Below are 61,905 nucleotides of genomic sequence, written 5' to 3'. Positions count from 1 at the left end.
TTTTTTTTTTTTTTTTTTTTTTTGCCAGTCCTGGGCTTGAGCTCAGGGCTTGAGCACTGTCCTTGGACTTTCTCAAGGCTAGAGCTCTACCACTTGAGCCTCAGCACCACTTCCAGCTTTTTTTTTTTTTCTATGTATGTGGCACCAAGGAATCGAACCCGGGTCTTCATGAATGCTAGGCAAGCACTTTAACCACTAGGCCAAACTCCTGGCCCCTTGCCTTGAGCTTTTCTTTTCAGCTTAGGGACAGGGCCCAGACCCAGAGTCCAAGCCCCACAAGTGACCAAAAAAAAGAAAGAAAATAAGACTAGATATTTCAAACATTAAAAAATATAAATATTGACAAATTGCTAATATAAATCATTGAGCAGTTTTAATGGAACATTTCATATGAAAGATATATCAGATCTCTGCTGGGCACTGGTGGCTCACCCTGTAATTCTAATTACTCAGGAGGCTGAGATCTGAGAATCACAATTCAAAGCTAGCCTGTAGGCAGGAAAGTCCCTGAGACTCTTACCTCTAATTAACCACCTTCAGAAAAGTGGAAGTGGAGCTGTGTCTAAAAGTGGTAGAGTACTAGTCTTGAGCAGAAAAGCTCAGACACATTGCCCAGGTCCTGAATTGGAGCTTATAAACAACCAAACAAGGAAAAAAATACATGTATATGTATATACATTTCAGATCTTGTAGAAATTAGATACAGATTTCATAGTAAACAAATATCCTTTTCCTAAGCTATCATTTATAGGTAAGAGTACATTCCTTAGATAAAACCTCTCCATATTCAGCTTTCTCCATATTTTATAACTGCTATTTATGCATATGTAATGTACAAAATGTTTTAAATAAATATCTTTTTAATGGTAAAAATCAGTTTGGATTTATCATTGTGTTGTTATATAGTATAACTCAAATGACACTTGTGTGTTTTAGTGCCAAAATGTATGAATAAAGGTCAGAGAATTCATATGTAACATAGCTTTTTGTGCTAAATTCATGATTTCTGTAGTCTCTGGATCCCAGTTATTGTGAAAGAAAGATGAATTCAGAGGCCTATTTCAGTCCCATACTGACTTAGCCTTAAGGGGTAGTTATTTTTAAATGTATTGTTTTTTGTCGTTTTGTTTCCTAGTCCTGGCAGGTGAACTCAGGGCCTGATCACTGTCTTTGGGCTTTCCTCAAGGTTAGTATTCTACCTCTTGAGCCACAGCACCACTTTCGGCTTTTCTATGTACACGTGGTACTGAGGAATCGAACCTGAGTCTTTGAGCCTGCTAGACAAGCATTGTACTCCTAGGCCAGACTCCCAGGCCCAAAATGCCTGTTTTTTCTTTGTGCTTGCTTGCGTGCGTGTGTGTGTGTGTGTGTGTGTGTGTGTGTGTGTGTGTGTATGTGCTGGTCCTGGGGCTTGAACAAAGGCCCACTTCTTTTGCTCAAGGCTAGCACCCTACCACTTGACCCACAGCTCTCTACCTCCTACTTTTTTTATGGTAGTTCATTGCCTGCCAGACTGGCTTGGAACCATGATCCTCAGATCTCAGCCTCCTAAATAGTTAAGATTACATGTATGAGTACTGGTGCCTAGCTTAATATGTCAGCCTTCTGAGGCTGATCAAGTAGAATTCATATATCCTAAGCAATGAAAAAGGCCTGTTTAGGTGCAAAGACATTGATAACTCAACCCTTGCTTATTCTCCATCCTGGTGCTATGACAGCAGAATTCATTCATGGTTACACATTCTCCCTCAGGATGAACATAGCATTGGTATCCAGGTGTCATAGATAAGAACTGCATCTGATCTATCTTCTGCCAAATTCCTTTCCTTGGGTGACTCAGGCACCAATATTTTACTAGAAACAGGAAGACGGTTGAAGATCATCAGAAACCTAGAACATCCAGCCCTCATACAATACATTGCCTTTTCTTTTTCTCAGAAATTGGGAATATAACTTACATGCATTTCATTTGCTCCTCAGACTACTTGAAAAAATGAATGGAGCTGCTTTCCCAGCACTGAGAGTCCAGAAACACCAATACCAGCTCTCTCGCCTTGTGTTACAAATTTCTTTTTTCTTTTGTACCAGTCCTGGGGCTTGAATGAAGGGTCTGGCTACTGTCTTTGAACTTTTTTTGTTCAAGGTTAGCACTCATACCACTAGAGCCAGATCTCCACTTTTGATTAATTGGAGATAAGAATCTCACAGACTTTCCCACCTAGGCTGGCTTTGAATCACAGTCTTCAGATCTCAGCCTCCAAAGTAGCTAAGATTAGAGGCATGAACCACCAGTACCTGGCTATCTTTTTTTTCTTGTTCTTTTCTTTTTTAAAAAAAATTTATTCATTTTTCTGTGTGTGCCAGTCCTGGGCCTTGAACTCAGGGCCTGAGTGCTGTCCTTGAGCTTTCTCAAGGTTAGAGCTCTACTACTTAAGCCACAGCACCATTTCCGGCTTTTGTGCCGGGTCTTTGTGCATGCTAAGTAAGCACTCTACCACTAAGCCAAACTCCAGGTCCTATCTTTTTAACAGCCTTACTGATTTAAAATCAGACTCGAGTTGGTACGTAGCTCAGTAATACAGTGCCTACATAGCATGCATAAGGCCTAGGGTTCAGTTCTAGCACATATACACTCCACCTCCCCCCCCCAAAACTATTAAGCTGAGTATAACAGAAGTAGGTTATATCAAGGAAGAAGTTTGACCTATTATGTACCAGTATCTCTGCTGAATATAAGAAAGGAGAAAAGGCATGCATGTAAATGAATAAAGTATGTGGATTGCACCATCAAAAAATGTGCTGTTCCGTGTCATACTAAATGGAGAAAGACTAGAACCATTTACCTTAAAATCTGGAACCAGACAGGGATGTGCACTCTCTGCTTCTCTTCAATATAGTGCTGGAACCCTTAGCCAGAGCAATAAAGAAAGAAAAGGACATCAAAGGGGGCCAGGAGTTTGGCCTAGTGGTTAAAGTGCTTGCCTAGCATGCATGAAAACCCGGGTTCGATTCCTCGGTACCACATACATAGAAAAAAAAAGTCAGAAGTGGTGCTGAGGCTCAAGTGGTAGAGCTCTAACCTTGAGAAAGTCCAAGGACAGTGCTCAGGCCCTGAGCTCAAGCCCAGGACTGGCAAAAAAAAAAAGAAAAGAAAAGGACATCAAAGGCATCCACATAGGGAAAGAAGAAATTAAACTATCCCTATTCGCAGATGATACGATCCTATTCCTGAACGACCCAATAAATTCCACTCCCAAACTCCTAGAACTAATAAACCACTTTAGCAAAGTGGCAGGATACAAAATCAACCTTCAAAAGTCAGTAGCTTTTCTGTACACCAACAATACACAAATGGAAGGAGAAATCAAGAAAGTGATCCCATTTGCAATAGCCCCGAAAAGAATAAAATATTTAGGAATTGACTAAAGATATAAATGAATTATTTAATGAAAACTAAAAGCCTATCAAAAAATGAAAGAGGACACCAGGAAATGGAAAGACATCCCATGCTCATGGATAGGGAGAACCAACCGTGAAAATGGCCATGCTGTCAAAATTGATACACTTTCAATGCAATCCCTATCAAAATCCCAAGGACTTAAATAGAAGGTGTAATCCAAAAGGTTCATATGGAACAACAAAAGACCTAGAATAGCCAAAGCAATTCTAGGCAAAAAGGGCAATGCAGGTTGTATTACAATACAAACTCAACTACAGAGCCATAATGACAAAAACAGCTTGGTATTGGCACAAAAATAGACCAAAAGATCCAGAAATAAAACCACACACCTATAGTCAATTTATATTCAAGAAAGGAGCCAGAGATATACAGTGGAACAAACACAGCCTATTCAATTATTGTTACTGGGAAAACTGGACAGCCACATGCAGAAAACTAAAAATTGATCCCAGCCTGTCGCCATGCACAAGCTTTAACTCAAAGTGGATCAAAAACCTCAATATCAGACCCCAAACCCTGAAACTACTACATGACAGAGTAAGAGAGACACTAACCCATAGGCACAGGCAAGACCTTGAACAGAGTCCCAAGGTCACAACAGATTGGAGAGAGACTCGACAAATGGGACTACCTAAAAATAAAAAGTTTCTACACAGATAAAAGCATAGCTACTAAAGTAGAAAGCCAACCAACTGGGAAAAGATATTTACCAATAATACATCAGACAAAGGCTTAATATCCAGTATCTACAGGGAACTCAAAAAACTAATCCCCTCCCCAATCCCAACAAACCAATCATTAAATGGGCAAGGGAACTAAAGAGAGACTCATCAAAAGAAGAGGTTAAAATGGCAAAAAAAAAAAAAATTGCTCATCATCCATGGTCATAAAGGATATACAAATAAAAACAGCCCTAAGATATCATCTTACCCCAATTAGAATGGCCAAGATTCTGAACTCAGACAATGACAGATGCTGGCTGGGTTGTGGAGAAAAAGGAACCCTATTGCATTGCAGCCACTCCAGTTTGGAGATTTCTTTAAAAACAGAAAATAGACCTTCCCTACAATCCCGCCATACCACTCCTGGGCATCTACCCTGAGCATCATAACCCAGGATATGATAAGGACACCTGCTCACCCATGTTCATCTCTGCACTATTCACAATAGCCAAGTGATGGAAACAACCCAGATGCCCTACTGCAGATGAATGGATACAAAAAAATGTGGTATATGTACACAATGGAATGGTACATAAACAACAGACAAAATAAAATAATGGTATTCGCTGGGAAGTGGATGAACCTAGAGCAATTATGTTGAGAGACAAGTCAAAACCAAAAGAATAAAAGGTGCAGAGTCTCCTTGATAAGTGAATATTAGATCCAAACAATACAAGAGCGATGACTAAATATTTGGGTACCCAAAAGTTAGGGACATGGTCTTGGAGATATAAACATAACTACATAGACATAAAAATCTATGATGGGGGGCCGGGAGTTTGGCCTAGTGATAGAATGTTTGCCTAGCATGCACGAAGACCTGGCTTCAATTCCTTGGTGCCACATACATAGAAAAAACAATCTATGATAGGATATATACTCTACAGACATGAAGTTTTATTATATAGATTGATAGGTAGCTATGACATACAAACCCTCAGCTTAATTTTAATTATGTTCTAAAATCTATGTGCCAGTGATTGTATATAGAGATTGTCTTCTTGAACACTTGTTTATTAAACATGACATTTGAAGTATGATATAAAAATCAGTGTTAATAAAATCTTCAAAAACAAAAACATGTGCTGTTGATCAGGAGTAGTGATACATGCCAATAAACTACTCAGGAGGTAGAAATAGGAGGATCATGGTTTAAGGCCAGATTCAGCAATAAGGTAGAAACTAGTTGGGTGGCAGAAGTAAAAACTTGCAATTTAAGGAGGTCAGTCCTGCTAAGGCAAAGGGAATTGGGGTGAGCCTAAGTGGTGACATCCTTGCCTAGCAATTGCAAAGCTCTAAGTTTAAACCCTAATTCTGAAGAAACAAAACACCTACTTTCATGGGTGTTTCATTAAAATTTTAGTTAACAACAGTGTCCCAAGTGCAAAGGAAGATTTAAGGTAGAGAGGTAGCATGGCTCAACTAGTATTGTGAGGGAAAAACTGGATGTTAAGGCTGTAAGCTGGGTGTTAGTTCTTCACCTATGTAATCCTAACTACTCAGGAGGCTGAGATCTGAGGGTCATGCTTCAAAGCCAGCCTAGTCTGGGCATGACAGACAATGAAACTCTTATCTCCAATTAACCACCAGAAAACCAGAAGTGGTGCTATGGCTCAAAGTGGCAGAACATCAGCTTTGAGCAAGGGAGCTTAGGGACAGCACCCAGGCCTTGAGTTCAAGCCCCATGATTGATTAAAAGAGAGGGGAGCGGGGCGGGAGTTTAGCCTAGTGGTAGAGTGCTTGCCTAGCATGCACAAAAACCCAGATTCGATTCTTTGGTACCACATACATATTTTTTAAAAAAGGCCAAAAATGGTGCAGTGGCTCAAGTGGTAGAGCTCTAGCCTTGAGAAAGCCCAAGGACAGTGCCCAGTCCCTGAGTTCAAGACCTGGCAAAGACAGACAGAGAGAGGGGGGGACGGAGGGAGGAAGGGCGGGAGGGAGAGAGGGAAAGAGAAAAAGAGAGAGAGGGGGGGAGGGGGAGGACAAGAACACTGATATTTGATTAAGATTTGTAAAGATGCAGGCTAGCTGTAACACAGAAATGACAGCGGCATGAATATTGCAAGGAAGGAAGCAGGTATAATGGTCAAACACCAAGAAAATGTGCATTTTTCTAAAAAGCTACTTCAAAGTCTCCATAGGCAGGATGATCCCTTTGATTAGGAAATATGAAAACAAACCCTTGCTGTGATTGCTCAAAGCTTAAGGCAGAAAATTGTATTGCTGAAAAATTTTTATTCAATATAGAATGTGAGAAAACAACTTTTTTGATCAATATTTGTTTTGTATATCTTTGTGCTTAAAATTTAGAATTCTAGCCGGGAGCGGTGGCTTACACCTTTAATCCTAGCTACTCAAATTGAGATCGGAGGATCAAGGTTCAAAGCCAGCCCAGGCTCTAAAGTCAGTGAAACTCTTATCTCCAATAACCAATAGAAAACCAGAAGTGGTGCTGTGGCTCAAGGGGTAGGGGAGTAGTCTTGAGCTGAAGAGCTCAAGGACAATGCTGAGGACCTCAGTTCAAACCCCACAACCGACAAAAAAATTTAGAATTCTATTTTACAACTGCTACCAACAATACATAAGATAGCCAAATGCTCCTAGCATTGCTGGAGGGAGGACAAATGAATGCTTAAATTTATATAAAATATACAAGATTGCATAATTGAACAAACAACCAGTAAAACAAAACAAAGACCATCTGGGAGTTTCTGGCAGTAACATTTCATACTTACTGAAATTATTTTGATGTATTCTAGTTCTGAAAAGTAAGCTGTTTATATAATATGTGTAAGTGTCTGTGTGTATACCAAATACATTAATAGCTACTAGTTAGAATTAGGTTTCACAGGCAAATGAAATGTCAGTTTGGGTAATCAAACTTTCAGGTAACCATGTATCTCTATCTCTATCTATCTACAGATATCTAGATAGGTAGATAGATAGATAGATAGATACACATACGTGTATATATATATAATCAGTTATCAAATTCAATATTGACTCTGTGTGTGTGTGTGTGTGTGTGTGTGTGTGTGGTTGGATTTAGGACTTGTTCACTGTCTGTTAGGTTTTTCTCTCAAGGCTGGCATTTCTATCACTTGAGCCACAGCTCCACATCTGTTTTTTTTGGTTTGTGTTTTTTTTTTTAGTGATTAATTGGAGACTAGGAGTCTCAAACTCCTTACCTGAGCTAACTTCAACTGCTGTCCTCAGATCTGAGCCTGCCGAATAGCTAGGATTACAGGGATGAGCCACCAACATCCAGATAATTTTACTGATATCTTTACTATCATTTATAAAGTGTCAAGCATAACAGTCAATTGATTTTGCAGATTTAGGGATCACAATTATTTATGTCTATAAAATGGCAATAAAAGTATTTTACCAAAGCAATTTGCTGATGTAAACACTGAATTATCTATCTTCTTTTTCTCCTTCAGTTAATTTTACAAGATGCCTTCTTGCCCCATACTAGCTAGACATATCCCGAATGCCTGTTATTTGAAACTACATGGCAGGTTGAGATCAGAAGATTGTGGTTCCAAGTCAGCTGGGTCTGAGAGACTCTTGTCTCCACTAAGGGTAGCTGGATGCTCTGGTGTCTTCTTATAGTCCCAGTGATGACTGGAAGCCTAAAAGTCTGATAGCAGCTAAGGTGTGTACCCAGGAAGGAAGGCAGTAAGTACAACCCAGTGGAGACATAGGCTAGCAATATTCCACTAAGTACAAGACCTGAGTTTCCCTAGTACCACCCCTCCACCCCCCCAAAAGTAGTAAGGATAAGAATTGTTTCTAAACACTTGTACAGAGATCAAGTCTATGTTAAGGAGTCAACTGCAGCCTAGCAAAATAGTTCAAGCCTATAAACCTAGCTACCAGGAAGAAGAGGCAAGTGTTTCACAAATTCCAGGGCAGCCTAGTAAGACCATAGGTTCAGTTCCTAGCACATGCACAAAAAGACAACTGCAATAGAATATTTAATTCAGTGTAAATGATAACTATTGTACTTTACTGTTTAGGGAATGTCAAAATGAAGTCTGTATACATTCAGTACACACACACTTTCCTTTGTTACTAAAACTGAAATAGCAGATTTTCTGTCTAAAATCAGTTGAGTCCACAAATGAACCCAGATATGGGTTGACTAAACATTTTGTTTTTGTGTATGTTACCAGGTATCCAACCCAAGGCCTCAAGTATGCTGGGCAAGCAGTTTACTGCTGAGTCACACACATGCCAAGTTGTACAAATCCTTGCATCATACAGAAGAACACTATTTTTATGAGTGTGGAAATGTCTTCTCTGCCAAGTGCTAGTGGTTCAGTCCTACAATCCTAGCTACTCAGGAGGCTGAAATGTAAGGATTGCAGTTTGTACACAGCCAGGGCAGACAAATCCAAGAGACATATATCTCCAATTAACTAGCTAGAGCTGGCTATGTGATTGCAAGTGATGAAAATGCCAGCTGTGAGTGAAAAAGCCTAAGAGGGGTTTGAACTCAAGCCCCAGAATCAGTACAAAAAAAAGAGGTTTTTCCCTATGTATGAGCATTGTTATATTTAAGTGGTACCTGTTGATACATTCTATGTTCAGTTTTGCATGGTTTTGCTTTTAAAATTAATTTCAATTTAGTATATGTCACTTCATTTAGTATATATCCTTATTACCTTAATATTAAACATACTATAAAGAGACTTTTTTCATAAAGGAATTGTAATGAGCAAAAAAATCAATGTGATTGAATTATGCTACACAATTGAAAGAAACCACAAGCTGCCGGGCAACAGTGGCTCACATCTGTCATCCTAGCTACTCAGGAGGCTCAGATCTGAGGATCCTGGTGCAGAGCCAGCCCAGGCACAAAAGTCTGTGAGACTCTTATCTCCAATTAACCACCAGAAGACCAGAAGTGGCACTGCAGGTCAAGTGGTAAAGTGCTAGCCTTGAGCCAAAGAGCTCAGGGACAGTAACCAGGCCCAGAGTACAATGCTCCATGGCCAAAAAATAAAAAAACAAAACAAACAAAAAGAAACCTCACAATCTAACGAAGTGCTCGTGGTGCACACTTATAACCTAGCAACTTGGAAAGTGAAGATGAAAATCTTGGTTGAAGTCAGAAAAGCAGATGACACCTCTTCTCAACTGAGAGCCTGCCACACTGGTTTATTCCTGTCATCCAAGCTATGACAGGAAGCCTAAAATTGGTAGATTGAGACCTACCAGATCAAAAGAAAAGAAAGAAAAGACCCACCAAATTAGGAGACTGGATTCTATGTCAAAAATATAAGCATGGGAGCCAGAGGGTACGGTGGCTCACGCCTGTAATCCTAGCTACTCAAGAGGCTAAGATCAGAGAATCAAGGTTCAAAGCCAGCCAGAGAACTAAACACCATGAGACTCTTATCTCCAATTATCACTAGAAAACTGTAGTGCTGGGGGGGGGGTGGGAGTGGGGGGATAGCCTCAAGCTGAAAAAAGGGACAATGCCCAGGCCCAGTGGTTGGGCAGTAAGTAGCCTTGGGCTAAAGAGCTCAGGGACCGTGCCCAAGCCCAGCATTCAAGCCCAACAACCAACAATAACCACAAAAAAAGGAAGTTCAAACGTTAGTACTTCCAAAGGAAAGAAAAAGAAACCACAATCCAGACAGTTTAAGTACCTAATGTGAAGATATGCAGTCAGTTAATGATGGGGCTAGGCAATGGGCCTCAGTAATAAAAGACTGCAGAGAGCATGTCAAATGAGTCTGTGGATAAAATATAAACAACGTGCCTGAAAAGGATAAACAATACTTTTAAAATTATGTTCACTATTTTACCTTTTTAAAATGTCATCTTAAAAATAGTCCATAGTGTTTGCTATCCCAAGGTGGACAGATTTTTAAAAAGGAAACTTTGGTAAAATTCTGAAAATAAAATCCATGCAGAAACATGAAGTCATCTTAATATACATCCAATTCTAGCCTTCCTTGAACAAATGAAAGTATAGTAGGACAGAGACAGTCTATATAGCTTGCATTGAAGTAGTGACTAATGCCATTACCCAGGTTAATAGCTCTTAATGTCTTCACTGCGTCCCCACTGACCTGCAATGCTCTGGCTTCCCAGGAAGAACCAACAGGTCAACCAAGGAAGTGGAGCACCTGGAAGAAATGGAGCTATTTCCGTGACATCACATTTAGTAGATCTCTAATCACTGGTCAAATCATACAAATGATTGAATAATTTTAATAGGTTTTATTTGGGAGATTTACTTTTATGTTTGCCTCACAGTGCAAACATAAAAGTAAAGATCATTATTCTTTCAAAGAAACTAACACTCTAGATAAGGATCCTATGGTGAAGTCCTCCACATTTCCAGTCATCTAGTTAGCATGTACAAGTCTATGCTGGGGGAAAAAACCCTGTTGACACAAGTTTAAGTGTGTTAGATACGGAGAGAATGTGAAATGGAAGTTCTATTAATGTTTGTATTTCTAAATGAAAATAAATCCAATTAAAAGTATTTTTGTGGTGTTAAATACTACCTTTTTCTTTAAAAACTGGGTATGAAATACTAAGATGAAACTTGTTTCAAGGTTAAGGGATTAGTAGGAGCCATTTAAACATATGATCACCTACTAGCAAAAGATTACTTAATTGGTTCCACAAATGAGTATATTTTTTTTCTCAGTCCTGAGGCTTGAACCCAGGGCCTAGGCACTGTCCTTGAGGGTAGTGCTCTCTACTATTTGAGCCACAGCCATCACACTCTGCTTTTTCTGTGTATGTGGTACCAAGGAATCAAACCCAGGGTTTCCTGCATGCTCTGCAAGCACTCTGCCACTAGGCCATACTTAGGTCCCAAACATGACTCCCGGCCCAGGAAGAGCATCAGTAGCCCAGCATTCTTTGCCCAAAGCATTCCTATGTCTACTTGGACACTTAGTGATTTGTGAAATGTGATTATGCACAAATACACATTTTAAAGTCACTTGGAAACATTGTGTACCTTTCTGTGATGCCATCCAATTAATAAAACTCTCAGGCCTGGCCCACATCTACAATTTGATTTCCTGGTATGTTCTTTGGAGAACCTTTCTGTTTCAAGCACAGCTAAGGAAGATCCTTTATTATCCCTCTTACACTGAATTGCAACTCTTTGAAATAAGCATTTTCTAAAATATCCCAAGAAATTTACCATGGGACATAGGAATACTTTTAAGTTATCTTGTTTGTACTATTAGAATCACATTTCTTAGGAAGAAAAATGTTCACTTGTTTTAAAATATTTTATATTATATCCTTCACTTGGCAATTACTCATCTTCCTTTTAGTTCATCCACTGGTGAGATAAACATGTATATATGTATATTTATTATAGATATATGAGTAAATATGTATTAGGCACAGTACTGGGAGATAGGCTGCAGAAATGTCTATGTTTGGGGCAGCTCAATATATAAGCCAGACAGGTAGGTAATTACAGTTAAGATATTGAATGAGGGGATATGGCTCCGAAGAGGGTACAGTAATCATATGTCAGATGCTAATTCTAACCTTTTTCAAGCTGAGTCTAAAAAAAAAAAATCATCAAAGTATTTTCAGACTAAATTAGCCCTTGCTGGTATAAGTAATAAGTAGCTAGCCTTTGTGTGTGTGTGTGTGTGGATCATGGGGCTTGAACTTGGCCTGGACATTCGTTGTCCCTGAGCTCTTCAGCTCAAGGCTACCGTCCTACCCTTGAGCCAAGCTCCATTTCTCGTTTTCTAGAGATTAACTGGAGATTAAGAGTCTCAGGTCCTTTTGTGCCCGGGCTGGCTTTGAACCTTGATCCTCAGATCTCAGCCTCCTGAGTAGCTAGGATTACAGGCCTGAGCCACTGCACCCGGCTTCAGTTACCGCAAGAATAACCTTTTTCCTTGCTACGTGTCACAAATGTAATGAAGTCCTATGTTGCAAGGTTTTAGCAAAGTTGTTCTAAAATCTAAGTATCCTTTAACAAGAATGCATTTTGAAGCTTAAAGCATAGTTCTGTCTCATTTCCCCCCTGATAATTTTACACTTACAATTTACACTGATTGACTGATTCACTGGGGCTGGTACTGGGGCTGGTACTCGGCCTCACTAGAGCCACAGCTCCACTTTCACCCTTTTCCTATTTGATTGGCCATTTCCGTTCAGGCTGGCTTCGAACCGAGGGACCCTTAGATCTCAGCCTCCTGATTGGTTATGATTACAGGTGTGAGCCACCTACACCTCGCATCCTTTAAGATTCATTTACTGCAAAAAGGTGACCATTTCTATGCAGCGGTGAGGTCAGTTATTCACAGCTAGGAGCCTAACTCAAATGAGCCAGCGGACAGCGGGCGAATGGGCTCGGCGAGCGGGGGCCAGGCAGCGAGCGCCGGAGGCCCGGGCTCCTCATCGGCCGGCGGCCGCCTTCCACTTACCGGCTCCGCGCAGGTCTCACAGTCCGGGCGGCTCTGCCCCTTTATTAAGTCAGCAGGCCTTCGGGGCCGGGGGCGGGCCGGGAGGGTCCCCGAGTCCACGCCAGGATGGACCCCGGGAGACTCGGGCCCGAGCCCAACCCGTCCGGCCGGAGCGCCCCGCGCGTGGACGCCGCTGCACCGAGGGCGGCGCGGCGGAGGCGCGCGCCGGGCCGCCGGGTTTAAATCTCCCGCCTTCCGCGGCGGAGCCCGACACCTCCACGCTCCGGAGCGGAGGGGCGCGGGCTGAGGGAGCAGCCCGACCAGCGTCGCGGGCTCGCGGGCGGCGGCTGGAGCGGGTGTCGGGGGTCCGGACGCCGCGCGGCCGGGAGCGGCCCGAGCGAGCCAGGCGGCGGAGGACCGGCGCGGCTCCAGCGGGCGCGGTAAGCGACCCGGACCCAGCCGCCCGCTCCCCCGAGGGGCGGCGGTCCGGCCCCGAGGCCAAGCCCTCGGTTCCCATGGCGACCGGGGTGGGGGGCGCGGGGCCGGGCGCGCACGCGGCCTCTCGGGGCCTCTCCGGACCCCGCCGGCCTCCTCACTCCCCGGGGGACCCTGGCCCCGGCCGGCCTTCCCGCTCGGCCAGGCCGCGGTGCCCGGTGTGCCGGCCGTTCCGCCCGCACCGCCCGCCAGGAGAGGCTCCCGGCGGGGCTGCGTCCCCACCCGGACGGGTCGGAGCTGCGGAGGGCGCCCGCCCAGCCCATGGAGGACGAGCGCGGCGGCCTGGGCTGGTGGTTTGGGGGTGCTCTCTCTGGAAGGTGGGGGTCGCGGCTGAGGATGCGCTCAGCCTTCGGGTGCTCCCCGGCTGCCCTCCTTTGTGCGCGCCGCTCGTGTTTACTTGGTTCGTGTTTTACCGCGGGGATGTCTTCCTCAGAAACGAATTGGCCAGCCCTGTTTACAACCGGGAAAGAGAAGCGGCGCTGGCAGATTCGGGGTCCGGCGCGGCGGGGGCGGGGGCGGCGGAGGAGCCCCGGATCCTCGGGCCAGGTAGCCCAGCCCTCACCTGGGCCATGATGTCAGCGGCAGATACCTGATGCTCCCAAGATGGAGAAAGCGGGGAGAGCAACCCAGCCTGGCGACGAACCGGCGACGCGGTGGCTCTGCCAGTAGAGGGGGCGGGATGGTTTTTCATGTCAGATAGGATCGGGAAGACGCGGAGCCTGGAAGCTGTTATAAACTCCGGGTCCCTGACATAGCTCGTTGGGAAGCTGTACTTCTTCGGAGTATTTATATATTGATTCTTATTTGATTCCGACCGGGACAGTGTGCTGTGTAAGGCGATATGACTTGAGTCATCTTCACATCAATATGTATGGAGTAGCCACCGGTGCCTCCTTCTTTAGTAGGAGTTAATTATGCATTCATTGGCCAGATAGCATCTACTCGTGGTAGGTATAGATTTTTGTATGGCTAGCTCTCTCATTCGTTCCGTATTTATCCGTGCCTAACATTCAGTATTCTTTGAATTGTGTGTGTTTCATAGTGCAGAATGGTGCTACCTCAAGGCGGCTGAAGTGCAGCTACTTGTAGGGTATTGTTCGGATTACCTGTAGTTATAATTGCCAGGCAAATCAGTCTAAATTTTAGAATTCCATAGAAGGGTGCTCGGAGATCAACCAATGCAAACGTGAGACTGGTAGAAAAAGTGAGAAGCCATATTTTTTATTGTAAGTGCTCATAGAACATTTATTAAAATAAAACGTATGCCACTAACTGAAGTATATCAAGATAATATCATCTGCACAACATCTAATTTAATGTTTTGTTTTGTGCTCATAGGCTGTGATCTTATTGTGAGTTTTAGCTATAATTACTTTTTTTTAATCTTTGAACTTTACCTTTTCCCCTACTCACTGCTTCTCCTTTAGTTTATTCTTTTTATGTTCTTTAACGACCAAAGTGAAAGACTTGAGTATGTCTGGAACTGGAAAGTTTCCTCCTGTGAACTGGTTTTTGTAGTAAGTTCCTTATTCCCTTTTTATTCTTCATTTTGTCTGCTTTTCTTTCAACACTTAATTTTACTGTTTTTCTGTTGCAAAACTTCCAAGTGTCTGCCAGTATTCACCATTAAAAGTCATGTTCCATGTATCTTAATACTTTATCACTGCTGACCTGTTTTTGCCTATGACAGGAGGGTTTTGTTTGTTTCTCCAGGGGGATCTCAAGGTCTTGCCTTTGCTCAGCTCCTTCGCTCCACTGATACTCTACTACTGCAGTCCTGCTCTTGCTGGTTATTTTGGAGATGGGGTCTTGTGGACTTTTCTTTCCCAGGCCAGCTTAGACTCCTAGACAGCTAGAATTACAGACATGAGCCACCAGTGCCTGGCTATTGTGTTTTCTTTTTGAAACTGAACTCATTGTGCAGCTCAGGACGGCCTGTGAATGCAATCTTCCTGCCTCAACTTCCCAAGACCTAGGATTATTTTTTTTTCCTTTAGTATTGAGAATTGAATTTAATGCCTCACAGTTGCTAGACAATTATAGAACCAATTCAACCATTCCTCAGTCCTTTCTGTGGCTTTTTTTTTTGTCAGTTGTGGGACTTGAACTCTGGGCCTGGGTGCTGTCCCTGAGTTCTTCAGCTCAAGACTACCCCTTGAGCCACAGCGCCACTTCCCGTTTTCTGGTGGTTAATTGAAGAATCTCACAGACTTTAGTGCCCAGGCTGGCTTTGAACCATGATTCTCAGCCTCCTGAGTATCTAGAATTACAGGCTTGAGCCACCGCGCCCAGCTTGTGCTGGCCATTATTATTATTATTTGCCAGTCTTGGGGTTTGAACTCAGAGCCTGGGCACTGCCTTTGGCTTTCTCAAGGCTAGAGCTCTACCACTTGAGCCATAACATCACTTCCAACTTTTCTCTATGTATCAAACCTGGTTCTTTGTGCATGCTAGGCAAGCACTCTACCACTAGCCCAAACTCCCAACCCCATAAGACTCTTATCCCTAATAAGCTACTCAGAAAAAGCCAGAAGAGGCCATGTGGCTCAAGTGGTAGAGAGCTAGCCTTGAGCACAAAGAGACCTAGGGATAGCATCCAGCTTCTCAGTTCAAGCCCCAGGATTGCCTCGCCCCTCCAAAAAAGAAAGATGGAGCCTCCAGCACTTTGTCTACTCAGGCTTCTAACCACCATCCTTTACTCTGTACTTACTTCTCAAGTACCTAGGATTATAACTTGAGCCACCACATTCAATCCAGCTAGTTAAAAAAAAAATTGTTACTTATTTTAGATGTTTTAATGCTAAAGTAACACAATATGTTTACAACACATTTTTAGATTGTTTAATTAATTTTACAGTGCTAAGGAGTGATGACAGTACTTTACCCATGCTAGGAAGGGTAGCTACAGCACTGTCTCCTGTGCCCAAACAATTTTTTAATCTTTTCCAGAATTAGTTTGGTTAAAAAAAAAAAAGAGGGTCTTTCTCTATAGAAAGCCCATGCTAACCTCAAACTTGTGATCCGACTACTCCAGCTTCCTGTTGAAACTACAAGTGTGCATCTACCAAACCAGGTCAAGGCCTGCGCAGGAAACACAGAAATCCAGGCTAACCTGAGTCTCAAAACAAGACAAAACAAAACAAAAAGATGAGAAAGAAAGTGGTTGTGGCAATTTTTGTTGAAATGATGGTCCTCCTGTCTCAGCTTCCTTAGAAATTCACCACATCAAATTGCTAAATTTAATAAATCCTCCTTTCAGGAACGTTGTTTTTTTTTTTTTTTTTTGGTAGCATGGAATACTTCCTGACAGCGTTTCACTCACATAGCTCTTCTCTCCTTGGCCTCCTGAGTAGGGAGACAATAGCAGGCATCACTCTATGCCCAGCTTAGCTAGAATATTCTTAAGGGACCTACGATTGTCAGAATGACTGATGAGCATTGACTTCTACTTAAAGTCACCAGCTAAACTGTATGCTGATGCTTCACGCCTGTAATCCTAGCTATTCAGATCTGAAGATCGAGGTTCAAAGCCAGCCCGGGCATGGAAGTCTGTAAGACTCTTATCTCTAATTAACCACCAGAAAAACCAAAATGGTATTGTGGCTAAAGTTGGTAAGGTACTAGCCTTGAGCTAAAGCGCTCAGGGACAGCTCAGGCTCAGAGTTCAAGTCCCTACCACCAACCCCCCCCCAAAAAAAAAAGTCACTAGCTGCAATAGGTCTAACAAGAGAATTGTGTTGTCCTTTAAAGCTTTGTCTCTGGCTATGAAAAGCCCTAGATGGTATCTTCTTCCAACCGAGGCTGTTTTGTTGTCATTGGAAGGTGTTTAAGTGTAGCACCTCATCAGTTACTTGCACCAGGTCTCCTGCCTAACTCCTGCAGCTTCACCCACAACCCTCGCTGCCTCACCTTGCACCTCTGCTTGCTTCTAATGTTCTTCTGCAGTTTCCTTTCTCCTTCTGACATTATAGAACTGAAGAGTTAGGACCTTGTCTGGATTAAGACTTTGGCAAAGGCAGTGTGTGACTGGTTTGCTCGACCCAGACAAATAAACCCTTCTCCTTGTCAACAGCATGGCTGGCTCTACTTCTCATCTGCATGTTCTTTAGAGCAGCACTTTTACTTGGATAATTTTTCCTTTGCTTTTACAACTAGACAGTTTAGCATAATGTATCTACCTCTGGGACTGTCTTGGCTTTCAACCTGCCTTCTTGACTAAGCTCCTAATATCTGCCACTCTTCCTTTGACTTGAACTCTTAAGCGGCTATCATAGGTGGCTGGTTGTTGTGTCTCAGGGAATAGGGATTTTCATTCCAGCTTCTAGAGGAGCAGACCTGACCACCCTCAAAGGAGCAGTTAAACTAGATTAAAGTCCCCATCAGGAAAGTAATGCTAAAAAATGGTAAGAGCAGCTCTCCAATAGAAGATCAAAATAAAGCCATTTGAAGCATACAAAGACTCATGTTAATTATTCGAACCTCTGTTTTTGCTGCACAAGGGTGAAAAACAATACAGGTACAGTAGAATAAGGACCCTCCAAAGATGTCTTCTATTCTCCAAATTCCTAAAACCTGAGAATATGTTACCTTTTGTGGAAAAGGAAACTTGGCTGTTGTGATTAAGAATCCTGATTCAATGTAATCACAAGGATTCACAGAAGAAAGAAGGGCAGTATGGCATGGTAATAGAAGAATACCATAGATTAAAATATGCTGTGCTCTTTAGCTGTCTTCCTTGCCCAGCTTGTTTCACCTAGCATTATGTCTTCTAGATTCATCCACATCATCACAGATGACCATTCTTTTTTTATGGATGAACAGTATTCCATTAGACCATATCTTCTTGATCTATTTCATGATATACCATTAACATTCTTTTTTTTTTGCCAGTCCTGGCTTGAACCCAGGGCCTGAGCACTGTCCTTAGGCTTTCTCAAGGCTAGAACTCTACTACTTGAGCCACAGCACCATTTCTAGCTCTTTTCTATGTATATGGTACCAAGGAATCGAACCCAGGTCTTCGTGCATGCTAGGCAAGCACTCTACACTAGGCCACACTCCCAGCCCCAGCATTTTTTTTAAGACTGGGAATTGATCCAGGGAACATATGTGTTAGGCAAGAACTTTTCCATGGAACAGCACCCTAGCCCAACTGATAATTCTAGGAGTACCTTGACCATGAATTCTCCAAGGACTTTATCTGAGACTGTCTTCATTTTGCTCTTTAATTTTTATATTTTTTGAGAGAAGGTCTGGCTGTGTAGCCCAGGTTACCTGTGGGTCTCCTTCCTTGCTTCCTGATTAGTGAATAGCACAAGTCTTGAGAAGACTTTGTACATAGATTTGGGGAATCATTTCCTCTTTGGCTCCTTCGCCACTGGGATACTACTCCTGAATTTTTACTGTTTATTCTGCCAACCTGGTATTCTGACATCTGACTTCTCAAGCCTGAAAGACTTTGCTTTCTTCTGTTCTTCCCCAGTAGCACACAGCTAAAATCCACAAATATACAAAGCTCACCTGTGCTAATTCTCTCTTCCAGCCACTGTCTGTACTTGCCAGGGAATGTGGGTTCTCTGCAGGCACTGATTTTCAGAGAGTGAAGGGAGGAGCCAAGTTTCTTTAACTTCTCATACTCATTCGCTGGACTGGATAACTTGCTGGACATAATCTGGAACAGAAAACAGAATTTAATCTTTCATGAATGAGATGAGTGATTAAGAGACCAGGAGTGTTTAGTCTGACCTGTGTCAACACAGAATATGTCTGCTGATAACTCCTACATAATCAGACCTGCAATCAATTTAGTAGATGAGATGGGTAGCTTATCATACAATTAGATTGAGCCTCATAAACGTTACTTAGTCTGGAAGCTTCTGATGAACTGAAGGGAATTGAGAGCACTGAAAATCAGAAACTGGAGGGGAGAGCATAAATGCAGGTTTTCCTCAAGACTGTGTATCAGACAGTTTGATATTTATATGGAATCTAAGATTAAATTCTTTTTGCTTTCTATTCCAGATTATGTCCAACCAAGTTATCCAGGATAGCATATGAGGATCAGCAATTAAATGGCGACTGATCTGGACTGCTTCAGAATCTAGGAGAATATATATCCAAAGGAGAATATTCACAGTGTATGTGGAAGTGTGGCCACCACGTGGACTTTTTAAGTTGACCTCTGTTCCATTTTACGCTTTGTATTTAAGTCTACATTACCTGATACTATTAATGTGGCTATCCTGACTTAACTTTATTTGTATTTCTTTGGTATATTTCAAACCATTCCTTAATTTTTATTCCTTCTGTGTCATCTTATTTTCAGTAGATCTCAGAAAAGCACATAGATGTGTATGTGTGTTTTAGTTTTATATGATCTTTGCTTCTTTGTATTTAAAAAGAAATTTATGTTGATCATTTAAAATAATTGATCTTACTCTGGCATCTTGGCTTACACTGTTTGTTCCACTGCCTAACTCCTCCCATTCTCCACTTAGTCTAGATTTTTGCTAATTTGTCTGTGGACTTGTTTTGCTCCTAGTAATTTAGAAATTAGATATACTATTTTTATTTAATTAGTACATACTTCAAAATAAAAGGACCTCTATTTCTTTACGAGTATGAGGAATATAGTTGTACCCGTTGATGCGCCCAGGAATAACGTATGAGTCACATACTTGCCTTTTGTTCCCAGTCTCAGGTTATTACAATAATGTAAGCTTTGAGCCAACTACTCATATTGTTTATTTATACATCTTAAGAAACACTTTCTACATTTGTATTTTGTATTTCTTTATAACATTCTTGTAGATGTTCATAATTTTAGAACAGTTACTTAGGTATACATTTTTTTGTGTGTGTGGGTCATGTGGCTTGAATTCTGGGCCTGAGCGCTATCCCTGAGCTCTTCATCTCAAGGCTACTCCCTCCCTCCCCCGCCCAGAGCTACAGCCCCACTTCCCCTTTTGTATGATTAATTGGAGATAAAAGTCCCCTGATCTTTAGTGCCTGGGCTGGCTTTGAATTGTGATCCTCAAACCTCAGCCTCCGGAGTAGCTAGGATTATAGGTGTGAGCCACCGTGCCTGGCTAGGTATACAGTTTTTTTTTAGATTTTATTAACATTGATTTTTTTTACATCATATTTCAAATGTCAAGTTTAACGAATATGTATTCAAGAATGGGATCTCCATATGCAATCACTGGCACATAAATTTAAGAACAAAATTAAAATTGAGCTGAGAGTTTGTAGGTCCTAGATACATATCCATCTATATAACATTGTCTATAGAGTATATATCCCATCATAGATTTTTATGTCTTTGTAGTTATATTTTTTTTATTTTTATTCTATTGCCAGTCCTGGCTTGAACTCAGGGACTGAGGACTGTTCTTGGGCTTTCTCAAGGCTAGAGCTCTACCATTTGTGCCACAGCACCACTTCTGGCGCTTTTTTTCTATGCATCTGGTCTTCATGAATGCTAGGCAAGCACTCTATCACTAGGCCAAACTTCTGGCCCTCTATGTAGTTATATTTATATCTCCAAGATCATGTCAATGACCATGAGTACCCAAATATTATACTGTTTGGATCTAATATCCACATATCAAGGAGACCATGAGCCTTTTGTTCCTTTGGTCTTAACTCATCTCACAGGATTTGCTCTGGTTTCATCCACTTCCCAGCAAATGCCATTATTATTTCATCTTGTCTTTTGGCTATGTAGAATTCCATTATATATATATATATTATATATATGTTATATATATATACACATACCACATTTTCTGTATTCATTCATCTGTAGTGGGGCATCTGCATTGTTTCCATCGCTTGGCTATTGTGAATAGTGCAGTGATGAACATGGCTGTGCAGGTGTCCTTATCATATCTTGGGTTATGATGCTTAGGATAGATGCCCAGGAGTGGTATGGCTGGGTCGTAGGGAAGGTCTATGTAGGTATACATTTTTTTTTCCCAGTCCTGGGCTTGAGCTCAGGGCCTGAGCCCTGTCCTTGGACTTTCTCAAGGCTAGAGCTCTACCACTTGAGCCTCAGCACCACTTCCAGCTTTTTTCTATGCATGTGGTACCGAGGAATCAAACCCGGTCTTTGTGCATGTTAGGCAAGCACTCAACCACTAGGCCAAACTCGCAGACCCTAGGTATACATTTTTTACATGAAAGAGCATCTTATTTGAATATCACTAAATTATTGACAGATAAATTTAGCAGACTTACTATATATAATCTAGACTTAGCAAGGGATATTTGCATGTATCTTCTGAAGTGAGAAATTTAACATTTTTACTCTGCAAATTGTTGGAGAAGTAGATGCCACATTTTTAGATTGATGACTATGCCCATATCTATTTCTTTTAATAATCTCAATATAAACAGTTTTAGTTGTTGATTTGTTTGTTTGTTTTTTGTCGGTCATAGGGAGGGCTTGAACTCTGGGCCTGAGTACTGTCCCTGAGCTCTTCAGCTCAAGGCTACCACCCTACCCTTTAAGCCAGTTTTCTAATTGGAGATAAGTATCTCCTGATCTTTAGTGCCTGGGCTGGCTTTGAACTGAGATCCTTATATCTCAGCCTCCTGAGTAGCTAGGATTACAGGCGTGAGCCACCGTACCCAGCTAGAAGGTTGTAGTTTTATTGATGTGTTGGTTATAAAAGTGTTTATTTGATCTTTAATGAAAGGTATGTTGCTGAAGTTTTGCATCTCTGAAAATTTTTATTGAACTGTATTCACCTGACATAACAATTATAACTATGGAAAGCTTTCTTTAGGAATATATAAAAGTATGTGTATGGCTGGGAATGTGGCTTAATGATAGAGTGCTTGCCAAGCATGTATGAAGCCCTGGGTTCAGTTTGCCCATGTAAACAGAAAAAGCCAGAAGTGGTGCTGAGGGTCAAGTGGTAGAGTGCTAGCCTGGAGCAAAAGAAGCTCGGAAACAGTGCCAAGGTCCTTATTTCAACCCTCAGGACTGTTAACAAAAAAAGTGTGTATACAAGTCTCTTCATTTTACAGTATTACTACAAAACAAAAATTAGAAACTAACAAATGTCTTTCAGTAAAGATTGGTCAAATAGAATTATTCCCAGACAGGAGCCAGAAGTTTGATCTAGTGGTAGAATGCTTATCTAGCACACACAAAGATCTGGGTTCAATTCCTCAGTACCACATGCATAGAAAAAGCTGGAAATGGTGCTTTGGCTCAAGTGGTAGAGTTCTAGCCTTGAGAAAGCCCAAGGATAACTCTCAGGCCCTGAGTTCAACTCCAGGACTGGCAAAAAAAAGAATTATTCCCAGACATAATTAAAAATTGTAAATTTTATCACCTTTGTTACCTAACCCAAACTAATAAGCAATATTTGTCTTTTTTTGCCTATTTCTTTTTCAAGTTGCAATTGTAACAAACATTTAGACCATATAAATGCAAACCTGGCATGTCTGTGAACATTAATGTTCCATTTAGTACCTTTTCACTTTGTCACTGATGTTAAATACTGACTAGCTAAATAGACACTAAATAGACACAGATGAAAAGTAATTTTAATCTATTTGTTGTAGTTACTCCATGGATTCCTTTGGGCAACTTAGACCACATGATAACCAGTCAGTAGTCAGCAGAATGCAAAAGAAATACTGGAAAACTAAACAGGTCTTTATCAAAGCAACAGGAAAAAAAGAAGATGAGCATGTGGTTGCATCTGATGCTGAACTGGATGCTAAACTTGAGGTAAGTTTTAAGTTTTGTGTCCTACATATACCTAGCTGTTCATTTGGACTCCAGAGGAGACTACAGTAAGCTTTCACATCAATGATTGCAGATAAAAGGAAAATTTGATAATCCTTATTGTCAGCTCTCAATCAGAGTTTCTAGATAAGAGGTCACAATTCTCACAACCGGAAAAAATGGCAGAACTGGTCATATAATTAGATATCTAATGAAGCAGGTAATTTCTCTGGGACATATAGTTTTGAAGGTAAATATTAGTAAAGTAATTGAAACAATATACTCATTAATATATTGCTTCTGTTAACTCATTCATTCATTCTTGCCATGCTGGGGATCAAACCCAGGGCCATGTGTTTTTAGGCAAATGCTCAACCACTGAGCTACATCCCTAGCCCTTTGGAGTTTTGTTGTTTTTGTTTAGTTTTGCATTGCTTGAGAAAGAGGATCTTCCTATGTATTCCAGACTGGCTTTGAATTCAAGATTCTTCTGCCTCAGTCTCTCCAATTCTGGGATCATAAGTGGCACCACAAAACCCAGCTTGTTTCTGTTATTAGGGGTGATGTTATTGAGGGATTTTTTTTTTTTTTTTGGTTGAGCTTTTTGGTTCAAGGCAACTGTCCTACCCCTGGAGCCATAGCACCACTTCCGGTTTTTGGGTAATTAATTGGAGATAAGAGTCTCATGGACTTTTCAGTTCCTGGGCTGGCTTTGAACAATGGTCCTTAGATTTCAGCCTCCTGAGTAGCTAGCAACATTATTTAATTTTTAAAAATTTTTAAATTATAGTTTAACTGACACATAAAAACATGAAATTTAGTCAGACAAGGGTGGCTTATGCCTACAATCCTAGCAACTCAGGAGGCTGAGATTCAAAGATCAAGGTTCAAAGCCAGCCTGGGCAGAAAAGTCCACCAAAAAAAGTCCTCCATTTACAAAGTACTAGCAAAAAGCTGGGCTGGAGGGCACTGAGGGTGGCATAGTTGTAGAGTGATTGCCTAGCATTCAGGAAGACCTGTGTTCAATTCCTCAGAATCACATACACAAAAGCCAGAACTGGGGGCCAGGAGTTTGTCCTAGTGGTAGAGTTTGCCTAGCATGCATGAAGACCTGATTTGATTCCTTGGTACCACATACATAGAAAAGCTGGAAGTGGTGAGGTGGTTCAAATAGTAGAGCACTAGCTCTGAGGAAGGAAGGCCAGACAGTGCTTAGGCTCTGAGTTCAAGCCCCAAGACTGCCAAAAAAAAAATCCAGACTAGTGATAAGGCTCAATTGGTAGAGTGCTAGCCTTGAGAAAGCTCAAGGACAGCCTGGGCCCTGAATTCAGGCCCCAAGACTGAAAGAAAAAACAAAAACAAAAAACTTAGCTGGACATATAGCTTAAATGATAGAACATCAGCTAAAAGCAATGAATGAACAAGAGGTCCTGACTTCAAACCCTAATACTACTACTACTAATAATAATAATGATAGAATTTATACACATTAGTGTGGCATTATGTAATATTCAACATGTTTAATATAAAATCAGGATAAACATATTTCTTCAGACATTTATCCTTTCTTAAGGAGAAGACTTTCAAAATCTTTTATCTGGCTTTTTGAATTTACATTATAATTATCTATAGTCATACTGTGCAATAGAATACCACATTTTAAGTGTATTTTATAGTAAATCTATTGTGTGTGTGTGTGTGTGTGTGTGTGTGTGTGTGTGTGTGTGTGTGTGTGTGCCAGTCCTGAGCTTGAGCTCAGGGCCTGAGCACTGTCCTTGGTCTTTCTCAAGGCTAGAGCTATACACTTGCCTCAGTACCACTTCTGGCTTTTTTCTATGTATGTGGTAACGAGGAATCAAACCCAGGTTTTTGTGCACACTAGGCAAGCACTCTACCACTATGCCAAACTCCTGGCCCTAAATCTACTGTTTTGCTTAGAAAATGTCAGGAATGCCAGAGTCAGAGTTAACCCTTTATAATACTGTCTATTCTTTTTCAGCTGCAGCTGGCAGTATTTGATGTAGTTTTATTACATACACTTTTTTGTTGTTTAAATAGTTTAATCTTGAGCTGGGAGTTTGGCCTAGTGGTAGAGTGCTTGCCTAGCATACACGAAGACCAGGGTTCCTTGGTACCACATACAGAGAAAAAGCCAAAAGTGGTGCTGTGGCTCAAGTGGTAGAGCTCTAGCTTTGAGGAAAGCCCATGGACAGTGTTTAGGCCTGGAGTTCATGACCCAGGACTGACCAAAAACTAACTAAATAGTTTAATGTTGAGTACAGGGCATATATGCCACAGGATTTTTTTTTTTCCAGTTGTGGAGCTTGAACTTAGGGTCTAGGCTCTGTCCCTGAGTTTGTTCACTCAAGACTAAATGCTATACCATTTTGAGCCACAGCGCTACTTCTGATTTTCTGGTTGTTAATTGGAGATAAGTCTTCTCTACTTTCCTGCCCAGGCTGGTTTTGAACTGTGATCCTCACATCTCAGCCTGTTGAGTAGCTAGGATTTACAGATATGAGCCACCAGTGCCCAGCTTGTTCTATAGATTTATTTCATGCTCTTATTACTGTTTTCTCCAACTCTTATACAGAAAATTTAAATATGCTTTGTACATTAGAAGTAAAACAAACATAATCAAAACAGTCAAGAAGACTAGATACAATGTTTAAAAAGTAGACACAAGGGGCTGGGAGTTTGGCCTAGTGGTAGAGTGCTTGCCTAGCATACACGAAGACCTGAGTTCAATTTCTCAGTACCACATACACAGAAAAGCTGGAAATGGTGCTGTGGCTCAAGTGGTAGAGCACTAGCCTTGAGGAAAGCACAAGGACAGTGCTTAATCCCTGAGTTCTAGCCCAAGGACTGGCAAAAAAACAAACAAACAACAAAACCTCTATCAAATATGGTTTATGTTTAATTGATAAGCACTTTGCTGGGCACCGTGGCTCATACCTGTAATCCTAATTACTCAAGAGGCTGAGATCTGAGGGTTGCAGTTCAAAGCCAGCCTGGGCATTAAAAAGTTCCTGAGATGCATCTCTAATTAATCACCAGAAAACTGGTAGTGGCACTGTGGCTCAAGGGGTAGGGCGGTAGCTTTGAGCTGAAGAGCTCAGGGACAGCACTCAGGCTACATATATATATATATATATACTAATATATATATACATAATATATACTAATATATATATACTAATATATATAAATAATATATACTAATAAGAAACATTTTACAATGCAGGGAAATATATAATATTTAGAAATAGACATATACTTATAAGAAAATGTTCTAGTTTATATTTCTTGTTTATATTTATCATTCTTTAAATTGTTTTGATAAAATTTATTTTTCAAGGTTTTTCACGCCATTCAAGAAACATGCACTGAACTTCTGAAGATAGTGGAGAAATATCAGCTGAGACTCAATGGTATGACATTTAGTACCTGATGACTCTAATATAATGGAGAAATAGTTGTTTATTGAGCTATGTTATATGCTGTTTTATGGCAAAATAATGAGTATGTTTATTTCCTTTTTCAGTTCATTCAATCCTTGGACACTCATTATGCTGATATCCAGTTTTCTTTCTTTTTTTTTTTTTTTTTTTTTTGCGGTCATAAGGCTTGAACTCTGGGCCTGGGTACTGTCCTTGAGCTCTTAGCTCAAGGCTACCACCCTACCCCTTGAGCCACAATACCACTTCCAGTTTTCTGGTGGTTAATTAGAGATTAGAGTCTCAGGGACTGTTGTGCCCGGGGCTGGCTTTGAACAGCAATCCTCAGATTTCAGCCTTCTGAGTAGCTAGAATTACCAGTGTGAGCCACTGCACCCAGCTTGATATCCAATTTTCTTGCTTAGAGTAGTAAATACATTTGCCTGTGTCACTTAAAAACTTTTTCTTAAAAAACAAAACAAAACCCCTCTTTCTTGACCCATATAGCCAACCTCCTTCCTCTGCTCCTCTTAAAGAAAAATTTGACACAACAGACTTCGAAATCTCTAGTCCTCCCTCCTGCTTTGTATTGTATTCACTGGAGTCTGATTTTCATCTTTACTACTTCACCACATCGTGTGTGTGTGTGTGTGTGTGTGTGTGCACAAGTGTGCACACGTGTTCATGACTAGCACTATACCACTTGAACCACACTTCCACTTTTACCTTTTGGTTGGTAAACTGGTAATAAGAGTCTCATGGACTCTGGCCCAGGCTGGCCTCCTCAGTAGCTGGGATTACAGATGTGAGCCACTGGCACCAGACAACCAAATTTCTTCACTTTTTTTCCCCATCCAGTTTCTTCCCTTTGCTATCACACTATATACTTCCCTGGCTTTCCACTTAAACTTAATTCTTTCCTGCCTCTGCCTGTCTGGATTCTTCTTTCTTCATGACCTCAACCTTTGGATCTCATCTCTTGCTTTAAATAAAGTGACCTACTAGATGTGGCTACCCCTGAAATCCTTACTGAACTATGTTGATTTCTTTCTCAGTAAGCATGTTGTCATAGTAAACTGTCTAAATTCCCTTAATATCTTGTCAAAGGAAATCATGCCAGTCCTGGGGCTTGAACTCAGGGCCTCGGCACTGCTCTTGAGCTTTCTCAAGGCTCATACTCTACCACTTGAGCCACAGCACCACTTCTAGCATTTTTCTGGATATGTGGTACTGAGGAATGGCACCGTCATGCATGCTAGGTAAGCACTCTACCACTCAGCCACACTCCCAGCCCCCAAAACCAATTTTTTTTAAATGAGTTCTTCCTTGAACCCCATATCTAAAATATAACAGCCACCCCCTTCATAACTCCCCTATCCACTTAACAATATTCAACATTTTATTTATTGGTTCTTATCATAATATACTTCCTTTCTTTCTTTTTTATTTTTTTTTCCAGTTCAATCCACTTCTGGCTTTTTCTGTGTATGTGGTATTGAGGAATCAAATCTAGGGCTTTGTGCATGCTAGGCAAGCACTCCACTACTAGGTCACACTCTGGGTTCCAGTATATACTTTCCTTTATTTTCTTTTTTCTCTTTTCTTTTCTTTCCTTTTTTATTTTTCATTTTTTTGCCAGTCCTGATGCTTGAATTCAAGGCCTGAACACTGTCCTTTTCTTAAGGCTAGTGCTCTATCACTTGAGCTCCTAGCACTCCAGCACTCCTAGCATACATACTATCTTTAAAGACAAAAATTTGTCTCTTTTGTTTACGTCTATATCTTCAAAGCTCTAAAATGTCTAATATGTAGTCAATACTCAGTAAAGATTTACTCAATAAATGGTTTCTTTGAAAGGTGTGTAAATTACCACTTTACAGTTAGAGTCCATATACTGTCCCATTAATGAAAAAAGTCCAGGGCCGGGAGTTTGGCCTAGTGGTAGAGTACTTGCCTAGTATGCATGAAGACCCGGGTTCAATTCCTTGGTACCACATACATAGAAAAAGCCAGAAGTGGTGCTGTGGCTCAAGTGGTAGAGCTCTAGCCTTGAGGAAAGCCCAAGACCAGTGCTCTGACCCTGAGTTCAAGCCTCTGGCCTAGCAAAAAAGAAAAAAGAAGTCCAATATGACATGATTGCTCAAAATATTTGGGGGGGGAGTATTGTGGGGCTTGAACTCGGCCTTGGCACTATCCCTAAGTTCTTCAGCTCAAGGCTACCATCCTACTCTTGAGCCAAGCCCCACTTCCTATTTTCTAGAGGTTAATTGGAGATAAGAGTCTCAGATCCATGGGCTGGGAGTTTGGCCTAGTGGTAGAGTGCTTGCCTAGCATGCACAAGGACCCGGGTTTGATTCCTCGGTACCACATACATTTAGCTGGAGTGGTGCTGAGGCTCAAGTGGTAGAGCTCTAGCCTTGAGAAAGTCCAAGGACGGGACTGGCCAAAAAAAAAAAAAAAGTCTCAGGTCCTTTTGTTCCAGGGCTGGCTTTGCACCTTGATCCTCGGATCTCAGCCTCCTGAGTAGCTAGGATTACAGATATGAGCCTCCTCCCCCAGCCCAGGCCTGTATTTTTTTCTGAAGAATAATAGAGAAATGAGTTTTTGTAACAAAATAAGAGATGCTATACACAGTATTGAGTTTAGTATAATAATATAACTCTGAATTCCTACAAGTAAAAACCACCTAAAACAGATTAAACAAATAAGGTAAAACTTGAAGGGTTTGTAGAAATTGAATACTTAGGGGATTTTTGAGTCCAAGGAATGTCCTTTAAGGAATGAGAATAGCATCTGCAGAAAGACGGGTTGGTAACTGAGACTAATAGGAGATAAAGGAATAAAGAAAACTTGGAGTAAAATTGTGAAGCGTCAAAATATTTTACCTGGCAGTAAAAGGCCTTCACAAACATTGAACCAAGAGAATTCTATGATAGGAACAAAAATGCTAAGTGGCTTGCATTTATAATCCTAGCAACTCAGGAAACTGAGATCTGACAATCATGGCTCAAACCTATACTGAACAGACACATCTAAAATACTTTTATTTTCAATTAACCACAAAAACCCAGAAGTAGAAGTGATATGGCTCATGTGGTAGAGCACCATCCTTGAGAAAAAAAAAAAAACACAAAAGGAGGGCATGAGGCCCTGAATTCAAGTACTCCGTACCAGCACACACACACAAAAGAAAATGATAGTTTTTCCCTGATAGTTCCATTAAGGCATATTTTATGAACTTCTGATTCAACAGTAATATTCATCTTTCCAGTAATCATCATATTAAACTAACTCTGGTTAGTTTAATAGTTTAACCTGAACCTGGTTCAGATTAGTTGCTATTGGTATAGGTACCTCTATTACACATCATGGAGTCACTTTGTGGACACTCAGAAGCAGCCCAAAAGCAAATGAGGAGGGCTGAGTTCTGTTGCTACCTCAGAGTGACCCAGGGATTCTCTTTCAGTTTTTTTTCTTTTGTCGGTTGTGGGTCTTGAACTCTGGGCCTGGGAGCTGTCCCTGAGCTCTCTCAGCTCAGGGCTACCACCCTACCCCTTGAGCCACAACTACACTTCCAGTTTTCTAGTGGTTAATTGGAAATAAGAGTCTCAAGGTCTTTAATCCCGGGCTGACTTTGAAGCGCAATCCTCAGATCTCAGCCTCCTGGGTAGCTAGGATTACAGGTGCGAGCCACCGAGCCTGGCTCTCTTTCAGTTTTTTTTTTTTTTTTTTGCCAGTCCTGGGCTTGGGCTCAGAGCCTGAGGACTGTCCTTGGACTTTCTCAAGGCTAGAGCTCTACCACTTGAGCCTCAGCACCACTTCCAGCTTTTTTTTCTATGTATGTGGTACAGAGGAATCGAACCTGGGTCTTCCTGCATGCTAGGCAAGCACTCTACCACTAGGCCAAACTCCCGGCCTCTCTTTCAGTTCTTACCTTCAATTTTCTGTCGATGATGAAAGTACAATGAGGCTTGGCATTTTCATTCACTGTAGCTCAATTGAAACATTTCATAAAAGCTTTCTTCACCTTATTCATCTCAAGGAGGTTAGAAGTTTATATTAGATCAGTGTTTCTAAAACTCTCTGTGCTAAAAGACCAATGTTTTGTTTTGTTAAATTTATTTCTGACAGTTTGCAATAAAAATGAAATTTATAAAACATAAATAACCCCCTAGTCATTTGTGTGTGTGTGTGTGTGTGTGTGTGTGTGTGTGTGTGTGTGTGTGTGTGTCTCAAGACCTGGTACACGCTAAGCTGAGCTGCACCTCTAGCCCCTAATTTTCTTCTTATTAGATTTAACAGCTATGACAGACTCAAGCAGAATAGTTAAGTCTCTACCCCACTTTTCTTTACTTCTCACAGTCTGGTAACACACATTTTAGATTGACTTTAGTCCATGGACCACACTAATTAGAAGTGAACTAGAAGACGCCTTTAGAATTTCTGTAGCAGAATGTGGATACCTGGTGGATGAGGAATATATAGGAATGAAAATTTAGAAGAAATAAGCAGGTATAAATACAAAACAAATGCTTTGTAAAAAGCAATGATCCTAAAGTAGATTTGTACATTTGAAATTATACCATTTGTGTCTTTGGTTTATTATTTATTTGCTATTAATAATCAGTTTTCCTAAAGCAAGTTCATTGATTCACTGCATCAAAACCATCTGTAATGCTTGCACAAAAAGCACATTGCCAGATCTATGCAATAAGAACCTTTAGAAATAAAGTCAAGAAATTTACATTTAAAAATAAGTCTCTTGCCAGTGGCTTACACATGTAATTTTAGATACTTAGGAAGCTGAGATCTAAAGATTACAGTTCAAAGCCAGCACAAATAGGAAAATCCATGAGACTCTCATCTCCAAGTAGCCACCAAAAAAATTGGCAAGTAGAGTTGTGGCTCAAGTGGTAGAGTGCTAGTCTTGAGCATAAAGTGTCCAGGCCTTGAGTTCAAATCCAGGCCCATCATTTTAAAAAAAAGTCCCTCTTCTTTCCTCAAATAATTCTTAGCATAGATTGCTAGTGCTGTGAGAATTATTTCAATTGCATGTGTATATTTTAAATAAATGATTAAATGAAACAATTGTGTTTTCCTCCCTAGCTATGTCAGAGGAAGAAAATGAACTAGGGCTCTTTTTGAAGTTTCAAGCAGAACGGGATACAACCCAAGCTGGCAAAACGATGGATGCCACTGGCAAGGCACTCTGCTCTTCAGCCAAGCAAAGGTCCTCCACAGATCTTCATAATCTTTCAATCTGTAGCCAATATGACATTTGTGACATATGCATTTATTTAAAGGAGCATATTCAGAAAGGAAACGTTACTGATCAGTCTGATAAAGGGTTAAAAAGAAATATATTGCAGTATATGATCATTTTGATGCCTAGCTCTCAGTTCACTCTTAATATTTTGGTTGCTTAATTTCTACAGCCTTTAGGTCTGTACTTATATTTGTTGTCATTTGTTTTGTGATACTGGAGTTTGAACTCCTGGCCTTGCTTGTTCTTTGCTTACTTGCTTCAGCAGGCACTGTCACATGAGACCTACCTCTTACCCAGCTTTTTATAGGTTGTTTTGGAGATAAAAGACTCTCTTGGATTTTTCTGCCCCAAGCTGGACTTGAACCATGATCCTCCATATATCAGCCTCTGTGTAGCTAGCACTATAGATGTGAACCACCAGTGACTGGCTATATTTCTATTTTCTAAGTGTTTTAATAATATAATAGAATCACAAAGTCATTATTTTAAATATATATATATTCTACTTTTCTCTCTCTTTTTTTAAAACCACCCTCTTTATTAAAAGGGCTTCCTGCCTGCCAGGAAAATGGCTGTGTCATGTCAGCCCTTCACTTGTTTATAGTATACAATTTTGGGGTATGTTTGGACTTCTTTTAAATGTAAGTGTCTTTTCCTTCTTAGTTACATATTAACATTATTTCACCATTTTTTCACATTAAAATACCTGTTATGAAGAATATCCTGTAATTTAGTAATTACTAAAAATAGGTCAAGTATTGTTGGATGCTGCTGGCTCATGTCTGTAATCCTAGCTACTCAGGAGGCTGAGATTTATAGGTCTCAGTTCAAAACCAGCCCAGGCAGAAAAGTCCATGAGAATCTTTTCTCCATGAAACACCAAAAGAGGTGGAAGTAGAGCTATGGCTCAAATGACAGAGTCTAACCTTGAGCCCAAATCTCAGGGATAGCAACCCAGGCCCTGAGTTAGTGCCCCAGAACTAGCTCCCCCCCAAAAAAAAATTCTCATTTTTTTCTCTAAACTTACAAGTTTATAAGTGCAGGTCCTTTGTTACCCCAAGAACTATTTTTCTAGCTAGGTGCTGGTAGCTCAGGCCTGTAAACCTAGCTATTTAGGATACTTTGAACTGATATCTGAGGATCTGAGGATCTCAGTTCAAAACCAGCCCAGTTACAAAAGTCTTTGTGGTTCTTATTTCCCATTAATCATCAGAAAACCAGAAGTGGCACTGAGGCTCAAGTGGTAGAGCACTAACCTTGAGCTGAAGAGCTAAGGGACAACAACACTCAAGCTCAGTGTTCAAGCCCCATGACTGACAAATAATGAAAAGAACTATTTTTCTTAATGGAAAATTTACCTGTCTGTCAGGTTATTGATACATGGATTAACATCCAAAGTGCTACAAAAATTATAAATTGTATATTTCTTAAAGTAAAAAAAAAGGTATAAAAGAGAAGGCATAATAATTCAAAGCTGACAATATGAACCTTATTTACTTTCTAAATCTCCTTAGGTATGTCAGTAATTTCATATTTGTAGGCTCATTTTTATAGCAAATATTTTTTATAATTAGTTTGAACTTTTATTTTTGTCTATGGGACATAGAACCCTTTGACTTTTACCTTTCTGCCATTAGATTGGCCTTGTGTACTCCTCTCTCTCGGCTGAAGCAAGAAGTAGCAACGTTTAGTCAAAGGGCCGTATCTGACACATTGATGACAATAAATCGGATGGAACAGGCACGAACAGAATACAGAGGAGCTCTGCTGTGGATGAAAGATGTATCCCAGGAACTGGATCCAGACACCTTAAAACAAATGGAGAAGTTCAGAAAAGTAGGAAAACATATCCTCCTTTCCTTTCCTTGACATATAGAATATGGAACTGGTACATAATAGTTTTGTGAAGATCACAAAATAATATCCCTCTTTTTTTTTTTTAAGAGACATTGCTCTGCTTGGTAGCCCACCTGGACTAGAATTCTGTTTTTTAATTTTTGTTTTTTGGGGGTTTTGGGTTTTTTTTTTTTGCCAGTCCTGGGGCTTGAATGCAGGGCCTGGACACTGTCCTTGGGCTTTTCCCTCAAGGCTAGTGCTTTACCACTTGAGCACAGCATCACTTCCAGCTTTTCTATATAAGTGGAATCAAACTCAGGTCTTAGTGCATGCTAGACAAACACTCTACAACTAGGCCAAACTCCCAGCCCCATAAGAATTCGGTTCTTTAACCTTTGCCTTCCAAGTACTGAGATTATAGACATCCACAAATGCCTCTACTTTTTTTTTTTTTTTTTGTCGTGAGGCCTGAACTCTGGGCCTGGGTGCTGTCCTTGAGCTCTTCAGCTCATAACTCCCACCCTACCCCTTGAGCCACAGTGACACTTTCAGTTTTCTGGTGATTAATTGGAGATAAGAGTCTTACGAACTTTAATACTGGGCTGGCTTAAACTGCAATCCTCAGATCTCAGCCTCCTGAGTAGCTAGGATTACAGGCATGAGCCCCTGTACCCAGCTGCCTCTGCCTTTAAAAGAATGCATTAAAATTTAATGCTTACTTTGGTAGCACATATATTAAAAATACATATTTTATTATAAATACTGGTTGCTTGGAGATTCCTTCCTTCCTTCCTTCCTTCCTTCCTTTCCTTTCCTTTCCTTTCCTTTCCTTTCCTTTCCTTTCCTTTCCTTTTTCTTTCCTTCTTTTTCTTTCTTTTGCTGGTCCTGGGGCTTGAACTCAGGACCTAGGTGCTGTCACTGAGTTCCTTTTGCTTAAGGCTAATGTTCTACCACTTTAGACACAGCACTACTTGTGGATTTTTCTGAGTGGTTTATTAGAGATGAGATTCTCACAGACTTTCCTGCCTGGGCTGGCTTCAAACCACAATCCTCAGACCTCAGACTGAGTAGCTAGGATTACAGGTGTGAGACACAGTGCCTGGCCATGCTTTTTGAAAGGTTCTCACATCATCAACTTTTTCCTTTTTTTATTTTATCCCACTTGTATTATATTTAATCACATTTTTAGTATTGTCGACCTCAACTTTTAGAAATTGTTTATAGAATGAAAATAGCTTATTACCAAAGACAAACTATTTCACCTCTAATCTACTAAGCAAATATGTATAGGCATTTGTTTTGCTAAATGAACTACTCATTATAAATAAATGGGCTGGGGAATAACTCATAGTGAGCTTGTATGAGACCCTGCACTTGAACCCAAGCCTGAAAAAAGTAACGCTCTAAGTTTGGCATAAATGAATATTAAAATTCATTCATTTCATAAACTGAGACCCTATAACAAAAATGACATTGATGGAGAACCTGTACCTTATATGCCAGCTGATCTGTTTTGTGACACTGATTCTCTCAGCAGTGTTGAAAAGTAGGAAAATGCTTTTTGGTTTTGGTTGTTTTGGTTGGGATGGCTAGCCTAGACTTCCAGCCTTCTTCCTGTGGCCTCCCTCTTAGCTTGGATGACAAACATGAGCCACTCAGCTCATTTCATTGAAATAGTCTAACTAACTTTTTGTCCCAGCAAGCCTCAAAACACATTCCAATCTATGTACCCCAAGTAACTGGGAGTCTAGATTTGAGTCCATCTCTCATTTCATACTTTCTCAACCTAAAGACAGCCTGGCTCTCCTACAATTACCAAGCACAGACAAAGTCTTCTCATTATTTATAAATGTTAATGAGACAAAGAAAGGATATTGTTATTTACTATAATTTTTTGTGTTTAAATCTGTATGTTTATATGCCTATATTACTAACATAATATTTTTATGATTGCAGGTCCAGATCCAAGTGAGAAATAGTAAAGGTTCTTTTGACAAGTTAAAAATGGATGTTTGTCAGAAAGTGGATTTGCTTGGAGCTAGTCGCTGCAATATGTTATCTCATTCCCTCACTACCTACCAGGTACCGACCTCCATGTTCAGCATGCCCTTGCAGTAAAGATGAGTGGTGAGATTCCTTTTTGAAAGTTGTCTAATGGGTGAAAAAACTCACATAATTATTAAATTCCTTTCATGCTGCTACTATTATCATTGCTATATCAAGGTTGTAACAGATAGACAGTTGTAAAATTTACAACTGAAAAGGACCTTAGAGATTATCCACTCCTGTAGCGTCAGGTTAGGCGTCTTAGTGTCCTAGTGGAGAGAGGAGAGAGAGAGAAGAGAGAGGGCATAGAAAGAAAAGAGAGAGGACAGAGAGAGAGAGAGAGAGAAAGGGAGGGAGGGAGAGACAGAGAGAGAGAGAGAGAGAGAGAGAGAGAGAGAGAGAGAGAGAGAGAGAGAGAGAGAGAGAGAGAGAGAGGGGAGAGAAAGAGAGAGAGAGAGGAGAGAGAAAAAGAATGGAAAAAAGAGGAAAGAGACTGACACCTAGGGGTCTTCTGGGTTGAAGATGTCGAGGAAGCCACATTCAAGTTCCATCAGCCTGGGTTTTGACTGGAAAGCCGAGTTTCTGGTTTGAACTTCTATGTAGTTTCCTCTGAAGCAACGAACACAGTAGTTTGGAAAGGTTGATTTTATAGATGACAATTCAAGTAGATGGCTCTGTGGGGATTCAAAGCCTGTTTTCTAATTCTAGGTCATGTGTTCTTTTCATTCTGCTCAGTCACCATCCTACACTACTTAAGCTCCAGCAGTTCTCCCTGTACTTACTTTACCTCAAACCACACAGAAATAATTATAATGAGTAAGTTAGCTGTTAGCAAATGGCAGGTACCTATTTCAGCATATATTTACAGATAGCAAAATAATACAACTGTATTGGTTTAAGAAAATAATAAAAACAAAATGGCTATTTGTTCCCATTTATAAGGAATTCACCAAATACTGTGGATTCAGGAGTCAAGAAGAGATGTACATGAAAATAAAGCATCTGACCATCCATGTGCAATAACTCTCTAAGCAAATGGCTGTAATTTCTATCCTCCTCTGTTCTGTCCACACATCCCCTTCTCTTTGAGTAGGAACCCTGGAACAACAAGGAAAATGGCCAATTATTTGAATTATCTCAAGAGCACATTTTTGGGGCAAGTCTTTCTTGAACCCTTGATGAAAGGCCAAAGTTAGTGGAGAAGAAGCATATATAAACATCTTACTCTTTTTTTTTTCTTTTGCCAGTTCTGTGGCTTGAACTCAGGAGCTGAGCACTGTCCTTGGGCTTTCTCAAGGCTAGAGCTCTACCACTTGAGTCACAGCACCATTTCCAGCTTTTTCTATGTATATGGTACCGAGGAATTGAACCTGGGTCTTTGTGCATGCTAGGCAAGCACTCTACCATGAGGCCAAACTCCCAGCCCACATCTTACTCTTCTCCAATAACAAGATGTTTACATATGCTTACCAACATAAAGATTACACATTTATACACTCATTTCTCCTTCTATACAAATTAGTATTCTCATATTTTAACTTTTTTTCTTTTAGACTGCTCAAGTGTTCCAATCTACAGGTTTGCTTTCTTTTTTCTTTTCTATCTCTCTCTTTTTTGTGTACTGGTCCTGGGGCTTGAACTCAGGGCTTGTGTGCTATTTCTGAGCTTATTTTACTCAAGGTTAGTGCTCTACCATTTGAATCACAGCCCCATTTCACATTTTTTAGAAGTTTAGTGGAGATAAGAGTCTCACAGGGACTGGGAGTTTGGCCTAGTGGTAGAATGCTTGCCTAGCATGCACGAAGACCTCGGTTTGATTCCTGAGTACCACATATCCAGAAAAAAGCCAGAAGTGGTGCTGTGGCTCAAGTGGTAGAACTCTATTCTTGAGAAAGCCCAAGGATAGTGGTCAGGCCCTGAGTTCAGTTCTCAGGATTGGGTTAAAAAAAAAAAAAGAATCTCACAAATTTTCCTGCCTGGGCTGGGTTCAAACCATGGTCCTCAGGTCTCAACCTCCTGAGTACCTAGGATTACAGGCATGAGCCACTAGCACCTGTCTGGGTTTGCTTTCTTTTAGCTGCATTTTCCATAGGTATTATATAAACATGGGCACACATACATGCAGACACAGATGTTAGAGTTCGAACTCAGGGCTTCAATGTGCTAGCCATATTACCACTGAGCCAGGTCTATAGCTCATGTTTTGCGCTGGCTAAATAAGTTTTGCTGTTTTGTGTGAGCCTATTGTTGGGCCATGATCCTCCTATTTGATTCTTTCCATAGTAGTTCCACCCTGACTGCCCCCAGCAGTTGACTGAGAAGGTTGGCCTGAACCAAAATCCTTGCCATCTCCGCCTCCCAGGCAGCTAGGGTGACAGGCAGGACTTCCTCACCTGACCACGGGTGCTGATTTTTATTTAGAATTATAATTTACAGCTCTTTCTGGTTCTCCAAATTTGGACAACTAAATTTAGTTCTTGCTGCTTCTACTGCATCAATGAGGAAATGCAGCACTGAACAAACCATGGAGGAAAGAAGAACTGAAGTGTCACCTTTTTTGTCTGCAGAGAACACTACTAGCATTCTGGGAGAAAACAGCCCAAATGATGTCCCAAATCTATGAGGCCTGTACTGGCTTTCATCCATATGATTTCGTAGCTCTAAAGGTATTTTTCTTACATTTCTTGTTTACACTTCATTTGGATAATAACGTTGAAATGATTTTTGCTAACCTTAATTTGATATTTATTTCTTTAAAAATTAGCTGGGCAAGGTGGCTCACGCCTGTAATCCTAGCTACTCAGGAGGCTGAGATCTGAGGATTGCAGTTCAAAGCCAGCCTGGGCACTAACGTCTATGAAACTTTTATCTCCACTAGAAAACTGGAAGTGGCTCTGTGGCTCTAGGAGTAGTGTGGGCCTTGAGCTGAAGAGCTCAGGAACAGTGCCCAGGCCTAGGGTTCAAGCCCCACAACCAACAAAAAAAAAAAAAAGAAAAAGAAAAGAAAACAAAGGGGGAATGATTTTCTGCACTCTTTCTGATAAGGATTAGCACTTCCGTGATTCCAAACGATGGCTGCAATATTGAAATACAAGAAAGTACAGCAGTAGGATAAAGGTGGTGTGGGAGAGGGAGGAAAATAAAAAGAAAATTAAAATGCAAGCCGGGTACCAGTGGCTCATGCCTATAATCCTAGCTACTCAGGAGGCTGAGATTTGAGGATTAAGGTTCAAAGCCATCCTGGGCACTCATGAGACTCCTATCTCCAATTAACCACCAGAAAATTGGACGTGGTGCTGTGGCTCAAAGGGTAGAGGTAGTAACCATGAGCTGAAGAGCTTAGGGACAGTACCCTGGCCCAGAGTTCAAGCCCCACACCCTACCAAAAAAAAGAAAAGATGATGGAACTAACATATGGACTTGAAACTCCTTTTGCAAGCATTTGAAGATAATAAGAAAATAGGAAACAACCAATAAAAGATAACTAGAAAAACAAAACAAAACAAAATGGAAATGTGACAGAATGGTTGGCTATTCTAAACAGTGGCCAGATTACTTACATGATAATTTTAGAACTTTAAGACAAATTTCCTTTATTCACACTGAAGTGTCAGATGTGGTTCATGATAAATATTAGTCATGGGACCAGGAGTTTGGCCTAGTGGTAGAGGGCCTGTCTAGCATAAATGAAGACCCAGGTTTGATTCCTTGGTACCACATACATAGAAAAGCTGGAAGTGGTCCTCTGGCACAAGAAGAAGAGTGCTAGCTTTGAGGAAAAAGCCTAACGACAGTGCTCAGGTCCTGAGTTCAAGCCCCAGGACTGGCAAAAAAAAATTAAGGTCATGACTTAGGTTTGAGAACAGCTGAAGAGAACAAGTTCCATTAGCTCTCTGTAAAAATGGAAGTGTCCTCTGGTCGCTGTTGTGGCACTGTTAACATTTGTACATCTTCAGTCACATCCTTTGCACTGGCTTATTCACCAGTTGCATGTGACAGTTATGTCTTCATTTCTTATAGGCTAGGTTACAGTTATCTCTCAGTTTATCAACCTGTCCTGTTTTCAGTAAAGCTTAATTTTTTTTCCAGTCCTGGGGCTTGATTCAGAGCCTGGACACTGTCCTTGAGATTTCTCAAGGCTAGCGCTCTACCACCTGAGCCATAGCACCATTTCCAGTTTTTTCATTCTATGTGGTACCAAGGAATTGAACCCAGGGCTAAGTGTATATTAGGCACTCCATCACTAGGTACACTCCTAGCACCAAGCTTATTATTATTATTTTTTGCCAGTCCTGGGCTTGAGCTCAGGGCCTGAGCACTGTCCTTGGACTTTCTCAAGGGTAAGTTCCAGCTTTTTCTATGTATGTGGTACCAAGGAATTGAACCTGGGTCTTCGTGCATGCTAGGCAAGCACTCTACCACTGGGCCAAACTCCCAGGCCTGTTGTTGGACTTTCTTAAACCTAGCATACTACCACTTGAGCCACAGCACTACTTCTGGCTTTTTCTGTGTTATGTAGTACCAAGGAATGGAACCCAGGACTTTGTGCATGCTAGGCAAGCCCTCTACCACTAGGCCAAACTCCCAGTCGCAAACTTAAAATTTTGCTGACATTCTTCCTGGATTCTTATTGGTCCACAGGTTCATACCTGGCCACCTTGCATTCCTATCTCCTAGATGAATTCTAAAGTCAGGTTCTGACATAACATCATTCAACCCTAAAGATTCTTTGAATTAGACTGGAGTTTAAATTTTTTATTTAAATTTATTTTTTAATTTCTATAATAAATGTTTCCTCAAATACCACTTTATATATTTAGACAAATTGTATGCCTAATATCTGCTCAGCATTGAAGCTGAAAATCTTTATGTTTGGAGCACTACAGCACAGTTGAAGTGGACCTACGAGAACGTTGTTAAAGCAAACTCTTTCCCATCTCCATCACAGTGTGTGGGGTTCCCACAGGCAACTAGGATGAATATGCATATGGGGTCAGTTAAAATTACATTAGCACACACTCCCCCCATGGGGATGGTTCTGAACTATTCCTATTTTGTGTTGTTTAGCAATGTCAATCTCTCAAAGGGAGAAACGATTCTTCGAGTCTATTTAACATTGAATTTCTTATCCTTAATCCTTAGAGATTACAAGACACTCCCAGCAAGCTTTCTGAAGACCACAAAGAAGGACAAATAGAAGGCAATGTTCTGACTGAAAACCTCAATAAGTAAGCAGGCAAAAGCGATGCTGTGCAAGTCTGACTTGGTCCTGTGACTTAATGTAGAAAGAATTATTTTTTTTTCTCTGATTCACTGAATACTTTCTTCCATGTCATTTTTTCAGTACCTCTATACATCTGTTCTAAAGTTGTTTTTAAATTCAATTGTCTAATATGGCAGGTAATGAGTGACAAGGTACTAAATGAACGGGTATTTACTCCAGATTCTGGCAATCGGGAGGCTGAGCCCTCTAGTAAGAGCCAGGTTCCCTCTGATCATTCATGCCTAAAGGGTCAGCAGCCCTTACACATCCCCGCTAGACCACACACATGAGGATAGGCCTGATGACTTGGCCACTTTACATATCTCACTATGTATGTCATGTTGCCTACTTCTCATTTATTTCATGTTTTTTGTTTGTTTTTGTTTTTGGTGGGTCATGGGGCTTGAACTTGGCCTGGGCCCCTGACCCTGAGTTCTCCAGCTCAAGGCTACTGCCCTACCCCTGGGCCTGTGCGTTGTCCCTGAGCTCTTCAGCTCAAGGCTCCCAGCCTTGAGCCAAGCCTCACTTCCCCTTTTCTAGTGATTAATTGGAGATAAGAGTCTGAGGTCCTCTTGTGCAGGCTGGCTTTGAACTTTGATCCTCAGATCTCAGCCTCCTGAGTAGCTAGGATTACAGGCATGAGCCACCGTGCCCTGTACTTCTAGCTTTTTCTGTGTATGTGTTACCAAGGAATTGAACCCCGGTCCTCATGCATGCTAGGCAAGCACTCTATCACTAGGCCAAACTTCTGACCCCTATTTATTTATTTTTGCTAGGGCTTGGACGCTGGGCCTGGGAGCTGTCCTCAGGCTCCTTTTGCTCAAGACTAGCCTCTTGAGCTACAGTGCCACTTCTGACTTTTTCTGTGACTAATTGGAGATAAGAGTCTCATGAGCTTTCTTGCAGGGCTGGCTTTACAACATCCTCCTCCTGAGGAGTTAGGATTATAGACATGATGCAACAGTGCTGGGTTCTGAGTTAAATTTTTTTTAACTATATAAACTCTATAGGGACTATGAACATCAAATATGTTTTAACTAGAATCAATGCATTATCTTGTTTTCACTTTAGGGTAGTTTTGTCTGAAGAAACAAGCTTCAGGAGAGAATCAGGTAAGATGGTAGGTTTGTTATTTTGAAATGTTCACAGTTTTAGTTGCTAAATTTTTATTATACCTTTTTTGAAAAGATGGTGCTAATATCTATTCAATTAAAAATGTTGTTTTATAAGTACATTCTATACACATTGAATTATCTTTCCTAGTATCTTTTTGTTGTTGTTGTCCTGGGGCTTGAACTCTGGGCTTAGGCATTGTCCCTGAACTCTTCAGCTCAAGGCTTCCACCCTGCCCCTTGAGCCACAGCGCCACTTCCAATTTTCTGGTGGTTAATTGGAGATAAGAGTCTCTCATCTTTAGTGCCCAGGCTGGCTTTGAACTGTGATCCTCAGTCTCATCCTCCTGGGTAGCTAGGATTACAGGTATGAGCCACCACGCCCCAGCTAACTCCTATTATCTTTCTTTAAGGGATCTAGACAGACTTCTTGAAGGTAGGTGCTTTTAAATGAAGGAATAATTTATCAGATTTCAATTAAGATTTCTGAGATTTTACTCAGACTGAAATTGTATTTTTTTTTTTTTTGCCAGTCCTGGGCTTGAGCTCAGGGCCTGAGCACTGTCCTTGGATTTCCTCAAGGCTAGAACTCTACCACTTGAGCCTCAGGACCACTTTCGGCTTTTTTCTATATATATGGTGCTGAGGAATCGAACTCAGGTCTTCATGCATGCTAGGCAAAGCACTCTACTACTAGGCCAAACTCCCGGCCCTTGTATTCTTATTTTTAAACACATATTCTATACTTAGTTAACATATATAGTTTTACTGAGATTTGTTCTGAAGGTCTTGCACTTAATAGTCAGGCACTCTACCACTAGAGCCCATCTCCAGTCCTTTTTTCTTTTGTCACTTTTCTAACTAGCCTCACTTTTATGCCTGGGCTGGTATGGACTGCAGTCTTTCTATTTATGTTCCTTATGTAGCTGGGATGACAGACATTTTATTGACTGAGATGGCATCTCAAACTTTTTCCTTGGACTGGCCTTTGGGAGCAGTCCTCTTAATTTCACCTCCCAGGTAGCTAGGACCACAGGTATGAACCATGGCAACTAGGTGACTTTGCAAAAACACTTTTTGCCATCCTTGGGCTTGGACTCAGGGCCTGAAGTACTACTCCGGAGCTTATTTTGCTCAAGGCCGATGCTCTACTATTTAAGCCACAGTTCCACTTCCAACCTATTCTGGTGTTTAATTGGCTGGCTTTGGACTGCAATCCTCACATCTCAGCCTCCTGAGTAGCTAGGATAACTGGGCGAGCCACTGGCGCCTGGGTCTTTTTTTTTTTTTAATCTTTCCAGTGACTTCAGTTGTTTTATTGATATTTTATAGTTTTAGTCTGTTTCATTGATTTCTATTCTGCTCTTTTAATCTATGAATTTTGCATTCTGTTTTTGTTTTAGTTACTTGATGCACAGAAACTGATATATATAGAAACTGTGTTTGATAGCTTTCATTTTTTTGTCCTGCTGAGGCTTGACCTTGTGCTTGTTAGGCAGACATTCTACCTCTATCCTTTCTATTGGTTTTTAAAATGTAGGCACTAAATACTATAAACTTGCCTTTAGCATTACTTTGGCTCTATTCCATATGTTTTGGCATGTGGGGTTCCCACTATTACTTGTTTCAAGATTTTTATTTCCTAGTTCGTTTTTTTTTAGGCACATTGCTGTTGAGGAATAAATTACTTCCTATGTATACACATACTTTGTAAACTACTTATTTATTTGGTTGGTCCTGGGGCTTGGACTCTGGGCCTGGGCACTGTCCCTGAGCTGTTCAGCTCAAAGCTACCACCCTACCCCTTGAGCCACAGCACTACTTCCAGTTTTCTAATAGTTAATTGGAGATAAGAATCTCAGGTCCTTTTGTGCCTGGGCTGGCTTTGAACCTGGATCCTCAGATCTCAGCCTCCTGAGTAGCTAGGATTATAGGCATGAGCCACCAAGCCTGGCAAGCTTCAAGTTTTTTAATCATATGAACTAAATGACATTGATTCAAGGACTTCCAAAGAATAAAAATTTCTATATCATCTTCATGATATAGGGCAATATATATATATATATCATCTTCATGATATCAACATGATATGTTGTTGTTATTGTTAGTCCTGGGGCTTGAGCTCAGGGCCTGAGCACTGTCCTTGGGGTTTTTTTTTTCTCAAGGCTAGAACCCTACCCCCTGAGTGATAGCACCACTTCTGGTTTTCTAGTGGTTAATTGGAGATAAGAGTCTCATGGTTGTTAGTGCCCTGGCTGGCTTTGAACCACGATCCTTAGATCTCAGCTTTCTGAGTTGCTAGGGTTACAGGTCTGAGCCACTGTGCCCTGCCCAACTACTTTGTTTTGTTCTGTTTTTTTTTTTTTTTTTTGCCAGTCCTGGATTTGAGCTCAGGGCCTGAGCACTGTCCTTGGACTTTCTCAAGCTCTACCACTTGACCCTCAGCACCACTTCCAGCCTTTTCTATGTGTGTGGTACCAAGGAATCGAACCTGGGCCTTCGTGCATGCTAGGCAAGCACTCTACCAGCAGGCCAAACTCCTGGCCCCAACTACTTTTTAATGGTAGTTTATTTGCATGAGTGAATACCAATCAGTGAAACTTACTGAAATAAATTTAAATTGGGAAGATTGGCTAGGGAAGGGTGAGAGAGGGAGTGAGTCTGACTATGATACATTGTATATTTGTGTGATAGTCTCTAAAACTTCTTGCCTTCTAGTTTTATTTCATTGTGGTTAGGATTTCACTTTTTAAAATTTTGCAGAGACTTGTTTGGTGGTCTGCCCTCAAACTATCTAGGAGAATATTCCTTGTGCCCCCTCCCACTCCCTGCAGTGGGGCCTGGCACCTGCTATTTTCCTATACTTGGATAGGTAGATCTTTTAAGTTGTGAGGTTTACAAGCCAATTTTTCCGATTTTCATGTAATATTGTTATTAGTACATTGAAAGATGAGGTACTTATTCTAGTCATTATTTGGCTCTGTTTCTGTTCCATCACTGTTAACATTTTGCTTTTACTTTGACTTTGTTAAGGCTTTTTACTATTTTAACACTAGATGGCGCAGTAATCTAGGTTTGCTATACTTCCTGTTGTGTTGTTTCAACATTCAAGGGTGCCCTCCTCTGTTCACTGCTATTTAAGCATCTCATAAAATATGACGTCAAATATTTGTATTTCAGAATATGCATTTGGCAACAAAGTTGTAAAATTTATAAGTGAAATAGCTTTTTGTGTTTTGGTTTCATTCTTATATCATTTTATCATATTGTATTCCCATCAAAGCAATTAATTATGTATCTTTCTCCTTTAAGAATTCATTGAGAAAGTGTTGCTGTGGCTCAAGTGGTTGAGCACTAGCTTTGAGCACAAAGTGCTCAGAAACATCACCCAGACCCTAAGTTCAAGCCCCAGGACTAGCACAAAAAAAAATCACTGATTTTTAAAAATGTTAAAAGAAAGAAAATTTTAGTGAATTCTAAACGTATGTTTAAGGTCTATTTCTAGTATTAGGTTTGTGTATATTCAGTATAAATGCCTTGTTGATTATGCTGCTCAAAGCTCTTAAATCTTTCTTTAATCATCTTTTATCCCCTTCACTTTTTTTTTTTTTTACCAAACATGGTATATTTAAGATTTCTATTATTAAATTGTTTCTAGTTCTTATTGTTTCTCCTTGTCATTTGTATTATATAAGTGATAGTTTAATTAATTCAGATATTTATAACTGTTCTCCTGTTATATCCTCATTGGGAAAATGTGACCATTTTGATCTAAATCTTGCCCACTTGGAAATAACTGTCAAATTAATTTCCAACCAATTTGCTTGCTGGTTAAGGTGCTTTAATACTGCAAAAGAACAATGAAACTAATTGAGCACGTATCTTATTTCTTCAAAAAGAATAGCCTTTCTGTTTTTAATTTTTATCATCATCAGCAGCAGCAGCAGCAAAAGATGTACCTGCAGATTCATTAGAAAGAGAAGATTTTGAGAAGGAATTCTCCTTTCTGAACAGCCTCCTAAGCCCTGCTTGTTCCAGCACTAGTGAATCTACCCAAGAATGCCAGACTTCCTGTGGGAGCCCCAGTGCTGGTCTCATGCCCCGGGAGGCTGCTTCTGGGTCTGAGCCTCTTGCTCATTCCTCTGGATTCCTTCCCTCACAACTCTTTGACCTTGGCCTTCGTGCTGCTGGAGCTTTCAACAGTAAGTGTCTACCAAACATTTGCACACGTGTGCCTTATTTTATTTCCCTTTGGAAACAAAAATAGTATGCTTGTTATGCTAGAACCAACAAGGAGACTGATTTTTTTTTTCTTTTTGGCCAGTTGTGGGTCTTGAACTCTGGGCCTGAGGTCTGTCCCTGAGCTCTTCAGCTCAAGGCTACTGCTGTACCACTTAAACCACAGTACCTCATCTAGTTTTCTGGTGGTTAATTGGAGATAAGAATCTCACAGGCTTGGGGGCCGGGAGTTTGGCCTAGTGGTAGAGTGCTTGCCTACCATGCATGAAGACCCGGTTCAATTCCTCGGTACCCCACATACATAACAAAAAGCTGGAAGTGGTGCTGAGGCTCAAGTGGTAGAGCTCTAGCCTTGAGAAAGTCCAAGGATAGTGCTCAAACCCTGAGCCCAAGCCCAGGACTGGCAAAAAAAAAAAAAAAAAAAATCTCACAGGCTTTTGCACCAGGCTGGCTTTGAACTTCGACCCTCAGATCTCATCCTCCTGAGTGGAGTGAGCCACCCTGACTAAGGAGGTTGATTTTTTTTTTTCTTTTTTTTTCCAGTCCTGGGGCCTGGACTCAGGGCCTGAGTACTGTCCTTGGACACATTTTGCTCAAAGCTAGCACTCTGCCACTTGAGCCACAGTGCCACTTCTGGCTTTTATATATATATATATATATTAAAGATGATGTACAGATGGGTTACAGTTACACAAATAAGGTAAAAAGCACATTTCTTGTAAAACAATGATATTTTTCCTCACTTTCTCCCAGTTTCCCTCCCCCCGACTCTCCCCACCAAGTTGTAAAGTTCATTTCCAACAGTGTCTAGTGACAATTGCTGTTGCATCAAATATATTTTTCCCATATATTTTCATTGTAATTAATAGAAGGGTTACATTATATTCATCAGATAAAAGGTGCATTACTTCACATATATTGATACCCTTTCTCATGTCTTGGTTCCCATTTCCCTCCCCCCCACCCCCGCCCCTCATCTTGTTTTCCCCCCCTCCCTTTGGATTTCAAATAACCAAATACACGTATATACAAGATATCACTTCTGGCTTTTTCTGTGTATGTGGTACTGCAGAATAGAACCTAGGGCTCCATGCATGCAAGGTGAGCACTCCACCAGTAGGCCTCGCTCCTGACCCAAGGAGATTGATTTTTTTTTCTTTTTTTTTTTTTTTTCTTTTTGGTGTAGGTCATGGGGTTTGAACTGGGCCTGGGCACTCTCCCTGAGTTCTTCAGCATAAAGCTATGGCCCTACCCTGGAGCCAAGCCCCATTTCCCATATTCTCAGGTCCTTTTGTGCCTGGGCTGGCTCTGAACCTTGATCCTCAGATCTCAGTCTCCTAAGTAACTAGGATTACAGGCGTAAGCCACTGCTCAGGCTTAGATTGATTTTTTTTTTTTTTAGAGAATTTATTAACGTTGATTTTTACGTCATATTTTAAATGACAAGTTTAACAAACAAGTGTTCAAAGAGGGAATCTCTATTTATAATCACTGGGATTTAGTATTTAGAACTTAATCAAAATTAGGCTAAGGATTTGTATGTCATAGAAACATATTAATTTATGAAATAAAACATTATGTCTATAGAGTCATAGGTTTTTAAGTCTATATAGTTATGTTTATATTTCCATTACCATGTCCATAGCTTTGGGTATGCAGTTATTGAGTCCTCGCTCTTGTACTCTTTGGATTTAATAGCCATATATTAAGGATACCATGTGCCTTTTGTTCCTTAGGTCTTGACTTGTCTCACTCAACATGATTTGCTCTAGATTCATCCACTTCCCTGCAATGCCATAATTTTATCTTGTCTGTTGGCTATATAGAATTCCATTGTGTGTATATATATATACCACATTTTCTATATCCAATCATCTGCAGTAGGGCATCTGGATTGTTTCCATCGCCGGGCTATTGTGAATAGTGCAGAGATGAACATAGCTGAGCAAATGTCCTTATAATATCCTGGGTCATGATGTTCAGGATAGATGCCCGGAAGTGGTATGGCGGGATCATAGGGAAGGTCTGTTTTCAGTTCTTTAAGGAACCTCCACACTGCTTTCCAGAGTGGCTGAACTAGTTTACATTCCCACCAGCAGTGTAGTAGGGTTCCTTTTTCTCCACAACCCCGCTAGCAACTGTCATTGTCTGAGTTCAAAATCTTGGCCATTCTTTTAGATTGATTTTTAACTGTAGTACTACTAGACAAAATCTGCACTCACACCAATGAACTAGAAAAATATCAACTTCAATCACATTGAAAACTACGTCTGTTTCCTTGCCATCTCCACCATACTTGCATGGTCTTATGACACTGACTCTTCTAGGTTATCTGGCTTACCACCCTTGACCTGCTAAGTTACCCTCCCATCAGGAGATCCATTTCTTCCATTAAACAAGATTTGGTTTGTTTTCATTCTGTGAGTTCAGAGTTGATAAGAGTAGCTTGGGTAGCTAGCTCCAGGCAGCCTTCTAGGTGAAACAGCAGGAGAGGAGGACATGAAAGAGAGCTGAAGGGTATTCCTGAAGGCACACCCACCTCAGCACATGGTCCTGTTTCCAGCACCACACTTGGGGAGTCACTTTGCTCCTCATATCCATGCTAGTCACCAAGTCACATCTCTTCTGTTTCTGAAACTTTGCTTCACAGCTAGAGCCATTTAGAGCCACACTTGGTTTCTCTTTGCTGTAATACAGTTCCTAACAAGACTTCAGCTCCTCCCCTACCTGTCCTCCAGAGTGACTTTTCCAAGAAGCACCCTGCTCACAGATTTTGTTTTTATTTTTTGGTCAATCATGGGGCTTGACCTCTGAGCCTGGGCACTGTCCCTGAGCTCTTCAGCTCAAGGCTACAGTCCTACCCCTTGAGCCACAGCACCATTTCTGGTTTTCTAGTGGTTAATTGGAGATAAGTCTCTCCCTTTTTAGTGCCCGGGCTTGGATTTGAACTCAGATCTCAGTCTCCTGAGTAGCTAGGATTATAGGCATGAGACACCATGCTTGGCCCCCTGCTCACACTTTTAAAAAATGAATCTCAATTTCAGGATAAAACTTTCATCTCCTACCTTCCCTCCAGAATATTTGCCATTTCCGTCATCAGTACAGGCACCTTCGTGTTGCTGTTCAGTACTGGAGCTCAGACACAAGGCTCAGTGCAGGCTTCCCAGCCTGGAGCTCTCTCCATGGTGGCCAGTCTTGAGTTGCTTCTTACAGATGGCCTTCCATCATGTGTTGCTTGTATCTGTTTTCATAGCTGTAGTCAGTGTATCTTCCCTGAGACAGGTCTCTCATCTCCTAGATTTTATTAAAAACAACAAACAAAAACCATCCACACCTGTATCCATGTCTTAACATGCTGTACTTTGCATTAAAAACCTGTTACACTGTATCACAAGAGCATGATTTGTAGGGATTTATCTTGTATATTCTGTGACAGAGCATGGAGTTCTCTCAATAAATAAAATATCAGTTAATAACCACTTGGTAAAAATTTATTGACTATCTGGCAAATATCATGTAACCCTTTTATTAATTACAATAAAAAATTTATTGACTAGCCTAAAAGGATGGACAGGATTATTGACAAAGAGGATAATTATCTAGGATAATTGTAGTATCTTGCTATGGCAAGGTTTTTGCCTGGCACAATAACAGCCCAATAGTTCTAATGATTTGTAAACCAACTGCTTTTCCATCATATGTGCTAACTCGTCTTGCCATGTCTCTCACAGCAAGGATTTTTCTTTTACTTGATTCAGTATCAACAATCATTTTCATTACTGGTCCTAGCCTGCAAACAGACAAGATATTCCTATCTACAAGTTAAAGCCCAGTGTTCAAGATCAGAGGCCATAGATAAGTAAAGGGAGCAGAATCTGGTCCCCTGTCCATCAGAAGAGATTCCACTTCATTATGTTTTTCTGTATTTGTTGGTTGTGGGTCTTGAACTCATGTTTTGGGTGTGGTCCCTGAGCTCTTTCACTCAAGGCTAACATTCCACACTTTCAGTTTTCTGGTGGTTAATTGGGAAACAAGAGTTTCAAAAGACTTTACTGCTCAGGCTGGCTTTGAACCTCAATCCCCATACTTCAGCCTCCTAAGTAGCTAGGATTACAGGTGTGAACCATCAGTGCCCACCTCCACTTTATTATTCTTAGGTCCACTTTCCTTTCTCTTGCTAATGTAGGCTGGGCAGTGAACTACCTTAAGAGTACAAGACAAATGTTCTAGAAACCCCAAGGTCTTAGTCAACTTCCTGTAATGTACCATATAGACTGGGTATTTATTTATTTATTTATTTATTTATTTTGCCAGTCCTGGGCTTGGGCTCAGGGCCTGAGCACTGTCCTTGGACTTTCTCAAGGCTAGAGCTCTACCACTTGAACCTCAGCACCACTTCCAGCTTTTTTCTATGTATGTGGTACCGAGGAATCGAACCCGGGTCTTCGTGCATGCTAGGCAAACACTTTAACCACTAGGCCAAACTCCCGGCCCTAGACTGGGTATTTATAAATAGGTTTTGCTGACAGTTCTGAAGGCTGAAAAGTCTAAGGGCATGATATCAAAATCTAGCACATCATTTCATGGTGCAAGGTAGAAGGCTAAGTTAGTACTCAAGACAAGATGGGCCCAAACTTACCCTTTCTACCCAGAACCATCCCTGTGACTACTAATCCTCCCAAGATAATGACAGTAATCCGTTCACAAAGGTCCAAGCCCTCAGGACTTGCCTTTAAAGCGCATCATACCATCACAACAACAATATTTTAACATAAGTTTGAGGGGGAAAGTTAAAACATAGCATGCTGGGTGTGTGTATTCTGAAGGTAGTGGAGTCTTAACTTAGGGCTTCACACTAGCTAGGTCAGTGACTAGGTCACACTTCAGGCCCTTTAGGATTTCTGAACTTTTTACAGTGAAGAGAAACTGTTGAATTATCAAAATATACCCAGTTCTAGAAACTAATCTGCTGCAGTTTGTGTTAAGACTTATGGACACATCATTTGGAATTGAAGTCATTCTTAAAAATATTTTTCAAAATCACTTTGAAAAACGTAAGGATTTCTAATTAACACTAACTGGTACCAATGATGATTGGATAAATACATAATTTCAGATATTTTTCCCCTTAAGGGCCGGAGCGTATTCTAGTGCTAGTAGAGTGCTCACTTAGCATGTACAAAGCCCTGGGTTCTATTCCTCAGTACCACATACACAGAAAAGGCCAGAAGTGGCACTGTGGCTCAAGTGGGAGAGTGCTAGCCTTGAGCAAAAAGTGTCCAAGGACAGTGCCCAGGCCTGAGTTCAAACCCCACAACTGGGAAAAAACAAACAAAAAAACACAAGATATATCTCCCCTTAATGCTGGTGAGCTTCATCTTAGGGACTCACTTTCAAAATGCAAGCTATCTGCCTCTGCCTGTGAGCTAGGCTGCCAGCTGTGGTTTGTTTGTTTTTGCAGTGATCATTTTTGGACAGTTCTACTTCTAACCAAGACATGTGCCTGGGCTGTGAAGCATCTAATTTTAGGCTTCTTGCTGTAACTAGGATAACAGATGGGCCATCATTTCAGTTCCTGGTTAAGAAGGGCTTTCATGAATTTTTCTGCCCAGATTGGCCTTGAAGAGTGATTCTCTCAAGTAACTGAGGGCTTACACCCCTGGTGCCAAGATAGTTCTGTTTTTTATACCACTTTACATAAAATTTTAGCCTAGCACAGACTGGAGTGCTTACATATTTGCTTTTCTGATGCTATTTCCTATACCCTACTTGATTAATGAAATTTTTTTCTTCTTTCCCTCCAGGCTGGGTCTCTCAAGAGGAATCAGAGCACACAGATAACCGACCAGTGCTTTCACAGAGTCCAAAGAAATTAGCACGTTGTAAGTTATTTCCCATTGCATTAAGAATAAGTTGAGCCAGCAGCCTGTTGGTTCACGCCTGTAAACCTAGCTACTAAGTGGTTGAGATCTGAGAATTGCAGTTCAGAGCTGTCTAGGCAAGAAAGCCTCATGCGACTCCTATCTCCAATTAATTACTCAAAAACCAGAAGTGGAGCCGTGGTTAAGCATTAGCCTTGAGCAAAAACGCTCAGAGCTCAGGGATAGTGCCCAGACCCTGAATTCAACCTCTATGACCAACCAAAAAAAAAAAAAATCAGATGAGCTCAGATAAACTTTAAAAACAATTATTTTATAGTTTGTCTCATGTTGTCCAGAAAAACATTGGTAACAATGAGTTTGTGTTAAAAGGAAAACTTTCCAGGTATTAGTGACTCAATCCTAGCTACTCAGTCCTAGCTACACTGATGACTACAGTTCAAAACCAGCCTATGCGGGAAAGTCCTTGAGACTCTTTTCTCATTAAGCACCAAAACTGCCAGAAGTGGAGCTAAAGCTCAAGTGACAGAGCACTAGCCTTATGAAAAAAGCTCAGGGAGAGTGTCCAGTCCCTGAGTTAAAGCCCTAGGACCAAAAGATGGTCAAGTAAGCTGGCCACTGGTAGCTCATATCTGTAGTCATAGTGTCTCAGGAAGCTGAGATCTGAGGATCACAGTTCACATCCTGGGCAGGAAAATCCATCAAGTCTTATCTCCAATCAACAACAACAAAAGCTGGAAATGGAGCTGTGGCTCAAGTGGTAGACCACTAGCCTTGAGCAAAACAGTTCAGGGACAGCACCCAGGGCCTGGGAACTGGCACCCAAAAAATACATATACCACATCTGTTTTTTTTTTGTTTTATGGATAACAATTTTCAAACAGCCCTACTGAGATATGAAATACTCCTTCCATTGGCTCTCAGTATTCAAGACTTCCTTTCTTCTCTAGTTATCAGTATAGATTCCTGTCAATGCTTTCTTGTTATATTTACAGGATTCAAATTGCTCCTGTGTTGACTGTAGAAACTCTTCTCCACGATCACCTCCAAATGCTAATGCTACAATAATTCAATATTTTGAAATAATTTCAATTTACAAAAAGCCTACTACATTAATCATTTTACCATGTACTCCTAATGTTGATTTCTTAAAATGTTACCATATTTGGTAACCATGATTTCCCAAACTTTACTGTTTGCTTTATTTTGTTTGTAGATCTTCCAATTAAAAGTTTATATCATATACCTAATGTCTGTTTAACTATAGATGCTTCACCTTGGTACAACATACATGAAAAATGCCAGAGGTGACTCTGCAGCTCAAGGGGCAGGGTGATAGCCTTGAGCAGAAAATGTCAAGGATAGTGCCCATGACTGGCAAAAACAAAACTAAATTAAACTAAAATAACTATAGATTCTTCAGTATCAGCTTCCTGAAAACAAGGTTTTGATCAAAATTAACTGCCATAGGATGACACAGTCTGCGTACAGACCTTATTCAGATTTGGTCACTATTTCACTAATGTGTTTTAGAGGAGAAAACAGTTTAGTTTTCATTTTTCCCAACCTAGGAACCAAACCAGAATTGAGCTGGCAAGTCTCTCTTAAGTAATCCTTAATCTTTTTTTTTTTAAGTAACATTGAGTGTTTTCAGTATGCAGCAGGTCACTTATTTTGAGGACTAGTCCTTCAGTAGAGTTTCTCTGATTTTTTCATAATTATTTGCAGATTCATTGAGACAGAACTAGCAGGAATGGTGCTGTACTCCTGAGTAGCTAGGATTACAGGTGTGAGCCACCATGCCTGGCCTGGCCTATCTTAGTAAATCTTATCAGATGTGTGAGGTCTGTCTTGTCCCATTGCTGGTACCATTAACTTTCACCACTAGCTTAAAGTGGTATCTGCTACTTTTTTTTTTTTTTTTGGTGGATCATGGGTCTTGAACTCTGGGCCTGAGCTCTTCAGCTCAAAGCTACCACCCTAGCCCTGGGCCCGGGTGTTGTCCCTGAGCGCTTCAGCTCAAGGCTACTACCCTTGAGCCACAGCCCCTTTCCATTTTTCTACTACAAAAGTTTCTACTCTTTTCTTTCCCTTTGTTGGCTAAAAATAATCTCAAGAATGGCTTCTCTGGTGGAAGCATTAGAGTTTTGAGTTCAGGGCCTTATGCTTGTTAGCTAGCATAGTGCCTATAGCTTGAGCTGTGTACATCATCTCTCCCCAGCCATTCCTTTTTACTTTAGTTTGTGTTTTGCATTCCGTCTGGGCTGGGCCTCTGACCCAAGATCCTTCCTTCTAGCTAGGATGAATGCACAGCTTGTTTTGTGAAACAAGGTGTCACTTTTTTCCCCATTCTGACCTTAAACTACAATACACCCAATCTCTTGCCTCCTGAGTAGCCGGGATTATAAGTGTGAGTCACCATATGTGTCCTAACTGGCTTTCTTCTATGGAAGTTTTGGCAATTAATTTAGCATTTACTGATAATACTTAAGTTTTTCTTTTGAGATAGGAATCTTTGGATGTAGCTTAAGCTGGTCTTAAACTCAAAGTCTTCCTACTTCAGACTCAAGTGATGAGTGCTGAGGAATGGTCCATCATGCTTGGCTCTTTGACAATTTTTCATGAAATATGTATTACTATGTTGCTGAATTTGGGCTTCTTTCCTCTTTTTCTTCAATCTCAGTATCTCTAGCTCTACATCCATCTTCCTCTCTGACTCTCTCCCTTCCCCTTTGTCTTCCTCCCTGTCCTGGAGACTAAACTTAACACTATGCACAGGCTGCCTAGCATTCAACCACTCAACTATATCTTCTTCCTTCACTGAATTTTAAATTTCTTTAGTCTCTATACATTGATGAGTAATTCTTCTGCAAAATAAAAACATTCTCCTTTGTCCCCGTCTACGTATTCATTGGTATCTATCAGTACATATTCAATCTTGAGATCCTACTTTTCTAATACTTTGAGATCAAAGCTAGACTCTATCAATTATAAGCAAATCACAGCTTCATACTGGCAGATTCAGAATATAGTCAACCCTAAATAACACAGATTATTTTTCTTTTTAAAAACTGAGTTTGTGCTTACCTATTTATAATAGGATTATAACCTGGGCAGCATACTACATCATGCTGTGTTATGGTAGAGGAGTGGGTTCATCACATGGCAGCAAGGACGCAAAGCGCAATAGTAAGGGGCTGGGCTCCCAGGACCTTCATGATTTATCAGACTTCCTTTCCCTAGGGTCTGTCTCCTACAAGTTCTACCCCTCCTTAATAGCAATGGGCTGAGGACGAAATCTTTAACACAGGGCTTTTGAGGGAGTCAAGTTTCAAACTGTACCATACAAAAAAGCAGAGGTACAGAGAAATATGCTACTTAATCGTAGAGGCTGATCTGGGATAGAAAACAAGGGTTTGGAAAAGTTAGCTCTCAGCAAAAAGAAACATTAATAGTAATCCTGAGCCTGTTAATAATAGTTGAAGTTGTTAATGACTTAAACTAATTCATCAAGTGTCCATGACTCAAAAGCTGTAATCATGTATCATGGTGCAGGTATCACTGACACTACCTCAGTGTGCCCTTATGTGGAGCTGGACACAAACCATCAGGAGATTTTCACTCTGCCTTGATCTTTAAGGCTAAGGTAGTTCTATTCTCACTTCCCAGCCTCCTCTCACCTGTGGCAAGTATGAACCAGATTGTCACAGAGGGCTCACTTGAATCAGGAGTTGTGCCTTCTACCCTTGTTGTTGGATTTCCAACCCTGCTGTTTAACCAGGGCTTCAACAGCCTAGCCTTATATGGCCCCAAAGTCTGTTTAGGACTTGTTAGTCCCAGCCCAGTATATGCAATAGTGAAATCTGAAAGCTACTAGTGCATAAAATTTTCTGTTGTCTACAGAAGATGAGAGAGATTGATTAGTAAGAAGGTGTAATACTGGGAATGGCCCAGTACAGAGGAGGCTGAAACAAGAGATTTATAAGTTGGAGCCTAGCTTGAGCCACACAGTGAGACCATGACTCAAAAATGAATTAAATGTATGCGTACATAAAATACATGCAGGAAGGGGAGGAGAAGGTTCTAAAATACAGTGCATTCTATAAATTAGTGTGTTACAATTTTTTTAGCTGGGTGCCAGTGACTCCTCCTGTAATCCTAGCTACTCAGGCAGCTGTGATGTGAGGATAATAGCTTGGGCCATAGACTGGGCAGGAAAGCCCATAAGACTTTTATCTCCAATTAACTAACTGAAAGTGAAGCTGTGGCTCAAGTGGTAGCGCACCAAACAAAAAAAACTTCGTGGTAGCATGCTTGCCTAGCATGCATGAAGCCCTGGCTTCGATTCCTCAGTATCCCATAAACAGAAAACGCTAGAAGTAGCACTGTGGCTCAAGTGATAGAGTGCTATTATGAGCAAAAGAAGCTCGGGGACAGTGCCCAAGCCCTGAGTTCAAGCCCCAGGACTGGCAAAAAAAAAATCAAAAACAAAACAAAAAAACTAAAGAGCATGTGGAAAATACAAACAAAACAACTAAATTTAAATAACAATGTATATTAATACATTTAGATTAGGAAGATGTTTTTCCTATGTGTAATATTGTTGTAACACTTTCATAATAAAAATCAAATGTTGAGTTAACAAACGTTACTTATGATTTTTACAAGATACCCATCTATAACTTACCCTAAGATTAACGTTTCTAAGATGACTATTGCATACTTTCCACTCAAATCCTTTCTCAGAGTAGCATGCAGGTACTTCACTATGGGAACCTCAGCAAAGTACAGTGTATCTGCATCAGCTGTTAAATGGATATAATGATTATACATGTTTTATTAAAAAGAAACATTTTTCAAAATCATTAAAGTGGTACAAACTATGACTTCAAAACACTGAAACTCTTCCATGTTTCTTTTTTCTTTTTTAATAGCCCCTAACAATGGTAACCAAGACATGTCAGCCTGGTTCAATCTATTTGCAGACTTGGATCCACTTTCAAACCCAGATGCCATTGGACACTCAGATGATGAACTTCTTAATGCGTGACTAATATTCACTTCAGGGGTCTTGAGACTTCGATTTTACAACATACTGCCTTTGTGGGAAGGAGGTTCTATTGTAACTCACACCTTAAAACTATGATATTTGTGACTATAATACCTGTCAACCAACTGTAATCGGATGGTAAGGACCACATATGAATAGATTACATATATCTTTGGACTTGTAGATGCTAACATTAGGTGGAAAATTTCTAAATAACTGAGTCGGCAATATTTAGATGCCAGATTTAGGTCTAAATAATAGGAATAATTCTGTCAATGATTTTATTTCTTTGAAAAGTATTTTATATTTATTATCTTGCGGACTGAGAATTCTGTATGTGGTAAGGACAGCATGTACACTAGGTGTGGTTTGGGGGTGTTTTTTGTTTTTTTTTAAGATAAAACAGGGTCGGGGAGTCTGTTGTGGAAAATAGCACTAGCTCAGCATTGTCTTTGGTTGGAAAGGTAGAATAAGAGAACTCAGTTTGTTTTAATGAAATCAGAGAAACGTATACTTGTTCCTCTTCATGTGGAAGCTAAAATGTAATATAATGAAGCTATAATGTTACCTTTCATCCACATAGAAATCATGGACACTCCTAATACCATTATTAACAGGGTAAGTAGCAGGGTGATTAATTTGCACATCTATCCTCCATAGAAATGGGAAAAAATTATTCTTCCCATTTCACAAACTACAATGTTCAACAATGACAAGATATTTTGCAAGTATTTTCAGGCTATCACACGTAGCTTCAATAAAACGCAACATTTATGTTATTCCTGAAATGTGTGAAAAACATTCCCTATCTGCAATTGCCAAGAAACTTCTGCCTGAATGAGAAAGACCAATGCTAGACACCTCTTTCTTCCACCTATCTGTATACTTAATCCCTTATTTCTTGATATGATTTAGTTAGAATATTTTCACACAGAGAAAAACCTAAATGACTTCCTTATTGGAAGTATCTAATTTTTTCACTTTTCCATTTTTGTGGGTGACACTGGAGACTCTTTGTTTATTAAGCAAAAGCTGTTACCCTTGCAGAGTTTAAAGCCGAAGTTTTGCAGGAAAGGCTAACAGAAATTAGTGAACGCTGATTAAAATGGAGCTACTGAGTGTACACATTAATCACTCAATTCCTGTCTATTTTCTCTATACTTCCTGTTGTGAGGCAATAGTCCAAGTGTTAGTTTGCCGTCTAGTCCATTGTTATTCCATAAGAAAATGAAGTTGTGGTCACACAATTTTTATGTGGTTCTAGTTAAAAACTGGCTTTCTTAGAAGAGAACTGTTGTAATGTCACTGTAAGCATTTTTTTAAGGGATAGGCTACAGTGAAGTAGTAAAATCTGTGCAGTCTGACCTAACACAATGTTAAGTGCCATGTGCGTCCCCAAAATACCCCACTGTGGTGGTGTACAGGCACAGGACAGAAAGACCTTATCTGAGAAGTGGAAACACAGGAAAGGTTAATATATTCATAGTCTTCCCTTAATATTTTTCACGTATTATTCCTATTTTGTTTCTTGTGGCTGTTATTATCATTCCAGAAACAATTGCTTAAGGTTTACTTTTTTATTTAATGCAATTCTTTTCCAGACTGCAAAACTGTCATTGTTCTGCCAAGATTTTTACCTAGATTATTATTATTAATCACAATCTAAATGCTATGCCTACAGTGATTCTAGTGCTCCTAACTTGGTTTCAAAAATTTCATGTTTACATCTTGGGTTTGTCCCATTTTTCCTGGCAATATGATTCTTTCACTACATTAATTCATAGTCATTTGAATTTTATCCCTTACATACATGTAAAAGTAGTCCTTGTTATCAAGTATAAACAAAGATACTGTAATGAATTGTGGTCCTTTCAGGCTACAAACTTGAATCCCAGACTAGGACCAAGCAGGCATGCCACCCTCAATTTCCCAAGAACACAATTATTCCAAATTGAAATGCACATAAGATTTTTCTTAATTCAATTCCTACTTTCATCTTTCAACACAATGCATGTTATTTCAACTCCAACAACTCCATTTTTAAAAAGCACATCAATAATTGTTATTAAGTGGAGAATAATTATTCTTATTTTCTCAGAATTAGTAATTTGAGGTCAAAAAGTAATTTTATAGTCAGAGAGACCTTTTGCTGTAGTAAACCAACACTGATAATATAGCATTTGCCTTCCTGCCTGTAATAATGAAGGTAGGTACAGTTCAGAGGGGTGACAGGGAGGACAGGTGAGCAGTAACTGCTGCTCATCTCCCTCCAGAGCATCCATTCAGTAAGAAATGAATTATTCTGAACCAAGAGTAGTCTAAGAATAGCTCTTTCAAATAGATACCTTTTATATTCAATGGGGGGAGGCATTGATCTTATACTTTCTTTTATACCAGATAAAAATGCACTGGTGGTTAGAAAAGCCCCAGCAGAGCTAATCTGCCTGCTGTTTTACAACTGCCTAGACAGGAGGCAGGAATACAGGGCAGAAGATCAGTGTCGTTTGTTACTTTTTGAAGTCTTTGTTTTGCAACTGTAGAACATAGGTCTGATAAAATTAGAAACAAACTTTCAACAAAGTAAGTTTTAGTATTTACACATTGAAATAGAAGTGTAATTCAGCTGTGGATATTTCAAATAACTATTTATAGTCTAAAATGTAGAGGGCTTCAAGCATTAAAACAAAGGAAGATTAAATGTGCTCTATTTTTCTGAGCCTTATTTATAAATAAAGATTGCAAGATGGCATTAAACAGTTTGTTTCCTAAAGTGTGCTATTATTTAAGAGGTAATACAACAGTGATTCAATTATTGTTTATCTACCCTTTCCTACCCTTCTCTATTGCCTAGAGGCATATACATTCAACTGTAAATTCCCTTCATACCTTTTCTTCTGTAGTTCACTCTATCACCTGCTTGGCAAAGCCCCCTCCCTCCCTTGATGCTGTTGCCTCACTGCGCAGTGGGTGTCACTTTGGTACTAATAAGTAAAGAATATTTTTTTTGTCTTTTTTTCTTCTTTACTTATTCCTTACTGAACATCATCCAAAAAAAAAAGAACAAATTTAAAAAATATAATCACAGCCTGGTGCTGGTGGCTCATGCCTGTAATCCTAGCTACTCAGGAAGCTGAGATCTGAAGATTGCAATTCAAAGCCACTAAAATAAATTTCGTAGGGCCACTTTCTATGAGCCAAAACCCTGGGTTTTCTTATGGAATGATCAGACTGACCTGGAAAAAAAAGGTAACACGACTGCTTAGATTTATTTATTTTGTCTTGTAGGTTGTGGGCACTGTCCCTGAGCTCTTCAGCTCAAGGCTACTGCTCTACCACTTGAGCCACAGTACCACTTCTGGTTTTCCGGTGGTTAACTGGACGTAAGAGCTTTCTTTACGGACTTTAGTGCCCCAGCTGGTTTTGAGACTCGATCCTAAAATCTGTCTCCTGAGTAGCTGGGATTACAGGCATGAGCCACTGGCACCTGGCTTGATGGCTTAGTTTTTACATTTAAACACTACCCTCATTCAGCATTTATGTTTATCATATACATGGAAAAAAGCTAAAAGTAGTGCTGTGGCTCAAGGATAGAGCTCTAGCCTTGAGGAAAGTCCAAGGCCCTGAGTTCAAGCCCCAGGACTGGCAAAATAAACAAACAGAAAACTGAGGTTCAAAAGGGTAACTTTTTATCCCAGGAGAGCTAGGACTAGTACCCCCAAATACTTAGTACTAGCCTGTAAATCCAGTAGTTTCTTTTTATGCTGACTCACTAGAATGATCTCAAAAATAGGTGCTTCAGGCATTGGGTGGAGATGCTTATATTCCTAGCTTCTCATCACTGCAGTTTCCATGGTAATCTTCTGCAAAATCTGCCAGTTCAGCAGGACTGTTCCATTTCAGTGAGTCAGTGCATGGAGGTAAATTCTCAGTTGAGAAATATGCTAAAGGCTGAAAAACAAGTATTGGATATGTGTGTTAGCAAAAGGAGCAGTTTGGAAATACTGATTAAAGGAAAATAGAAAGTGTCTTGACTAGTATCATCTCTGCAATAAGATACAAGACTAATCCAACAACACACATGAGAGTTATATAGAAATCAATACTTTACACGTATTAATACTTTGATTACAAGTCTGGATAAGAAATACTTTTATGTTTACACATGATAGTCTACAACAGATTTATGCAAAACCTGGTACCTAGCTTAGCAGTAGATTGAAATTCTATATAGAAACTTCCCTTGTGTATGAATACAATTTTCTTTTCTACATAATGTCCTAAAACTTGGTTTGGCACATTTGAGACCCAAGAATTTTGCAAAATACAGAACCAGATACAAACACCACCTACTGGTATGATTACACCATATTGTTCTGGGAGCTACAGGAACTCTTCCACTGACCTCTATCTGCTACCTGGAAAAGGAGAAAACTTTATGCCAATAAGAGGTTCTCCTTGCATTAGATGCTATGAATTATTTTTCTTTTTTATTGTAATTAATAGAAGGGTTACATTATATTCACCAAACAGAAGGTGCATTACTTCACAAACATTGCTACCCTTTCTCATGTTTTTGTCCCCATTTTCCTCCCCCACCCCCTCTCATCTTGTTTTTCCCTGTCCCTATCCTATTTCAAATAAACAAATAAACATATATACAATATATCAGATAACAAGGTAAGCTACTTTAACAATATGAGATAACCAAGGGACAACACAAGAGATGAGAAATAAGCTATGCTGAATTATAACCACCAATCATACTCTAACCCTGGTTAATGTTATCAAAATTAAAGTTTATTTTTGAGATGGGCTCTTTACAGGTAGGCCTAGAACCTCTGAACATCAGGATCCTCCTGCCCGTGCCTCCCATGTGTTATAATTACAGGCATATGCCACATAAATGATTCAGAAATATGTGTATCCAAATGCTGAGTGGCTCAT

The 61,905-nt window shown here is 40.4% G+C and overlaps 1 protein-coding gene across 5 annotated transcripts; it reads left to right on the top strand.

Moving 5' to 3' along the window:
• Window positions 1-12,727: 12,727 nt before the first annotated feature.
• Ica1l (islet cell autoantigen 1 like) lies at window positions 12,728-59,715 on the top strand. Of its 5 annotated transcripts, none has more exons than XM_090354623.1 (13): window positions 12,729-13,036; window positions 19,113-19,228; window positions 22,668-22,836; window positions 26,192-26,264; window positions 31,377-31,500; window positions 33,174-33,372; window positions 35,329-35,454; window positions 37,986-38,084; window positions 40,561-40,646; window positions 41,753-41,793; window positions 45,732-45,995; window positions 51,837-51,914; window positions 56,897-59,715. In XM_090354623.1, exons 3-13 carry the CDS (start codon window positions 22,675-22,677, stop codon window positions 56,959-56,961), a joined length of 1,317 nt encoding a protein of 438 aa, XP_090210749.1. In that variant the 5' UTR covers window positions 12,729-13,036; window positions 19,113-19,228; window positions 22,668-22,674; the 3' UTR covers window positions 56,962-59,715. The 5 variants fall into 5 exon arrangements, with proteins under 5 accessions (XP_090210750.1, XP_090210749.1, XP_090210748.1 ...); XM_090354622.1 differs by having other exon boundaries at window positions 12,730-13,036; window positions 45,735-45,995; window positions 56,846-59,715; XM_090354620.1 differs by having other exon boundaries at window positions 12,730-13,036; window positions 56,846-59,715.
• The last annotated feature ends 2,190 nt before the right edge of the window (window positions 59,716-61,905 follow it).

The sequence above is a fragment of the Megascapheus bottae genome, chromosome 21 (genome assembly GCF_031878675.1).
Source record: "Megascapheus bottae isolate mThoBot1 chromosome 21, mThoBot2.hap1, whole genome shotgun sequence".
In the NCBI taxonomy this organism is placed as follows: Eukaryota; Metazoa; Chordata; class Mammalia; order Rodentia; family Geomyidae; genus Megascapheus; species Megascapheus bottae.
The sequence above is the reverse complement of the archived record's forward strand: the minus strand, read 5'-3'. Positions and strand labels throughout refer to the sequence as shown.

Excerpts from the sequence above, each read along its gene's own strand:
- Ica1l (XM_090354620.1), top strand. The coding sequence starts at position 22,675 with ATGGATTCCTTTGGGCAACTTAGACCACATGATAACCAGTCAGTAGTC. Across the intron at positions 35,455-37,985 it reads ATTCCCTCACTACCTACCAG|AGAACACTACTAGCATTCTG; the intron begins GTACCGACCTCC and ends TTTTGTCTGCAG. Across the intron at positions 41,794-45,731 it reads AAGCTTCAGGAGAGAATCAG|CAGCAGCAGCAAAAGATGTA; the intron begins GTAAGATGGTAG and ends CATCATCAGCAG.